Source organism: Pan paniscus, chromosome 1 (genome assembly GCF_029289425.2).
Source record: "Pan paniscus chromosome 1, NHGRI_mPanPan1-v2.0_pri, whole genome shotgun sequence".
NCBI lineage: Eukaryota > Metazoa > Chordata > Mammalia > Primates > Hominidae > Pan > Pan paniscus.
In genome coordinates, this window is record NC_073249.2 from 83,059,192 (window position 1) to 83,131,280 (window position 72,089).

At 37.3% G+C, this 72,089-nt stretch overlaps 1 pseudogene; it reads right to left on the reverse strand.

Moving 5' to 3' along the window:
• Nucleotides 1–18,746: 18,746 nt before the first annotated feature.
• LOC100991218 (flavin-containing monooxygenase 5-like) lies at nucleotides 18,747–57,175 on the reverse strand (annotated as a pseudogene).
• Nucleotides 57,176–72,089: the final 14,914 nt, after the last annotated feature.

Genomic DNA, 72,089 nt, shown 5'->3' on the forward strand with positions numbered 1-72,089 from the left:
TAAAAACCTTCCATTAGAACCTAAAAAAAAAAAATCATGGTTTTGTATATATACATACACAAGCAAAGCCCAAAGGAGAATAAAGAGCAAATGAATGAAAATTAAAAACAAAAACAAACAGGAAACCAACCTTAAGTTTTTCCTATTCAATCTACCCTGGAGATTACAGTGTTACCCAGGGCCCCCAAAAGTCCACACAGTGAACGTTTTATTCCTGATACACAATTCAATAGCCTTAAGCCTACCAATATTACCATACATCTTGTACAATCAAGAAATTCACTGTAGGCACATGACCAATAAGCACTCGGGTGCCAGCACTATCCACACAAAACTGTAAACATAGTGTAAAGCAATGCGAACGTGTATGTGAAATTTGGCTCCACACTAAATCTGGCTTCATGCTTAACTATGTTTAAAAAAAGGATTGCCGAACTGCCAATGCATTTCTTTATAATATTTCTCATTTTACTTTAATCAAGACTAAAAGCTTTAACTATGAAAATGTTAATTAAGCAAATATATTCAATTCTCTGTCAGGTTTTAAGGAATATTTTATTATCTAAACTTTTCCACATTGTCCTCCCCTACTTACTGGTCCCTTAATACATTGTTTCAAAAATAACCTTTTCAAATCTGTAATTTGAACTAACTTTTAGATAACTACTCAGTTAGGCAAAAGTATTCTTTTTCTCACTAATAACACAACACTTTCTGACACATTTTGTATACAGAATTACCTATTAACTAGAATTCTGATCCTTAGTAACCTAAAACTTTAGTGAAACCATAAGAAGCCAGAAGACCCGAACTGTCACATGTGGGCATTTATAGATAAGAACAATTCCACAATTTTTAGAAACATATTTCCTCATATCATAACTTTTTTATTTGGAAAGATCCAGATATTAAATGAGCATCAGAAATAATTTTAAGATTTTAATTTACACAAAAAGTTTGCCTACAATATTTGTTCCATTCACTGTACTCAATTCTTTCACTTCAAACAATTTATCTGTAAACTGAGACATTAGACACTATAATTTAAAGTTAGTTATTTCCTTGTTAACCATGTTTTTAATAGCCAGTGAACATCAGGTGCTCACCTAAACCTAAGTAACAGTCTCAAAGTTAAATACATAGGTAATTTTGCCAGTAACTCAGAAGATTTAGCTAACATTAAATTATTCTCATTTGTCAAAAAGAGGCATGCAAACCAAGATCATTTTGTTTTGTCTGGGTTTGTAGTTTTATAACCTTCTATGCCAAACCGTGACATCTTAAAATATCTAGCAGAGACAAACATAAAATCCAGACAAAAATGTATGCTGACAATTCTGAAAGCATTTCCATTTTTATTTTACCAATCATTTTTAAAATCAGCTTGTTTAGTAAAGTTACACTTAAGTCATGTGAACTTGAAAATTGCTTAGATTGATTTACTTAATTCATGAGCACTCTTACTTATAAGCCAATTCAGTAGACACAACATAAAACAATAAGTGTGCATATAAATAAACACATCTAGACATGTATATACACACACAAATGAAGATTCAATAGCTTTTACCTTGGAATCCTAGCCATGAGTTAGCAATACAGTTTTGCTGGTATTACTTTGTCCCAATAGATAATGCAATGAAGGCTGTGAATCAAAATTTCAGGTAAAGCAGTTTCCATGGCAGTTTTATTTTTAAAGGACAAACCTCCCCAGACTCCAAAGAACACTGGAACCAAACAGCACCAAAGGAGAGCATCACACATTAACCATGTTCCCTGCTGAGAACAGCAGCACAAAAGTCTGAATACATGCAACTCCATCCGACTTTCTCACTCAACAGCAAACTCCAGATTCCAAACAATATTGGACCCAAACAGTATTGCAACTGTGAGAGAAAATTCTAAGAAGGGCTTAGTAAGAGACCACAGAACCTCTGCTGAGGGCATCCCCTTTGGAAAGGTTGAGGTGTGGAGGATGCCCCAGGGTATCTCCCTTTGGGGTCCAGTCTGACCTTTGGTGGGCACCAGTGCCACTTTCCCTCCAGAGGCAATGGCCTACTATGAGCTTTCCTTTTGTCCCTGGATGAAGGCCTCAACTTCCAGCATCCTTATAATTTGATAAGGCCATGCTTTCCCATGCTTCCCATTCCACTAGTAATAGCCATGAACTAATGATAGGAACTGGAGGCTGGGTAGGTTTCTTTTGTCCTTAGCCAACTGAGTTGGTTAAGGGAAGAATTTAGCATAAGAAAAGGTTTACATCACTTGAAACGTGTGAGTTCACCCCAAGCTGTGCCACATGTAGGGATCAGGGACCACCAGCGGAAAAGATAGTCCTTCAGAGTGGCCCTGGCCAGAAACCTGCCATTTCCTCTGTGTTTAGCTGCTACCCACCAAGGGTCCCAAGTTTGAAAGGAAAAGAGAGAGAAAGAGATTCCCCTGTATGGAGCAGAAAGGAAAATGAAAAAAAACAAATCCTAAACTTTGGGCTTACCTCCTGGCTGGTTTGCCAAAATATGTTACTGGTGCAGGTGTGTCCAGGTTCTTGGCATCTTGAACAAAGAATTGGACAAAATGTACAAACAAAGCAAGGAAAGAATGAAGCAACAGAAGCAAAGATTTATTGAAAATAAAAATACATTCCACAGGGTGGGAGCAGGCCCAAGCATGGGGGCTCAAGAATCCTGTTACTGAATTTTCTGGGGTTTAAATACCCTCTAGAGGTTTCCATTGGTTACTTGGTGTATGCTCTATGTAAATGAAGGGGATATTTCCTGTCATAGCTGAAGTGTTTCCATTTGGTTTAGTTCTAGGAAGTCCTTAGGTTTCCTGCCTCCAGGTCCTATTCTCCTGCCTCAGAAGAGGGCTATAGGGCAAGCTGGTTGATGCTTAGCAATGCTTCTGTTCAAAGCTTTTGCCTTTGTTAAAATCCTAACAATTTCTTTTTATTAATTTTGTGAGGATGGTTTCACAGTAACATCTTGTGTTCTCAGGTTTGGGGCCTTGGGCTGAGAGTTACACCATCAGCTCCCCTGGCTCTGAGGTTTTGGAACTTTGACTGAGACACACCACCAGCATCTCAGGATCTCCAACTTACAGACAACCTGTTGTAGGACTTCTAAGCTTTCATAATTGCATGAACCAATTTCTCTAATAAATCCTCTCATCTATCTATATAACTGTGTATCTATCTATGTGTCTATCTATCTATCTATCTATTATCTATCTATCTATCTATCATCTATCTATCTATCTATCTATCTATCTATCTATCTATCTATCTACTATTCATCCATCCATCTATCTATATCCTATTAGTTCTGTCTCTCTGAAGAACCCTGACTAATAAAGATTTTGGTACCAGGAATGGCTGTTGGGGAAAATAATTTTAAAGATGAATTTTCATAATTGGTTTTGGGGTTTTTGGAATTTTCTCTCTAATATGATTAGACCTAAAAATGCTCAGGACACTACCTTTCTTTTTGAGGCAGGGTCTCTGTTGCCCAGGCTGGAGTGCAGTGGCACAGTCTCAGCTCACTGCAGCCTCAACTTCCTAAGCTCAAGTCATCCTCCCACCTCAGTCTCCCACGTAGCTGTGACTACAGGCGTGCACCACGATGCCTGGCTAATTTTTGTGTTTTTGGTAGAGATGAGGTTTCATCACATTGCCCAAGCTGGTCTCAAACTCCTGAGTTCAAGCAATCCACCTGCCTCAGCTTTCCAAAGTGCTAGGATTAGGGGCATGAGCCACTGCCTGGCCACTACTTCTAAAATATAGAAAGCACTCTGTACTCTTATAGTCCATGGTGTGAAATGTTTATAGACATACACAAAATATTTTTATTGGATATGCAAATCAGCTATTTACAAAAGGCAAGGAACCTGGTAATTCTGTATATGACACTTTCAAACATTTGTGTAAAACCAGGGAATATAATGATGTTGGTTGGTTTCTTTTAATGTTGCTGAACAAAGCAATGAAAGAAAAGTTTGAGTTCAGGGATTCAAATTCCTGGCTTCCTCTACACATAGATAACCAAAGAGCTTCTGTGTATGCCCTAGAGAAGAATCTCTCCTGTAGCCATAGGGCTGAAATTGCTAAAAGTCAAACACAAGCCATTCCACAGGGTGGGAGTGGGCCAAAGCATGGGGGCTCAAGAGAGCCACTACTGAATTTTCTGGGGTTTAAATACCCTGTAGAGGTTTCTATTGGTTACTTGGTGTATGCTCTATGTAAATGAAGGGGATATTTCCTGAGAATTACAACTAAAGTTGAATTCTCAGCTTTGTGAGATGTCTACTGTTAAAATGAAAGCATTTGTAGAAAAAAATGGGATCCTTATTGGTTTTATGTTACGTGTATGTCTTTTTTTGAGAAGTGTCTGTTCATGTCATTTATCCATTTTTTAAATGGAGTTATTCGTTTTCTGCTTGTTAATCTATTTAAGTTCCTTATAGATTCTGGATATGAGACCATTGTCAGATGCAGAGTTTGCAAATATTTTCTCCCATTCTGTAAGCTGTCTGTTTATTTTTATTTTACTTTTTGCTGTGCAGAAGCTCTTTAGTTTACTTAGTTCCTACTTGTCAGCTTTTTTTTTTTTGCAATTGCTTTTGAATTTTTCATCATGAAATCTTTATCATGGCCTACAACAGTAGGTTTTTAAATTGAGGTCTTTTTCCTTTTTTGATGTAGGCATTTATTGCAATAAACCCACCTCTAATAACTATTTTTGCTGTATCCCATAGGTTTTGGTATGTCATTTTTCCTTTTTTGTTTACCTCAAGAAATTAAAAAATTTCCCTTTTAATATTGTTATTGATCTGTTGATTATTTAGGAACATGTTGTTGAATTTCCATGTATTTGTACAATTTCTAATGTTCCTTTTTTTACTGATTTCTAGTTTTATACCAATGTGATCAGAAAACACATGTGATAAGATCCCTATCTTCTTACATTTATTAAGATTTGCTTTGAGGCTTAACATATGATCTATCCCGAAGAATGCTCCATGTGTATTTGAGAAGAAGGTGCATTCTGCAACTGTTGGATTTAATGTTCTGTAAATGTCTGTAAGGTTCATTTGGTCTAGTTTTTTTTTTATATTTATTTATTTATTAAAGAGAGTCTCACTTTGTCACCCAGGCTGGAGTGCAGTGGCAGGATCTTGGCTCACTGCAACCTCCACCTTCCGGGTTCAAGGAATCCTCCTGCCTCAGCCTCCCAAGTAGCTGAGACTACAGGGGTGTGCCACCATGTCTGGCTAATTTTTGTATTTTTAGTAGAGATGGGGTTTCACCATGTTGGCCTGGCTGGTCTTGAACTCCTGAGCTCAAGTGATCCACCCGCCTTGGCCTCCCAAAGTGGCGGGATTACAGGCATGAGTCACCGCACCCAGCCCGGTCTAGTTTAAATATGATGTTTGTTTGTTTTGTCTGGATGATCTGTTCATTGCTAAAAGTGGGTTGTTGAAGTTCCCTACTATTGCATTGAAGTCTATCTCTTCCTTTAGATCTAATAATATTTGCTTTATATATTTGGGTACTCCTATGTTGGAGATATATATATATATTTATAACTCTTACATCCTCTTCCTGAACTATTTCTCTTGTTATTTCCTCTTCCCTGTTTTTTCCTTTTAACATTGTATAATGACCTTTTGGGGTTTTAAAATAATTTTTGACTGTAAACCAAAAATAGATTGTAAGGTCATTTTTTAATCTGACATAAGCATAGCTACTTCTACTCACTTTTGATTTCAGTTTGCATGGAATATCTTTCTATTCATTAGACCTTACAATCTATTTTTGGTTTAGAGTAAATAACTACATGTCCTTACAGATAAAGTGGAGTCTCTTGTAGGCAGCATATGGTTGGATCTTATTTTTGATCCATTCATATAGTTTATATATTTTAATTGGAGAATTGAATTCACTTACATATAAGATGATTACTGATAGGCAAGGACTTACTCCTGCCATTTTATTAATTGTTTTCTTGTTGATTTGTAGATCCTTTGTTCTTTTCCTCCTCTGTTTACCTTTGTGGTATGGTGGTTTTCTGTGGTGCTAAGCTTTGATTTCTTTCTCACTTTTGTTTGTGTGTTAGCTGTAATTTCTTTCTTTGTGGTTAGCATGGGGCTAACATAAAAAAATTGTAGTTTTAATAGACTATTTTAAGCTGATAACTTAACTTTGGTTGCATAAAAATACTCTAGACTTTTATTATCTCACCCCACAATTTATATTTTTGTTGCCTTAATTTACATCTTTGTATATTGTGAGTTACTTAATGACTAATTGTAGTACTTTTTTTATTGTTTTTACATTTGGCCTTTATGCTAGGGATTTGAAATATTTACATAGCACATGTACAGTTTTGGAATATTTTGATTTTGATTATGAATTTACTTCTAATAGCGAGTTTTTTTTTTTTTTTGACCGAGTCTCACTCTGTCACCCAGGCTGGAGTGCAGTGGTGTGATCTCAGCTCACTGCAATCTCTGCCTGCTGGGTTCAAGCAATTCTCCTGAGTAGTTTGGACTACAGACACGTGCCACCATGCCCAGCTAATTTTTTGTATTTTTAGTAGAGACGGGGTTTCACCATGCTGGTCAGGCTGGTCTCGAACTCTTGACCTCGTGATCTGCCTGCCTTGGCCTCCCAAAGTGCTGGGATTGCAGGCATGAGCCACTGTGCCCAGCCTCTACTAGTGAGTTTTATAATGTCATGTGTATTTATGATAACAATTATTATTCTTTTAATTCTAGTTGCAGTGCTCCTTTAAGCATTTCTGTAAGGCTCTAGTGATGATAATTTCCCTCAGCTTTTGCTTGCCTATGAAGGACTTTCTTTATCCTCCATTTCTGAGGAATGGCTTTGCTGGGTATAGTGTTCTTGACTGACACTTTGAATATAGTCCATTCCTTTCTGGTCCGCAAATCTTCTGCTGGGAAATCTGCTGATAGTCTAATGGAGATTCCCTTTATGTTACTTGATGCTTTTCCCTTACTGCTTATAGAATTGTCTCATTGTCTTTTACTTTTGATAATTTGGTTACAATGTACCTTGAAGAGGATTGTTTTGGGTGGAATCTATTTAGGATTTTTGAGCTTTCTGGACCTGGGTGTCTATATTTTTCCCAAGACTTGGGAGGTTTTTGGCTATTATTTTGACAAATATGTTTTCTGTACCTTTATTTATCTCTTCTCCCTATCAAATGGCTACATTGGAAATATTTGCTTAATTTTATTCCATTATTCCCATAGTATTCCTTCATTCTTTTTTATTCTCATCTTCCCCACTCTGGGTTATTTCAGAATGCCTGTCTTCAAGTTCAGAAATTCTTTCTACTGCCTGATCTCCTCTGTTGTTGAGTTCTCAACTGTATTTTTTATTAAATTCTTCAGCCCAACAATTTCTGTTTGGTTCCTTTTTTAAAAATAATATCTAGCTTTGTTGAATTTATAATTCAGTTTATAAGTTGTTTTTCTGCTGTTATTGAATTCTTTATCTGTATTCTCTTGTATCTTGCTGAGTTTTCTGAAGAATATTATTTTGAATTTCTTTTCATTCATTTCATAGATTTCTTTTGCATTGGGGTCTGTTAGTGGAGAATTATTGTGTTCCTTTGGAGGTGTCATGTTTCCTTGTTATTTCATATTTCTTGTATCCTTACCTTGATATCTGTGCATCTATCGGAACAGTCACTTCTTGCAATTTTATGGAGTAGCTTTCCTAGGGAAAAACTTTTTCTGGTATAAGTGTACTAGAGTGATTGTTGGGTAGGGCGGATTGGCTTTGGTTCTGGGTGGACACAGTAGTGTAGTCTTCATGAAGTTTCTTCAGCTGTTATACATAACAGTGATGATATCTGCAAGTGCCTCTGTGGCTTAGGGTGCAGGAGTTTGTGGCAACAGTTGTGCAGCTTTGCTGGTGCCAGACTTGCCATGGATGGGGCTTCTAGGCTTGTGTGTGTGCATAGGGTTTTAGTGTGCCCAGAGTTGGCTTCCCTGTTGTGCAGAACTCCATGTTTCTTGGGGGGCTGCATGGGCTTGGGCACTAGAGTTAGGACTATTCCAATGGGCCTAGATTTCAAGTAGCTAGGGTCATGGTGCTGCACCCACATGTGTGAACATGATGGAATAGTGGCAGAGTCTCTATAGCAGGGCACGCTCTATTAGTGGCTCCAGTTTGAAGATAGTGCTGTGCTGTAGCAGCTTGGGTCATGCACAGGGAGTGGGAAATGCATAACATTGGCTCCTATTCTAGAGCAATGCAGCTGTGTGAGCTCCAAGCAGCTCCTTGAGTTGGGCTCAGGGTCTGTTAGGACTGCTAGATACTCCTGTAGCAAGAAGTGCAGGTGTCTGTGGTGGTCATGAGTGCTTCTGGGGGTATTTGGCTTAACTTTTTCCTGCAAGAGGAATGGAGGAAGGTGGAAATACAGTTCCACAAGTGTGTGCTCTGCTGGCCTAGAAGTCTTGATTCCTGAAGAGGGAATGCTTCCACTAGGAGATATAATAATTATTTAATTAAATACAGTAATTAGTTAATTAAACTGGAAGTTAAAACTGCCACCTGACCATTTTGGACTCCTCATGCCTTAGTCAACAGGCTAAGAATAGAGTCACAGTGTTGGTTACAGTGATTGATTTAGGATACCAAGCAAAAATTGAACTACTACTCCACAGTGGAGGTAAGGAAGAGTATGTCTAGAATGCAAGATAGTCATTAGGGTTTCTCTTATTATTACCATGTGATTAAGGAATCACCACACTGTCTTCCACAATGGTTGAACTAGTTTACAGTCCCACCAACAGTGTAAAAGTGTTCCTATTTCTCCATATCCTCTCCAGCACCTGTTGTTTCCTGACTTTTTAATGATCGCCATTCTAACTGGTGTGAGATGGTATCTCATTGTGGTTTTGATTTGCTTTTCTCTGATGGCCAGTGATGATGAGCATTTTTTCATGTGTTTTTTGGCTGCATAAATGTCTTCTTTTGGAAGTGTCTGTTCCTATCCTTCGCCAACTTGTTGATGGGGTTGTTTTTTTCTTGTAAATTTGTTTGAGTTCTTTGTGGATTCTGGATATTAGCCCTTTGTCAGATAAGTAGATTGCAAAAATTTTCTCCCATTCTGTAGGTTGCCTGTTCACTCTGATGGTAGTTTCTTTTGCTGTGCAGAAGCTCTTTAGTTTAATTAGATCCCATTTGTCAATTTTGGCTTTTGTTGCCATTGCTTTTGGTGTTTTAGTCATGAAGTCCTTGCCCATGCCTATGTCCTGAATGGTATTGCCTAGGTTTTCTTCTAGGGTTTTTATGGTTTTAGGTCTGACATTTAAGTCTTTAATCCATCTTGAACTAATTTTTGTATAAGGTGTAAGGAAGGGATCCAGTTTCAGCTTTCTACCTATGGCTAGCCAGTTTTCCCAGCACCATTTGTTAAATAGGGAGTCCTTTCCCCATTTCTTGTTTTTGTCATGTTTGTCAAAGATCAGATAGTTGTAGAGGTGTGGTATTATTTCTGAGGGCTCTGCTCTGTTCTATTGGTCTGTATCTCTGTTTTGGTACCGGTAGTATAGAGGGAAATTTATAGCACTAAATGCCCACAAGAGAAAGCAGGAAAGATCTAAAATTAACACCCTAACATCACAATTAAAACAACTAGAGAAGCAAGAGCAAACACATTCAAAAACTAGCAGAAGGCAAGAAATAACTAAGATCAGGGCAGAACTGAAGGAGATAGAGACACAAAAAACCCTTCAAAAAATCAATGAATCCAGGAGTTGGTTTTTTGAAAAGATCAACAAAATTGATAGACCACTAGCAAGTCTAATAAAGAAGAAAAGAGAGAAGAATCAAATAGACACAATAAAAAATGATAAAGGGGATATCACCACTGATCCCACAGAGATACAAACTACCATCAGAGAATAGTATAAACACCTCTACACAAATAAGCTAGAAAATCTAGAAGAAATGGATAAATTCCTCGACACATACACCCTCCCAAGACTAAACCAGGAAGAAGTTGAATCTCTGGATAGACCAATAACAGGCTCTGAAATTGAGGCAATAATTAATAGCTTATCAACCAAAAAAAGTCCAGGACCAGACAGATTCACAGCAGAATTCTACCAGAGGTACAAGGAGGAGCTGATACCATTCCTTCTGAAACTATTCCAATCAATAGAAAAAGAGGGAATCCTCCCTAACTCATTTTATGAGGCCAGCATCATCCTGATACCAAAGCCTGGCAGAAACACAACAAAAAAAGAGAATTTTAGACCAATATCCCTGATGAACATCGATGCAAAAATCCTCAATAAGATACTGGCAAACTGAATCCAGCAGCACATCAAAAAGCTTATCCACCATGATCAAGTGGGCTTCATCCCCGGGATGTAAAGCTGGTTCAACATACGCAAATCAATAAGTGTAATCCAGCATACAAACCGAACCAAAGACAAAAACCACATGATTATCTCAATAGATGCAAAAAAGGCCTTTGACAAAATTCAACAGCCCTTCATGCCAAAAACTCTCAATAAATTAGGTATTGATGGGACATATCTCAAAATAATAAGAGCTATTTATGACAAACCCACAGCCAATATCATACTGAATGGGCAAAAACTGGAAGCATTGCCTTTGAAAACTGACACAAGACAGGGATGCCCTCTCTCACCACTCCTATTCAACATAGTGTTGGAAGTTCTGGCCAGGGAAATCAGTCAGGAGAAAGAAATAAAGGGTATTCAATTAGGAAAAGAGGAAGTCAAATTTTCCCTGTTTGCAGATGACATGATTATATATCTAGAAAACCCCATCATCTCAGCCCAAAATCTCCTTAAGCTGATAAGCAACTTCAGCAAAGTCTCAGGATACAAAATCAATGTGCAAAAATCACAAGCATTCTTATACGCCAATAACAGACAAACAGAGATCCAAATCATGAGTGAACTCCCATTCACAATTGCTTCAAAGAGAATAAAATACCTAGGAATCCAACTTACAAGGGACGTGAAAGACCTCTTCAAGGAGAACTACAAACCACTGCTCAACAAAATAAAAGAGGACACAAACAAATGGAAGAACATTCCATGCTCATGGATAGGAAGAATCAATATCGTGAAAATGGCCATACTTACCAAGGTAATTTATAGATTCAATGCCATCCCCATCAAGCTACCAATGACTTTCTTCACAGAATTGGAAAAAAACTACTTTAAAGTTCATATGGAAGCAAAACAGAGCCTGCATTGCCAAGTCAATCCTAAGCCAGAAGAACAAAGCTGGAGGCATCATGCTACCTGACTTCAAACTATACTACAAGGCTACAGTAATCAAAACAACATGGTACTTTTTTTGGATATTTTATGAATACAATTATGTTTGAGAATAAAAGCATTTTTCCTTGTCTCAGATATTTGTGTCTGTCTTTTTTTTCCTTGCCTTATTTAACTTGATAGGATCTCTAGTGCAATGTTGAATAGAGGTGGGTTAGTGGGAATTCTTGCATTATTACCAAGCCAAGAAAATGTTCCATATTGTATTATTTAACAAAAACTTAGCTGGATGTTTTTCTCATATATTGCCCATTTTAGAGGAGATTCCCTTTTAATTTTTATTTGCCAAGGTTTTTTTAAAATTAATAAACAGATGTTGAATTTTAGGAAATGATTTTTCTGCATCTATTAAAATAATTAGGAGGTTTTCTGTTTTATTTGGGCAATATAAAGAATTATATGAATTTAATTAATTTGCTTGTGGCACACAATTTGAGTCTAGTCTGACATCATTTATCAAGTATGGAATGTTCTCAGCCATTTTCTTCTCCAATGTTTTTGCTCTCTTTTTCTCTCTAAGACTGTATGTTGGACATTTTCATTTTACCCATCCTGTCCTTTAGTTTCTCTTTCCTGTTTTTTAAACCTTTGTGTTCTCATACTGCATTTTGAATTATTTCCTTAGACATGTCTTTCAGTTTTCTATTTCTGTCTGTCAGTGTGTCAAATTGCTGTTTAAGCCAGTTTCTCAATTTCAATTACCATAATCTTATTTTTTTGATGAGTTTTCAAATGTGTGATTTTTTAAAAATAGTATCTCATTCTTTTATACAGATTCCTTTCTCTCTTTTTCTGTTGACTCATTTTAAGTATAGTTATTTTAGGCTCTCTATATGATTCTTTTTCACCTCCATTCTTTTCCCACTCTCTCCATCACCTATACAAAAATGCAAAAATTATTGTTTCAAAATGAGAGTCAGTGCATTCCCCTGTTCAAAACTCTTTAAAGGTTTTTCATCATCATTAAAAATTCATCCTTGTGTTCCTTCTGCCTGGGTTTTTCTTCCCCTAGATATTCACACAACTCGATTCCTCCGTTTCTTTAAGTCCCTGCTCATATATCACCTATTCAGGGAACCCTCTCCTATCAGACTTCTCTGTTGCTCTGAATAATATCCTCTTTGCTTTATCTCTAATTCCAGCTGCAGCTGTAGTGGACAGTTTTGTGAGGGCTTCATCTTATCTCAGGCTAACAGTGTGTGCCTTAAGCTCATCCATCAAGTCTTTCACTTTATGTTTGGGGACTTCTTCAAAGCTTAGGATTCTTGTGTGAGCCCATTCAGCCCATACACACATGCAGTTTGGAAGTACTTAGGAATAAAACCCCTATGGGCAACTCTCAGCTAATAACAATTGGAAGCCAATGAATAAATTTCCTGTTTCTTGTGCTTATAGGGACAAATCAAACCACTGTTTCACTTGGCAGCAATAATACATAATTACATTGGCTTCTTTCTCCTTCCTCACCCACTTTTTCTGTTCCATTACTTTTGTTCCCTAGAATCACCTCCCAGATTAACTACCTGGTTTCTTTTCTCAGGCTCAGCTTTTGAGGAAACTCCAACTCAATCCATTTGGATTATATTATTTAGTCCATAGAAACTGTTTAATATTTTGCCTTAAATTCTTCATCTGATTTAAGAGAGTAAACCTCGATTTTTTTCACATTTATTTGATAGATCATGGACAGTTTATTTTAGGTATGTTTCCTTTAAACAATCTGAGGTTGGATTTTCTATCATAACTCAAGATGAGAGTTTTTTTGATGTGGATGGAAGCTTAATTAATTTCTCTAATTTACATAATTTGTGTTTCTTGTATCATCTTATATTTTTTTCCCTTGTGTAAGAATTTTTCTTATTTTGCTTTATATGCAGTGTTTGATTTTATTATTTTTAATTGACACATAATAATTGTATGTATTTATGGGGTACAGTATAATATTTTGACATAAGTAAATAATAATCCTCCTATCTAGCTATATATTTGTATCTATAAACCTCACCTGTGGCTATGTCCTATCCCATATGGAGTTTATGAATACACAGATTCTTGTCCTTGTACAGAAAAATCAAACCTGTTTCCTTTGGCAGTAATAATGTACACTCACATTGGCTTCTTTCTCCTTTCCACCCCATATATACCTATGCTCCACCCCATATACATATACATTATATATATGACACACACATATATACTCATATGTATACACACAGTTATATAGATATATGTATACACCATGTTTTCATTAGACATTCATCTATTGATGGACACTTTGGTTGATTGCATGTCTTGGCTCTTGTGAATAGTGCCGCCGTAATCATGGGAATGCAGATATCTTTTTGACATACAGATTTCCTTTCCTTTGGATATATACCCAGTAGTGAGATTGCTGGATCATATGGTCATTCTATTTGGAGTTTTTTGAGGAATTAATGATCGTGCTAATTTACATTTGCAGCAACAGTGTATGTGTTCCCCTTTCTTCACATCCTTGCCAATATGTTATGTGGTTTAGGAAGAAGTCATAGATCTACTAGTGGCCACATTGAAACGTTTCCAAAATATTTTTTAACCTGTATTTTCCTAAGTTTCTCAGAGTCAAGAGTTAAATTGCACTTTCAAGCCCTTTGTTCACTTTGTAACCTTTAAATTACTGCACTGTCAGTTCTCTCTCTCAGGGAAAGCCAGGACTTGGGAAAAGGAGAAAGACCAGAAGATAAAGTGTAAGTACTACTTAGACAGCACCATTTTGCTTTGCCTGTAATTGTCAAAGCAGCAGAACTGCTGGTCTTCTGCTATACTGAGAGAAATAGTTGAAATAGGTAGTCTTTAACTTTACTAAAGTTCCAACACTAGCACAACTGTGGGTTTGTACTGTTAAGAAAGACTCTTTTCATCTTGTTTATTTAAGGGGAATGCTTTTTACTTTGAGAGTAAGAAAAAAGCAGAAGTGGCCTAAAAATAAACTCTAATCTGTTAAAGTTATCTAAATCCTTTCATTAGGCAGTGGGACATTGCAGTTAATAAAGAAACTATGAGCTAGGCATTTTATTTGTCTCTGAATATCAAAATAGGGCTACAGACACAAAACATCTTGCAAAGAAAAATGACTCAGATCGCAAAACATCTTCCCATGATGGGATGTGGGATCTAGGCTTCCAAGATCCCACAGATTTTGTGAGCTTTCTGAGAAAATTTTAGAGAAAATTTATCATTTGTCTACCAATGTAAACACTTTTAATCATTTGCTAACAGACTAGTGAATGTTTGATTATGTTTATACTGATCATCTACTAGATGCTATTTTTCTTTTTGATGGCTTTTATTGATTATTAAAGGCACATAATATTAATGTTGCAGAACTTTCTCCTTAGTTCAGCTAAAATCAGGTTCTTGTCACATGACCAGGATAGATTAGGCTCAATGGGCACATAGAAGGGTGAGGAGTGGAATTTATTGGGCAAAAAGGAAAAAGGAAAAGTAACTCTCAGCAAAGTGAGAGAAATTCCTGCTAGCAGGTCTCGCGCCTTACAGATTGAATACCAGGTCACACCACTAAGGAACTGGAGAGGCCAGGCTCCTCCTCACTGCAAAGGGCATGAACTTCCCTGAGGCTCCATCCCATTCTCCCAGTGTGCAGGTGGGCATTATTCAGAAAGAAGCCTTCTGAAAGGACAGGCTTCATCCAGGACCAGCAGTCCGGTTTTTCAGCCTTCAAGCCGCTTTAGGCTTGAAGGTGGGGTTTCACTGGGGACCCTCGGCTGTCTCCTGTCTCTATCATTAATAGTAGGGAAGTATACATTTACTATATTTTTCTAAGTTCTCACCAAGAGAAATAAGCATGTGCAGTCATCAGGACTAGTTTAGATGAGACCTGTTAGGATCTAGGGAATAAACTTCCAGAGGTCTATGACAATCCAGGGTTCCTCAATTTTGAATAATTATTATAAAAATTGAATCATAAGCTCATTTGCCCTAGACTGTAAGCTTCTTGAGAGCGGAGGCCATGTCTTATTCACCTTTGTAACTCCAGGGCTAAGGATAGTGTCTGGAATGTAGGCTCACAATCACATATACTGAAAGAATTCAGTACTTTAAAGGTGTCAACCTTAAATAATGAAATTCAGAAAATATGATTAAGCAGAGTTTATTTGAGCCCAAAGCTTGAGGATGATCACTCAAGAGCATACATTCAAGTTGCCCTTAATCCATTCTTTGATTAGCAGCAGTTACAGTGGGCTTTTAAGGAAAAAAGAAAAAGCAGTTTCTACATTGTTTACCAGGAATTTTCATTAAAATAACATAAGCTATCCATTGGCTATCCATTGTCCTTTGTATCACAAATTCTAGAAAAATGACGATAATGAGTGAGGAACAAAAATGTTTTTTTTTGTTGTTTCTAGTAAGGAACAAAAATGCCTTTTAACATTTGCCTCTGGGCATGGGTAGGGGGAAGCCAGAATGAAGTCCCACACTCATGTCTCTCTGGGCCTGATAAATTTTACATACCTCACATAGCTCAAATTGCTCTATTTTTCTTTTCTTAAAGATAAATATATTTTTTATTTGTTGGTCATCTAATGCCAGCTTTTCTAAAATTACAAAAGCTTAGAAATAAGGTTGCTAGATTTAAATGATATTACTTATATAGCGTGGCTTTAAGCTCAATTTTTAGAAAAAGCTTCATTTTGAAAGGGCTTAGGAGCTAATTATCTAATATTTATCTCTAGATTTCAGTCCTACCTTTGTAGTTCTCAAGCTGTGCTAAGGGGAGAATTTTTATTGGCTTGTGAAATCTGTTTTTTCTTAATTACTTCGTTGTCAGCTACCCCTTGAGCTATTAAATAGATGTTACACAGTCAAAACTGGCAAGCTGTCTTTGCATGGCTCAAGGGATTATGGTTGTATACATTTATAGACAGAGGATTTACCTCTGCAGGAGAGAGAAAATGACAAGGTACAAGATTAGGTTAACCCCACAGTGGAAAAATGTAAATACTTGTCAGCAATGAAAAGAAATATTCTTGTCACATTATAAAAACACCTAGGCGACTTCATTGTTTTGAAGCAGTTACATGGCCCTACCTACCTATCAGAGAGTGCTCAATATTCATAAATTATACATGGCTGAGGTAGCGTTTTTAAAAATGTATCTCAAATGCATCGTATTTTACTCAGTGGGATTCACTTTACTTTCATCTGCTTATTAATTGTAATCTGCTTCTTACAAAATTCCTTTGTGTTTGGAATTCTTATTGCTTTTTTTTTCATTAATCAAATAAAAGTTTATAGAGCTCCTACTATGTGACGCTTATTTTTCTAGGTGGTGGAGATAAAAAGAGGAAAAGACATGGTCTCTGCCCTCTAATGGATAGTAGAAAACAGACAATGACAATACACTGCAAGATACTGTACTATGTTTCTAAAGATGGTACGTGCAGTAATGCCAAGGGGAGGGGACACCTATGCTAAGTATGGAGTTTGCCCATCTAGTTGTCATCTAGTGAATCACTGCCACTTGGTCAGAATCTATCTCCTACAGTAGTTCAAGTTGGAAAATGTAGTAAAATATTCTGAAATTGCTGTCTGTATAAAACATCACATCGTCCCTGTTCTCAGTTTTTAAGTTTCTTTAGTCCATGGCATAGAAATACCCAAATTCAAAAAGTCCATAAGCCTAAGAATATGCTTCCAACATCATATTCTTTGTTGTGTTTGCTGTCATCCTGACATGAAGGTGATTGAGAAGATTTTTAAGATGAGGTCATCATTTCTTTAATTTGAAGCATCTGCAGTACACATAGGTAATGGAGTGAGGAGTGGACTAACTGTGCCATGTGTGGGTGTTACAAAGGAAGTGGAAAGGCATCATTTGCATTTCAGGTCCAATCAGGAAGCTACCCTGGGAGTCAGGGGCAGAAAAGGGAACAAAGTGGTATCTGGAGAACGCAGATAGCTGGGACAGAGCTCAGGGGAGATAGACGTAGCCTCAGGGCCATGCAGGGGTAGAGAAAGCCATCCCTAAGGAAATACATGGCAGAGGCATAGCAGAAAACTTTAGAATAAGAGGATTATAAATTGAGTTAAAGAGGACTCAGCACTTATCTTTTGAGTGAACAAAAATAGACCAAGAATTTATTGTAATCTTTTTATAAAGAAGTAGATTTCTAAGATTTCACAGAAGAAACTTGGTTTTTGTCTCTGTGTGCTGCATGAAAATCAGAGCCCCTCTATATGATTTACTGTGAGCGTTTTTGGAGACATCTGTCCAGATCTTAGCAATTACCTTAACTGCCCCCTCTCAATTCAAGGAGTGGGTTTCCAGCAGCCATGTAAGTATAAAACAAATCTGCCCTCTGAAGAAAGCCATAGTTACTTGCTTTAGAGATGAGAATTTGACCCACGTGAGTCAATTACAGACCCTTCACTGGGAATTTAGAACAGAAACTGAGAAACATTTAACTTCCCTCACGTGTTGGACCTGCAACTTTTGCTGGGAAGCTATGGGCAGCCGTATTCTACCTTGCAGGCTGGGAGCAGAGGAAGCTGCTCTAGGCAGAAAGTAGAGAAGGAAACAGCTGTCAGAACAGAGACCTGAGAGGGAGAGGGTCCTGCCTGGGTTTCAAGCAGTTTTCCAGTTTCTGGAGCCAGTCCTTGACGCTAGACTGTGCCTGGCCTATTAGTCCTGCATGCTTATCAAAATGCCTTCTTTTTTGCTTAATTTAGCTCTGTACAACAGCAGACCTGGAAAATATGGCATTCATGCTTGATTTAACTGTAAAATAAACCATAGATAGTTCTTATCCCAAAGTGTGGATTCCATCATTTGCAGCTAATCCCTCTGTTGTCTCACAAAGAACTCACGTGCCATTGATGCAGTCAAACACCTGGGCCAGTAAGCACCCACCTGATGACCATAGTCATGGTCTGGAGTTCGGGGTAGGTATGGAGCGCCCTCTACAGAATGCTGCTATCTTCTGGCTTTCAGTCAGAGTATGCTGGGTTTTACAGAGTAATACACATATTTTAAACAACTTTGTCTTAATTTAGGTGTTTGAAGAATTATTCTACTAATGATTTTGTCAATCACACATTAATAGCTGCTGACATTTATCTGTGCTGGTTATTACTGTGCTCAGTATTTTACACAGATTATTTATTCCCACAGCAGCCTTATGAGGACTGTACCGTGATAGTCCCTGTTTTCCTAGTAAGCAAACATAAGCCCAGAGAAGTTAAATGAGTAGCACAATGTTACTCTGCTAGAAAGTAATAGAGCCACGATGCAAACCCACTTCCCTCAGACTCTGATCTCACCTACTAATGTTCTATTGCCCTGAAGACCCTTCCTTGCTCTCCACAGCTGGGGTGGGGAATATGCTGAGGGGATGTCTTTAAGTTTCCAGTGGAAGCTTCACTTTGGGGTCGAAGCCACTCCAACGGTTGTCTTCTCTTCCTTTTCTACCACCAACTTTCTTTTCCCAATGACTGGCTGTTGTTGTTACTCTTCTCCTGAGTTGTGTGGGGTCATTACTGCAGAGATGCAAGGGCACCCCTTGGATATCTGGAGAAAGACAAAAACAAACAAACAAACAAACAAAAAAACCCTGCTCTTTGAAGTTTGCTCCTAAAATCCCAAACTAAAGACATCAAGATACAATAAAGGAAATACTTGAATGCAGTCTGTGTAACTCCCTGAAACAGTCACAGGCAATGTCTATCACAGTATCTAGCATTAACTAAGCTTACCTAGCGGCTGAAATGGACCCTACTGAGATACCTTGTCAGGCAGCATGTTGCGCTGAAACCAATGCATTCAAACCGGAGTTTATAGTTCATCCAGGGTCATGAATGAGCTATTCATGAATGAGACAGCCCACGATCCTCAATAGATTTTGGTGGCTTTAATATGTGAATCTATAAATGTGTTTTTTTTCTTGAACTTCTAAAACACCTTAATCTACATACTCACTCCAACAATTTACTGAGTGTTTCTTAATCTTGGCTAACATATAGATGCACTAATTTTACTTTTTGTTTATAAATTTAGTTTTAGTTTTTCAGTATATAAATTTTGTATGGCTCAAAAATGGACACTATATAACCAGGCACACAGTGAGAAGTCCTCCTGTCTGGTTTCATTGATATCCACTTTTAATAGTTTATTGAGTGTCCTTGTAGTGCTTTTTAAAAATGTAAATGCAAACAAAAATAAATGTAGACTCTTATTCGTACCTTTTCTACACCTAATGCAGTATATTATTTACACTGTTCTGTACTTTTTTCTACTGAACAAATATCTTAGAGATTGCTTCATGTTATCTTATTTTTTCTGGCAGTTGTACCATACTCCACCGTATGGCTGCACCATAGTTATTTAATCAGTATGCTATAGATAGATACTCGGAATTTGGGATACACCTGATGCTTTGCAATTATAAACAATGCTGCAATAAATAATCTTAATGAGCTTTCTGTACCTGAAAAATAATTCTTGAGAATCTGTGATGTTTACTTAAATTATTTTAATTATCTGGTTACTTATGTACAGACATTAAAACCAGTTATAAATTTCTTATAATAATAACTCTTACATAACAGATTTTAAATTTAAGTAAAAACAAACCCCTAACATTAATTTAACTAATAGATGCCAGTTTGATGAAAGTATAAAGCTGCTCGCAATAAGACCATGGTACCAAACCACTCCTGTTCTCGTGGCATCAGTGTGACTTCATTAATGTGTGCTGTGTAATGAGCTGATTTTCTTTTACACAACTTTTTTCTTTTTTTAATTATTATACTTTAAGTTCTAGGGTACATGTGCACACCGTGCAGGTTTGTTACGTATGTATACATCTGCCGTGTTGGTTTGCTGTACCCATTAACTCATCATTTACATTAGGTATTTCTCCTAATGCTATCCCTACCCCCTACCCCCACCCCACGACAGGCCCCGGTGTGTGATGTTCCCCTTCCTGTGTCCAAGGGTTCTCATTGTTCAATTTCCACCTATGAGTGAGAACATGCAGTGTTTGGTTTTCTGTCCTTGCGATAGTTTGCTCAGAATGATGGTTTCCAGCTTCATCCATGTCTCTGCAAAAGACATGAACTCATCCTTTTTTATGGCTGCATAGAATTCCATGGTGTATATGTGACACATTTTCTTAATCCAGTCTATCATTGATGGACATTTGGGTTGGTTCCAAGTCTTTGCTGTTGTGAATAGTGCCACAGTAAACATACGTATGCATGTGTCTTTATAGCAGCATGATTTATAATCCTTTGGTTATATACCCAGTAATGGGATCGCTGGGTCAAATGGTATTTCTAGTTCTAGATCCTTGAGGAATCGCCACACTGACTTCCACAATGGTTGAACTAGTTTACATTCCCCCCAACAGTGTAACAGCGTTCCTATTTCTCCACATCCTCTCCAGCACCTGTTGTTTCCTGACTTTTTAATGATCGCCATTCTAACTGGTGTGAGATGGTATCTCATTGTGGTTTTGGTTTGCATTTCTCTGATGACCAGTGATGATGAGCATTTTTTCCTATGTCTGTTGGCTGCAGAAATGTCTTCTTTTGAGAAGTGTCTGTTCATATCCTTTGCTCACTTTTTGATGGAGTTGTTTGATTTTTTTCTTGTAAATTTGTTTAAGTTCTTTGTAGATTCTGGATATTAGCCCTTTGTCAGATGAGTAGATTGCAAAATTTTTCTCCCATTCTGTAGGTTGCCTGTTCACTCTGATGGTAGTTTCTTTTGCTGTGCAGAAGCTCTTTAGTTTAATTAGATCCCATTTGTCAATTTTGGCTTTTGTTGCCATTGCTTTTGGTGTTTTAGTCATGAAGTCCTTGCCCATGCCTATGTTCTGAATGGTATTGCCTAGGTTTTCTTCTAGGGTTTTTATGGTTTTATGTCTAACATTTAAGTCTTTAATCCATCTTGAATTAATTTTTATATAAGGTGTAAGGAAGGGATCCAGTTTCAGCTTTCTACCTATGGCTAGCCAGTTTTCCCAGCACCATTTATTAAATAGGGAATCCTTTCCCCATTTCTTGTTTTTGTCATGTTTGTCAAAGATCAGATGGTTGTAGATGTGTGGTGTTACGTCTGAGGCCTCTGTTATGTTCTGTTGGTCTAGATCTCTGTTTTGGTACCAGTAACATGATGTTTTTGTTACTGTAGCCTTGTAGTATAGTTTGAAGTCAGGTAGCATGATGCCTCCAGCTTTGTTCTTTTGGCTTAGGATTGACTTGACAATGCAGGTCCTTTTTTGGTTCCATATGAACTTTAAAGTAGTTTTTTCCAATTCTGTGAAGAAAGTCATTGGTTGCTTGATGGGGACGGCATTGAATCTATAAATTACCTTGGGCAGTATGGCCGTTTTCACAATATTGATTCTTCCTATCCATGAGCATGGAATGTTCTTCCATTTGTTTGTGTCCTCTTTTATTTCATTGAGCAGTGGTTTGTAGTTCTCCTTGAAGGTGTCCTTCACATCCCTTGTAAGTTGGATTCCTAGGTATTTTATTCTCTTTGAAGCAATTGTGAATGGGAGTTCACTCATGATTTGGCTCTCTGTTTGTTTGTTATTGATGTATAAGTATGCTTGTGATTTTTGCACATTGATTTTGTATCCTGAGACTTTGCTGAAGTTGCTTATCAGCTTAAGGAGACTTTGGGCTGAGACAATGGGGTTTTCTAAATGTACAGTCATGTCGTCTGCTCTTTGACTTCCTCTTTTCCTAATTGAATACCCTTTATTTCTTTCTCTTGCTTGATTTCCCTGGCCAGAACTTCCAACACTATATTGAATAGGAGTGGTGATAGAGCGCATCCCTGTCTTGACAACTTTTCTCTGTTTGCACTATTACAAACACTTTGTTTAGCCTTCTCTTTGTTGCTCATCACATACATATTAAATTCTTCTCATTTGTTCTGAGACAATTAAAAACCTATGCCTGTTAGTATTGATGCAGTCATGAGCATAAACAAATTTGGTCACTGGTCATCCAGCTGATATAGAATGCGCTTATATTGATTTTCGAGAGTAGCATGATAATTCTTTTAGAGAAAAGTCACACATTCTCATAGAGAAGCACTAATAAATGGATTACTATATGGTGAGAATCACGTCAGTGCCCATCCATGTGAGCTCTTTACTAGACCCTAAGCAAGAATTTTCCTCAGCACTGCTTTTTCATCATAATGACACAAGGCTGTGGCATCTAGTAAAGCTAGATGCATCCTGGCCCTGCCCCCAACCCCCAACAGCCCCTATCCTGACTTCTGTGCCTCTGTCTTTTACAGGTCTTCTGTTTGCAGAAGGACCTGTTGCTTCCTGCAGTCCTCCTATATTTTGCCTCCCACCTTGAGGCAGGGAGACCCAATAGTAGCTATTATCCTGCCGCTATTGACTTGGCAGACTGCCAGATTTTACCAGCATTGAGCCAGTCAAGTCCTGGGCAGCCAGTTTAGGCTGAAATAAGAGGGGACAAAAGGCAACCACAGAGGTGAGCTAGGTTCCTTAAATACAGGTCAAAAAAAATTAGTATAGTAGTAAGGACTGGCAAGTGGGGGGAGGTAAGAGGTTGGGTCAACTGCCTAGTGAGTTGGCTTACTTAAAGCTATGAGCAGGAAGTACTATTCCTCTTTCTGTAGGCTTTCTATAGTGGGAGCAGTAGAGCCTAGGCTTTCTGAAAAAGCTCTGATTCCTTAAGAGAGAATACAGTGGCTGGGTTCCATGACTCCTCTTCCAACTCATATCCTCATCATTGTACTAAGCAGGGAGCAGTTTGTGCCCCCTTGGGAATTCAGTACTTCTTGTGCCATGTGTCTAGTTTATCTTCTTAAAATCTTAAGTCTGGGATGCAGATGAGCAGTTAATTGTTTGGAAGAGAGTAGATGGAACATGGGATAATCCATGAAGGCAGAAGTCAGATGGTGGCGAAATCTCATAAGGTTAGGAAGTTTCCAGGTGTTTTTTGTTATCAGCAGAGGATTTGTCTCTTTAAGGAGAGGAGCCAGATAATGTTTTCTGCTCAGATGTTCTTTCTTGTTTCCTGGTTCTGAGAACAATAGGCTTTGAATTACTTCTTGTATGTTGGAGTGGATCATAGATTCTCCATTAATGAGAGATGATAGAGGTGACAGTGGCACTTACAGGTGTGGGAAACAGTAGCAGAATCCACAGTTACTGTAAAGTGCTGTTCTGGTTGAAGTACAGTAATTGGCTACAAGCAGTCTAGTCAACATGACAGTGATCTTTGGATGTATCATCTATTTTTCCAGCCTTTAGCCTCTTTAATTATTAACGTCTTTATTATCTATTCCATATGTAATTAATTTTCAGTTGATTCTTCTTATAAATTCAAGTATGTTGAGACAAACTAAATTCCCAACAGTTGGTAGATTACTGAAATAAATTATGGAAGTTTACAACAAAATTGATATAGTATGTTCCAATTTTTGCGAGAAAACAGTTTGTGTATTTGTATGCATAAAAAAGAATCATAAAAACTTTCCACCAAGTTGCTGACAGTCATTATCTCCCTCACTTCATTAAGGTCTCTGCTCAAATGTTCTTCCTCAAAGTTCTTCCTTGACTAGTCTGTTTGAGAAAGAAGTCCTCTTTATCTCTGTTCCAGATCATTTTCTAGTCTCTTATCTTGCTTTATTTTTCTTATTGGTCTTTCCCCCTCCATGATACTGTTTATTTATCTGTTGAGTATTTTTCTCCCCCTAGAGTGTGTAGCTCACAGGAAGAGATTTTGACTTTCTTGTTTACTGCTATATTTTTAGTGCCTAGAACAGTGTCTGGAGCTCAGGAAACGTTTGTTGCAGTGATGAATAAATAAATAAATAAATAAATGAAATTGCATAAGTGGAAAATATTGCTAGCACAGTATTAAAAAAGTGGTGCTTCCTTGGGGGTCAGAATAGGTTCATGCTTCAACTGGTTTTGTTTGCTGATTATACAGGATGTCTAAGCCATAGGGAAGGATTATCTAAGGGGTGGATTTTCTGAGAACATAAGGATCTATTATGTTTTGAATTTTACATAGGTGGGGTACCAAGGTGATAAGCCATTGTGATACCCACTTGAATTCCAGCAAACTGGGGAAACTGTAAACCTGTGACTCCCAGTCTTTGAAGGGTCATCATATGAGTGTGAAGCTACTGTATGGTGAACAGTGCAGGTCAGCAGGTCTCCCACCTCCTGCAGCATTACAGCCACATAGATATATTTCCTGATTGACTGGAGTTTCCTTCAAGCCTTTGGAAACAGAGATAGGGCAGCTGTGTCAGAGGCGTGTGAACCAGAGCAACTCCATCTTGAATAGGAGCTGGTTAAAATGAGGCTGAGACCTACTGGGCTGCATTCTCAGATGGTTAAGGCATTCTAAATCACAGGATGAGATAGGAGGTCAGCACAAGATACAGGCCATAAAGACCTTGCTGATAATGCATGTTGCAGTAAAGAAGCTGGCTAAAATGCCACCAAAACCAAGATAGCCACGAAAGTGACCTCTCTGATCGTCCTCACTGCTTTACTCCCACCATAACAATTTATGCCATGACAGTTTACAGATGCCATGGCAATGTCAGGAAGTTGCCCTGTATGGTCTAAAAAGGGGAGGCATGAGGAATCCACCCCTTGTTTAGCATATAATCAAGGAATAACCATAAAAATGGGCAACCAGCAGGCATCGGGCTGCTCTGTGGAGTAGCCATTCTTTTATTCCTTTACTTTCGTAACAAACTTCCTTTCACTTTCGTCTATGGACTTGCCCTGAATTCTTTTTTGCATGAGATCCAAGATCCAAGAACACTCTCTTGGGGTCTGGATCAGGACTCCATTCCTGTAACAGCTGTGTGATTTGACCCGTACAATCTACTCTGGATGTTACTGGGTCTTAATGTCTATTAACTGTGGTGCCTTAAGGCAGCCAACTTCACATATGTGTTTCATCACTCAAACAAGAAGAGATATTAATGCTTCCTGGCATCTAAAGGCATTATATAGAATAATTAGTTCATGTTTCAAATTGTTTCACATTTATAGGTATCATTATTTTGAAATAGATTCCTTTAAAGATTCAGGAAAAGCCACATGTCAAAACTACTAAGCTTGTAATGTGTTTTCTTACTCATTTATTCCCCTCAGGCATCGGCCTGCCCAGTGGGAGTGTTTTAATCAGGAGTGTTAGTCAAGACTTCAATGGGTTCATTTCTTTGCTGGGTGTTGTCTGAGAAAAGAGAGACTGTCAAGTCTTTTTTATTCCCTATAAAAGGATTCATTTGTTTTGAGGGGGGTCTCTCTGAAGTGGACCAAACCATTCTCAGCAACGCTAATCTTATTGTATGTATTTATCTGGGGGTTTCTAATAGAGTCAAATAGTTCATTCATCCAGGAAGGACAGATCCTAGAGTTCACATCTAGCCCTGGCTTTACAAATACCTTGGGTCACTTCCTCACCCTATAGTGTCCGAGACATCTAGAAAACCAAGGACAGCAGAATATTCTTTAGCCCATCCCTGAATTCACAGGTTGCTGCTGCCCAAGTGCCTTTGAAATACAAAAGATGTTTGAAGACTTTGAGCCACATCCTCATTTCTAATACAACTTTTATTTCTAGGGTCAGTTTGACAAATTTTGTTTCACTTTTATGAAATAATTTATCATCAAAATGAACATTTTTTTGGTGGGCATATTCAGTGTGCTGAAGAGCTATAAATATTGAGAGGCACTTTAATTCAGAATATTGTATACACTAATGTATACATACACTAATTTCCCTAAGAATTGAAAATGTAGAGTTTAGGAAGTTTAGAAGTATTTGCTTTGGAGATTTCCTGGTCTTGGGTTGAATAAACATTCAGGCACATCACATGACTGCAGTGGGGCTTCTGTTCCTGGGCTGGCTCAATAGCTCTGTGCCTGCCATTTTTCAAAGATTGAGATCTAACTTGCACTATTTTTTTTTTTTTTTGAGACAGGGTCTTTCTTTCTTACCCAGGCTGGAGTGCAGTGAAGCAATCATGACTCACTGAAGCCTCAATCTCTTGGGCTCCAGAGATCTGCCACCTCAGCCTCCCGCATCGCTGGGACTACAGGAAAGAGCCACAGCACCTGGCTCTGACTTGCACTTTGACTTCCTCAGGAGAATAAGGATGCAACAGAGAATGATAGCAATCGTGATATCTAACACTTATAAGGCACAGTGCTGAGACATACCACTCATGCTTTATTCATTTACTCTTTGCAACTCTTCTGTGGGGTAGGTACTGTTATCCACATGTCACAGACGAGACACAGAGACTCATTTGGGTGAGGCAATTTGCCCCTTGTTACTTAGCAGTAAGCGGTAGGACTGGGATTTGAACCCATGTCAGTCTGGCTTTGGAGCCTGAGGCTTTCAGCAACAGTATGTGTCTAGACCCCTCCCACTGCTTACATTTTTGGGGACTGAATTTGAACAAAGAGTTAAGTATGATGCTATTAAAACTATCCTAGAAGGTCCGAATAGGGCAGCTGAAAGTGATTTAGGATATATCATATACTGCACATATTTTTGCTATAACATTTAAATATTAAATATTACCCTTTTTGGATGAATAAAAACATCAAAAAGGAATTTAAAATAAAAAATTTGAAGGAAGAAGGGATACTAATGGCTAATCAAATAGCATGGCAGGTTTTTATTTTAAAGATGGCATTTGGTCTTGAACTCCTGACTTCAAGTGATCTGCCTGCCTTGGCTTCCCAAAGTACTGGGACCAGCCTGGCCAACATGGTGAAACCTCATCTCTACTGAAAATACAAAAAATTAGCTGGGTGTGGTGGCACATGCCTATAATCCCAGCTGCTTGGAAAGCTGAGGCATGAGAATCACTTGAACCTAGGAAGTGGGGGTTGTGGTGAGCTGAGATTGCACCACTGCACTCCAGCCTGCCTGGGCAACAGAGCGAGACTCTGTCTCATTAAAAAAAAAAAGAAAAAAAAAAGAAAAAAATTGGCATTTGGCTGGCTCTTATGAAACCCTTTTTCCCATTTGCTTTCCTGGCTTGGAGACCATGAAGCTCTACCAGCCATAACTTTGTGATGCTTTTTGGGGCAGCATTCTCCTTTTTTCTACACTGATTCATAAACAACAGTTCTCAGAAAATGGTGGACTCAGTCTAGTGACGGTGGGGTGTTGAATGAAGGGAGTGTTTGGGAATGAGGATGGCATTCTGAGAGGTGTTGTATCCACAAATAAAGCTCTGCAGGTTCAGCAAAACTAGGAAGAAGTATTGACAGTTTAGTTTTTTTATGTGCTTTACAGATTCAGTTTATCAAAGAATCAGGTATTATAAGTAGGAAAAATGTGACAAAATAGAGCTGAAATACATGAATGATAACTAGAATCTAGGAAATTAATTAAAAACTGAGTAAATCAATCTGCCCTTCATCTTCTGTTCTTAGAAGAGAATTTGACACAATCGAATAAAGAAAGACATGGTCCAATGTCAGGGAAATAATAGGGGATTTTTCAGAACAACAGAAATGTCCAATATTGGTGGTTTGCTTAAATAATTTATAAGCAAGTCACAAGAGTATGTATGGTATAATACCACGTTGGAAGAAGAAATAATGTAGACATTCTCAAGGTACTGTGACATAATATCAGTTGGAAACACAAATGAGCTTGCCAACTGCAAAGTTATCTATCTTGGTTTCTTATAAATTTTCTTTACACTAGAGAATATGGAATCAGGATCACAAATGGGCCACATAAATGTGATTGACACTTAACAGCTTGACATGCCATGTTAACAGCTAACATTTACTAACATAGCCACCTTTTTGAGTGCTCATGCTGTGGCAGGTACTATTTTAAACATCCTTAACTTATTTAAAGTGAGGTAGGCACTATATTATCACTCACATTTTATAGACGAGGAAACCAAACATAATGAGAGCAAATAACTCGCCTATGATCACAGAGCTGGCAAGTGGGAGAGCCAGGATTGGAACTCAAGCTGCCTGGCTGTAGAACACAAGATCTCAGAAACAAAACTCTTCTGCCTCTTGTATAAATAAACAACAGGGAGTATCCAGGTAGTATGTCAAGTTTACACAAATATGAAAATAGAGGACCACCCCAAACCCTAGAATAAATTTCCAAGAGTCTCTTAAGATCTAGGTAGATCAAGTATTTTAGAGAAACTTAGATTCTGCTACTTCTTAAGTAGTTGTCATCATTGAGTACTTATACAACCAACCAATACATACACTAAAGAACCTGCCAACTGAATGTGCAGAATGGTGAAATAATCAGCTAATTCAGTGAAAAATTTCCTCAAATTGTTATTTGCTCCATTATACCATATTATTTTTCTGATATTTCACCCTGTAACAAAGCTATAGTAATACTGTTATAGACTCAAATCACCTCAAGCCCATAAGCATAAATTTTGATAGTTAATTATCTCTAAAATGATGAGAATCATTAATACTATTAAAGAAGCAAATCCTGGGGCAGCTGTTATCATTTGAATTTTTTGAATTTTCAACAGTTTTAATTTTCTTTTCTGAAGAAAGTTCAGAAAAAAGTATTTAGAATGATGTGAACTTTTAATAAAAGGGTAATTTCTGAAAAATACTTGCTAATAAACACATATACTTAGGAAGCTAATATAAATGTAATATATACTAATATATACTTAAGACAGAAATGCCTTAGGCTTAGGCTGCTAAGTCTCTGCTGAATTTTCTTTTATGAGGTTAACCACATCAAAGTAATAAAAAAGTGTTCTGTTATTCTGAATTGGTTTCTGACCTAGTTCCTAAATTATAACTTAGCAAACAGTGTGTATGTGTTGGTTGGTTGGATAAGTAGTCAATCTAAAACTCTTTGAAATTTTTGCCTAGGCTATAATTAATGGAAGTGAATGAAAAGGAAAAGGAGGGGACTTTTACTGGAGAGGTCAGGAAAAAAGTAAAAGAGTACACAGTTGGAATAGAAGTGTGAAAATGAATGTACTTAGGTAATGGAACAAGGAGACAAGCAAGAGCTCCAGTCCACAGCTTTACTTAGGAGAGAAGCTTAAGATAAAGCTGACAGTCTGTTCCTCAGTGGACTTACAGTTTAGAGTCCTGACTCTTGAGATATCTGTACTATGACCTGGCTTTGTGTAGATAGCTTTGTCTTGCTTTAAGAAAAATTGATAATTAAATTCTGTTAACATCTTCACACCTTCCATTATTTTGGGATTGTGGATGCCAATCTCTCATTGAGGTTGAAATTTAGTAATACAGATCTTGAAATATTGTCATAGTCACAGATTTCTAGTGAAAACATTCTAGCAAATAGGAAAAACATAGTTTCATATACCTTAATTTATAAAGTGTTTAGGAATAATGAACAGAATCTCTCTTTTTCTCACCTAGAAATCCTTAAGGGTAGCTGAGATATTATGTAAACTTCTGTCTTGTAAACTTTATCCCCTATCCTCAAAAAGGGGATGCTGGTAGAACTCCTATGGAAATAAAATTAGGATTTAATGCTCCTGCATCAAGATCCTCTAAGTTCTTATCTAGTAGTGAGGAGTCTCCAATTCTTTCCATTCTTCATGAGAGAATACTAAGGTGCTGTGGATCAGAGCGGAAGTGAGGGTGAGGTTGTAGGATCTCACTTGGTGTTCTTATAGCTCTTCATTTGGTACTTCACTTTTCTCCCCCATAGATTTTCTTTTTTTCTACACCCTTTGGTACCACAATAGTCCTGATTTCACACGTGTTGGTAGCCTCTCTTTCCATCCTTGTTCTTCCATCTCCAAAATTTCTCATAACAGTGCTTTGTTTTGGCATTTGGGGTAATAATTGCTCAAAGCCCTTAAATCCCTTCTGAGTTCAGAAACAAGTCAGAATTAAGACACAGGAGTCAGGCATATGGTAATGAAAACACCAACTTTATTTCTGATAAAGTTGAAGATAGATTGTGGCATTGACATGCAGCTGCAGTTGGGCTTTCTAATAGTTCTTCCTAAGTCTTGAACCTAAGGAGACCCATCAAGGGAGACTTTAGGTTTGCAGAGCAGATGCATTTACCCAAAATTGCTGTCACACATGTGGGAACCAATAGTCAGGGAATGAAAGACAGAGACATCAGATGCATGAAGAACCTTTACTCTGCTTGATGAAGAGAGGAGAGACCCCACTGAATGTCAGAATCAACACTCCCAAATAGGATGCAAAGGTGGAGGCTTCCTCATAGTGCAGTAAACCAGCATCATGCATGGTTTCTCTTGACATTGTTCTATCTCCATCTATGGCTGCCACTGTGAAACTATTCAGTTTACTACTAAATAGTTCTAATTATTTGGAGCTGCTTTTTAAAAGTTGGTTCTACCTTAGAAGAAAAAATGGGCTTTGTCCAATTTCAAACCACTGGCCCTTTGGACACAGAAGTCAAAGATCAAAGTGATAGCACCACAGCAAAGCTATAGATTTTTCAAAAATGTAATTACGGAGTTTTAACCCAGAATAACTGGAAGATTTCACTCTCCCTCTTCCTCTATATCTCTTCTTCCTCCTTAAACTTATATCTTTAAAATGTTTAAAACATTTTGTTTTAAAATGTTTTAAAACATGTTTTAAAACATATTGCCTATTTATTTTAAAAAGATAATATGGTTTTAAAGACATATTACCTAAGCAAAAAGAACAAAGCCAGAAAGATTAGATTACCTGACTTCAAACTATACTACAAGGCTATAGTAACCAAAAGAGCATGGTACGGGTACAAAAACAGACACATAGACCAATGGAACAGCATAGAGAACCCAGAAATAAAGCCACACACCTACAGCCATCTGATCTTCGACAAAGTTACAAAAAATAATTAATGGGGAAAGAACTTCCTATTTAATAAATGGTGCTGGGATAGCTGGCTAGCCATATGGAGAAGATTTAAACTGGACTCTTACCTATCATTATGTACAAAAATTAACTCAAGATGGATTAAAGACTTAAATGTAAGACCTCAAACTAAAAGTCCTAGAAGAAAACCCAGGAAATACCTTTCTCAATGTTGGCCTTGGCAAAAAATTTGTGGCTAAGTCCTCAAAAACAATTGGAACAAAAACAAAAAATTGACAAGTGGGACCTACTGAAACTAAAGAACTTCTACACAGCAAAACTATCAGTAAGTAAACAGACAACCTACAGAATGAGAGAAAATTTTCAAAAACTATGCATCTGACAAAAGTCCAGAATCTATAAGGAACTTAAACAAATCAACAAGCAAAAAACAACCCCGTTAAAATGCAGGCAAAGGACATGAGCAGACACTTCTCAAAATAAGACATTTGCTGAGAAGTGTTTTATTATTGATTATGCAATTGATTTTAGATTATGTGCCATGTGGTAATAAGAAGAATGTATATTCTGCTGTTTTTGGGTGGAAAGTTGTGCATATATCACATATATTTAGAATAGTTAGATTTTCTTGTTGAATTGAACCATTTACCATTATATAATGCCCTCAGATTTACAAGGGAAAAATCCAACAACCTCATAAAAAATGGGCAAAGGACATGAACAGACACTTTTCAAAAGAAGACATACACGTGGCCAACAATCATATGAAAAAAACTTCAACATCACTGACTATTAGTGAAATGCAAATCAAAACCACAATGAGACACCATATCACATGTTATCAAAAAATAACATGCTGGCAAGGTTGTGTAGAAAAAGGAAGGCTTATACACTGTTGGTGGGAGTGTAAATTAGTTCAACCATTGTGGAAGAAGTGTGGTGATTCCTCAAAGACCTTAAGAAAGAAATACCATTTGATCCAGCAATCCCATTACTGAGCATACACCCAAAGGACTGTAAATCATTCTGTTTTAAAGACACATGCACGTGTATGTTCATTGCAGCACAGTTCACAATAGCAAAGACATAGAATCAACGGAAATGCCAACAATGATAGACTGGATAAAGAAAATGTGATATATATACAACATGAAATACTATGCAGCCATTAAAAAGAATGAGATCATGTCCTTTGCAAGGACATGGTTGGAGCTGGAGTTCATTATCCTTAGCAAACTAACACAAGAACAGAAAATCAAATCCTTCATGTTCTCACTTATAAGGGGGAGCTAAATGATGAGAACACATGGACATATAGAGGGGAACAACACACACTTGGGCTGATAAAAAGGTGGAGGGTAGGAGGAGGGAGAGGATCAGGAGAAATAACTAATGAGTATGAGGCTTGATACCTGGGTGATGAAATAATATGTAAAACAAACTCCCATGATGCAAGTTTACCTATGTAACAAACCTGCATATGTACCCCTGAACTTAAAAGTTAAAAAAAGACATACATGCAGCCAACAAATGTATGAAAAAATGCTCATCATTGCTAATCATTAGTGAAATGCACATCAAAACCACAATGAGATACCATCTTACACCAGTCAGAGTGGCTTTTGTTGAAAAGTAAAAAAATAACAGATGTTGGAGAGGCTGCAGAATAAATGGAATGCTTATACACTGTTGACAGGAATGTAAATTAGTTCAACCACTGTGGAGAGCAGTTTATAGTTTTCTCAAGGAGCTAAGAGTTGAACTACCATTTGATGCAGCAACTCCATTACTGGATACATACCCAAAGGAAAATAAATTGTTCTACCAAAAAGACACATGCACTTGTATGTTCATTGCAGTGCTATTCACAATAGCAAAGATATGGAGTCAACCCATGCCTATCAATGGTGAGTTGGATAAAGAAAATAGGATACATATCTACCATGGAATACTATGCAGCCATAAAAAAGAACAAAATCATGCTCTTTGCAGCAACATGGATGTAGCTGGAAGCCATTACCCTAAGTAAACTAACACAGGAATAGAAAACAAAATGCCACATGTCCTCACTTATAAATAGGAGCTAAACACTGGGTACACATGAACATAAAGATGGAAACAATAGATACTGGGGAATACAAGAGGTGGGGAATAGGGGATCAAGTGTTGAAAAACTACCTACTGGGTACTATGCCTATTACATGGATGACAGAATCATTTGTACTCCACACCTTAGCATCACACACTATACCTTTATAACAAATCTGCACACGTACTTCCAGATTCTAAAATAAAAGTTGAAAACAAATTTTGATCTTAGAAGGGGCTAAATAGATAGGTGACCCTGCTAGTTAGTTGTTGCTAAAAAAATGGTAAAGTTTAGCTAATTCTAATCTAAATTTATTATTTTTGATAGATATTTCTCAACTTTTAACAGTTTTTAGTAATTTTTTCTTTTTCTCTTTTAGTTTTTAGAAACAAAGTCACACTTTGTTATCCAGGCTGGAATGCAGTGATATGATCATATATCACTGCAGCCTCAGACTCCTGGGCTGAAGCAATTCTTCTACCTCAGCCTCCTGATTAGCTAGAACTACAGGTGCACACCACCATGCACGATTAATTTTTTATTTATTTTTTGTAGAGATGAAGTTTTTCTATATTGCGCAGGCTAATCTTGAACTCCTGGCCTCAATAGAACCTCCTTCCTTTGCCTCCCAAAGCACTGGGATTACATGCTTAAGCTATTGTGCTCAGCCGTTAACTGTTTTATAAATTGCAATCCCTTACAATAAGTTAACTCATTTTTATTGGTGTATATTTCAAAGTTTACTGTAAAGGGTTCAACAGGATGTTCAAATGAATATTCTTTTGAAAGTTTGTTCAATATATTTTTGCACATTAAAATTCATTTGGCCGTAATATAAAGAGTAGAATTTAGGGGCCTCAATCAGTCCTTTGCCTATGAGGAGCAGATTCAAAATAATTTACCAGAAATAATCTTGACCCCCAAAGCAAGCACTCCTTGAACTCAAGTCTTAGGCGGGTGGACTGAGCTTCTTTAGGGACAGCTGCACCACCCAGTCTTTCAATTACACGAAGAGTTTGAGCCCCATTCAACTACACGTTAAAGAATAAGACCCTGTGATCAAAATTACTGTCTTAAAAATTGCTCTAGACACTTTCTGGGACTATGCTTTAAACATTTATAAAAATTTCTTTTGATAGAAATAATATTTAGCAAAGATTGTTACAACATAGTGTCCTCTATTATAAGAAGCCCCCATAGAAAGTTCTTCCCTATTTTAATACCTAGGATAGTTACTATTCTCTTTAGCAATTGAATTGTTTTTATTTCATAAGTCTTACCATTTGCTTATTTAAGCTTTCCTTTTTGGTTTGGTTAATAAAAAGTTAAACTCAAATTTATGGCTTATCTGTGGCCCACATATAAATCATTATAGAGAATGTGTTTTTCCCTAAAATTAGGAATTTTGAAAATTCCCAATTTACAAGAGTTGAAGAAATAGTATAATTAACACTTGTATACTTTTTTCCTAGAATTGCCAGTTGCTAATATTTTGTATCTTTTATTTTATCTCTCTCTTACACACACATACATCCTTTTTCTTGTACCTTTTGCAAATAAATTGTAGATATCATGATTCTTTACTCATTCTATTTCTGCATACATCTCCCAAAAATAAGAATGTTTTACTATATAACTATAATACCTTTATTATATCAGATAATATTAACATTAATTTAAAAAGATAATCTAATTTACAGTGTGCATTTAAATTTTCCCATTTGTACCAAACTCTGAATCCATGTTCAAATATTGCATTTGGTCATTATGTCTCTTTAGTCACCATTATATAGAAAATTTTTCCTGGTCTTTTTTAGTTTAGTTTTTTATAGATGTCTTCAGAATGTTGCACTTTCTTCATTTTTCTGATTGTTCCTGATGATTAAATTCAAGTTAAACATTTTTTGCAATGATACTAGATAGGTAATGTTGGACTTCTCATTGCGTCATGTTAGGAGTTGCAAATTTTCAGGTTGGCCTTCTATTAACAGTGCTGTTTGATCACTTAGTTAAGATGATAACTGTCAGATTTTCCCATGGAAAAGACACATCTTCCTTTTGCAATAAATATGTTATCTGTGGGGTGATAATTTGAGACCACACAGTGTACTTTTGAGCTTTACTCTGGTTTAATTTTGCCTCCACCCCTTTAAAAATTGAATCCCATTTTTAATTACTGTTCATTGTCATATTATATGTAAATCTGTAAATACTTCAAATTACTACTAAAATAAAGAAGAGATAAGATACACATTTTCAAACCTCTCTTCATATAAAGCATTTAGAAAAATCATTATCAGAGTAATTTTTTTATTTAAGTATTCATATATGAGCTAGTCTATCCAATAAATGTCTTCTCCCATATAATTAACTGTCTTCATTTTGATATAATTCAAATAACAATGAGCTGTTCTTCTCTAGTTCCTTAAACATCTATGTCAATGTGAGCTTGATAACATATCACTGGCATGGATGCCTAACATGGAAACAAAGAGAAAAAGGACAGCACAGACTAGAGGAAGAAGGTCTAGTGTGTTTGACCACACGTGTTCTCAGGGGTTTGAGGATCCGGTCTCTTTCAGTAAGAAAGGCCTTTTGGGCCCTAGTCCATTTCCCTGGCCCCTGTAGACAATATTGACATGCGGTGCAAGACCCATAGAAAATCTCTTTGGCTAACTTTGTATCCCAGAGGAGGAGAGAGAACAGGTTGGGTTTGACTCTAATTCAGATGCAATTTCATCCATGTAGTCAATACATGGCACTTGATATGTATCTCTTGGGCTTTTTATAAACCTGGAATAAGAAGAAAATATTTGAAGCCCCGTGCCAGATTTCAGTCACTATTCTCCTCTAAGTTTACACTGGAATTTGTTTCTGCTTCGTTTATTGACTTCATTATCTTCTACTAACCAAATCATTCTCTTATCAAATTTCATGCACATGCCTTAATTTCCTTAGAAGAATACACTTCCTAAACAGAAGATGTGAATTCCTGATATCTTTAAAGTTCCCAAAGTACCAAGTAGAGTCACGTACACACAGAAATTGTTGGATATGTGAATGGATGCAATCTTAGATACTGATTCCCCTTCTAGAAACAAAATGCAGTTTCATTACGTAAGCCTTGGTAAGTGAGGAATATATGATTTGAGTAGAGTGTTAAACTCTGTTGCGTACTTCATGCTTCCAAGCTACATGAACTATCTTTTCCATGTATTAATCCTGGACACAAATTCTGCCCTTAAGTAATATTCCTAGACAGTCATGAATTAGTTTTTATTCACTTTTATGTGACTTGATCCACATACTTGGAAATTAAACATCACTCTGTTAAATAACTCTTGGGTAAAAGAGGAAACCAAATTGGAATTACAGACTATCTTAAAAATATCAAAACTTTTCAAAATGTTAGGAGAGAAAAAAGTTAGTATTATCCAAGAAAAAATAATGTAAAGTAAATGCACCAAGTAGCCAAATAATGAAGTTTGAAAGGAACACAAAACAAAGCCAAGGAAAGTAGTAATAAGGCATTAAGGTGAAAGACTAAATTCATAAAAAAGAGGAATTGAAAAATCTCAAAGGTAGTTGCTTGAAAAATAAAAATAAACATAAAATAGAGAAATTTTTGAAGGTTTAGTCAAAAGAAGAAAAAGACAAATACTATACATATAAAAATAAATAAGAATTTTATACAAAAAATAAGAGCAATTAAGATAAGAAAATATTGTGCATAACTACAGGCTTAAAGTTTGCAAAATTAGATAAGCATGATAATTTTCTAATACAATGTATCTTTACCTTTCACAAGAACAGAAGAATGCAACTAGACCCCTAATAAAGCAAACAATGAAAAATGTGGTCTAGGAATTATTTCTAAAATAAGCATGGGGTGCTAATGTCAATTTTATCAATTTTTTTACTTCAAATTTCCAAGTAACTTGAACTCCCCATTCTATTTAAGTCTATTTAAGTTGTTTCTGACCATAGAAAAGCACTAAACTTTCCTTATTCATTTTGTAAAGTTCGTATAAGCTTAACAACATAATAAAAATCGAAACAAAAGTGAAAACAAAAAGGAAAATCACAGAACAATTCCATCTAAGGGAAAATCACATACCATCTAAAATCACATTCCATCTAAGGGAAAATCACAGACCAATTCCGTCTATAAATTTAATAGACCGTTAAATTCTATTTGATAGAATTTAACGGTATATTGAAATAATTATACACAATAACCAAGTAGTCCTTATTCCTGGAAATTAAGAAATGTTTAGTATTTGGAAATATATTACTATAATTCATGCCATCAACAAATCAATGGTGAAAATTCATATCATTTAAAAATATAGTCAAAATATACCTGCACATGTATGTTTATTGCAGCACAATTCACAATTGCAAAGATATGGAACCAATCTAAATGCCCATCCACCAATGAATGGATAAAGAAGATGTGGTACATATGCACCATGGAATACTACTCAGCCATTAAAAAGAATGAAATAGTGTCTTTTGCAATAACTTAAATGGAGCTGGAGGCCATTAGTCTAAGTGAAGTAACTCAGGAATGGAAAACCAAATACCGTATGTTTTTACTTACAAGTGAGAGCTAAGCTATGAGTACACAAAGGCAGACAGAGTGATATTATGAGCTATGGAGACTGAGAAGGAGGAGGGAGGGATTGGGAGGTGAGAAATCAAAAACTACATATTGGGTACATGTACACTATTCAGGTGATGGGTACACTAAAATCTCAGACTTCACCACTATACAATTCACCCCTTTGGCGAAAAACCACTTGTACCCCCAAAATTATTGAAATAAAAAATAAAATAAAAAATAAAACTAAGAAAAAAAACATGGTCAAAAGGCACTTGATGAAATTCAACATACGTTTCTTTGCATAAGATAGGAACAGAAGGATACTTTCTCAGCCTCCAGTAGACAGTATCATACCTAATGGTGAAATACTAGAGGTGATCTCAACAAAATCAGTAACAAAGCAAGAATAGGTATAGTGTTCTCTATTATCTAAGATCATCCTGTAAGTTACAGCCAAGGTAGTAATACCAGAAAAAAGAAATAAATAAAAGGAAAGAAGAGTCTAAATTACAGTTATTTTCATGGTCTACTCAGCAAATCTAAGATAATCAAATAAATATTATAATCAGCAAAAATTTAAAGTAAAATGTTATTACAAAATAAATGTATATAAATCAGTAACTTTCCTAAAAGCCCAAAGTAATCAGACAGAAAATACAAAGGGAAAATCTATTTTAGCAAATAAAAATGAATAAGTATAGACTTAAGTAGAGACATGAGATCATAGGAAAAGTAAATGATATTTACATGTTATATTTAGTCTTACAGTTTATATTGTTGGCTTAGTTATTAAATTATAATAATGATATTTTAGCATCTCTTCCAAAATTCCCCTAAGGATGCTCTTAGAATGGAAATTTATTACAAAGTGCACAAAGTAGGTGTTTAACAATTTGAAATGAATGTACATCATCTTAAGTTACTCTTCACTTAATTATACATCTGTAAAGTATTTTTCTTTAGATTCTGAATTTTGCTAATTTCTCATGTAGTTTTTGTGATCTCACGTCTCACAATGAATAAAGTTTCTTGACATTTCTCACTTTTGGAGATTGCTCATTGCATAGATTTTTTATTTTTATTTTTATTTATTTATTTATTTTGAGACGGAGTTTTGCTCTTGTTGCCCAGACTAGAGCGCAATGGCGCGATCTTGGCTCACTGCACCTTCCGCCTCCTGGGTTCAAGCGATTCTCCTGCCTCAGGCTCCCCAGTAGCTGGGATTACAGGCATGAATCACCATGCCTGGCTAATTTTGTATTTTTAGTAGAGACAAGATTTCTCCATGTTGGTCAGGCTGGTCTCGATCTCCCGACCTCAGGTGATCTGCCTACCTCGGCCTCCCAAAGTGCTGGGATTACAGGCATGAGCCACCATGCCAGGCCTTCATTGCATAGATTTAATATTCTATGGCTGACCAACAAATGATGAGATTTATGTTCCATAGCCAGGCATTTTTATACATGAACTCCATGTACATTTTTCACAATGAACTAAAATTATCTTAGGAGATCTCATTTAGGTGTAAAGTACATAATGAGAAAAATCAAGTATCTCTGTCTAAGTAGGCTTCATTTACTTTAACCAACAATTAAGTTTCTTACTCTTTTGCCATTTTCTTTTTCCTCCTGTTGATGTCAGCTATCATGGCACTTGTGGAGAGTAATTTTTTCAGTCCTAAGAAAAAGAGATAGAAATAAGAGGATTGTCAGGAAAGCTGGAGAAAACAAGTAAATGAAAACAGTGGTTTTGAAAGAACACAGTTATAATAATCAGGTCTTTATGGAACATATAACTAAAGCCCTTTATAAAAAAAAAATTCTCAAGGAAGATATTTTCCTTTCTATCATTTTCCGGTTGTGGAAGGGAAGTTAGCCTTCCCTTAAGAGAAATATGTTTGGAGTTGTTTCTCAGTTTAAATCTGCAATCAAAATTTTTAAATATTAAGAATTCCCTTGATATAATTTTTAATTTCCCAGAGATCTTCAAACTGTACTGTGATCTGCCTCAAAAGTCCCTCTCATTATGTGAATAGGCCCTGGCATTGATCTTACATCTCAAAAATGATTTTTCTCAGTCCTCAGAGCAATTGGAAAAATTCTCAGTTCTCACTTATACATTCATGAATTTCTCAAGATTGCAATAACTATATTTGTTAAAAAGAAAAGCAAGTAATAAAAAAGAAGATGGTGTATGAGTGCATGTGTGTGTTTTGTGGGGAGAGAGGACATGACAAAGGTTAGAGTGGGAAAAGACAATAAATCAGGGTAACAGAACAAAGAGAGGCAGGCCCATCAACTTCTAAATTATTCCCCTCATTGCTTCATCAGGTGCACATATCTGTTGGTACAAAAGTAGGATCTACTCATGAATATTGTTAAATGTCTTACAAAACATAATATAGAGGTTGAGTATGCAAGACATCAAAGAAACAGACTTGCAGAATGGAAAGGCAACCTAGTACATTAAAATGCTATTTTATACATACGCACACCTTGTGAAGCAGCAATTATTTTCCTCAGTATATACCCCACAGAAATATGTGTATTCAACAAAAGACATGTATTAGATTGTTCAGGGCATCACTGTTTACAATAACTCTAAATGCCCATCAAAGTGGAATGGGTGATTGTGGAGATATATACATATATATATACAAATCCATATCTACAATGGATAAGTATATGGAATGCTATATAGTAGTGAAAATAAATTAGTACAAAATATGGATGAATCTCACAAATATCAAGTTGAGTGAAAGAAGCCAAACAGAATACAACACACACTGTGAAAAAAATTGAAAAGTGAAAATGAACTGCTGCTATTAGAAATGAAAATAGTGGTTACTCTTGGTCATGCTGGGGACAGAAAAAACTGCAGGGGGAGCTTCTGAGTGCTAGTCATGTTGTTGAGTTTTTTGTTGTTGTTATATATTTTTTTAAACTAAATGATGGTTGAGTAGGTGAGTGTTGTTCAATTTGTGAAAATTCAGTAAGCTAAACATTCATGGCATGGTACTTTTCTATGTATATATTATACTAAAATAAATCTTTTAAAATGTTTATTTTAAAAAACGCAATTAGGTACAGGTAGCTAAATCCAGTAAGCATGATAAGTGACTTTGTAACTATTCTCTTTTATGGCTACCATCATATTATCCATTTGTCACCTTTCAACATTCCACTGGTATTTATTGGTGCTCATATTTCCAGGCATGGATTCATAGCGGAAGTCAGCAAAGAAAATGTATACTTGCTAGAAGAAAGAGGAGCAAGATATATGTATATGGAAACCAACATATCTGCCTAAAGTAGTGATATATTGTAGATATTTTTAAATGAGAATAAAATGTGTTATTATTAGAAATGACTTCACTGAGGGAATAACCACATGGCTTTAGAAAGTGAACGATGTAAGATACAGAAACAACATAAGCCACTTAGATATGAGCTCTGGCCTCAGTGTACAGCAGTACATCTTTTAAATTCTTGACTTGTCTAATTGATAATTTTATGTCTCAAAAGTAAAGGATTCAGTGAAGGTATCTACTATTTTCTATCACATTTTGACTCATCAGGAAAGAACTGTCTGGTGATGTATCCTGATTCGATACAATTCTGACTTCTCATTAATCAGATCATGGAGAACTTGATAACAATTATTTAGGAATCCGAGGGAAACTTCTCCAGATGACTTCATCAATTTACTCTGGTTAGCAGAAACTACAATGCAATTCTATCACACTTGATCCTGATTTCTTTTTTTCTTCTTCTTTTTTGTTTTTCACCCACTGGGTTCAAGCAATTCTCCCACCTCAGCCTCCCAAGTACTTGGGATTACAGGCATGCGCCACCATGCCCAGCTAATTTTTGTATTTTTAGTGGAGACAGGATTTCACCATGTTGGCCAGGCTGGTCTCAAACACCTGACCTCAAGTCATCCGCCTGCCTCAGCCTCCTAAAGTGTTGGGATTACAGGCGTGAGCCACCGTGCCCAGCCCTGATTTCTTTCTGATACCAATTTTACCAATTTGCTCTGAAGCATCAAAGGTAAGGACTTTGGAAATGAGTCAAGAATATGAACCAAATACTTGGAGTTGTCCAACAAAGTAAAATAACTTCGCAACCTTTCTGAAATACTTTCATAAGCATATTCTCCCTTGTTTGTTTTCCTACCTTCTCTATTTTCTGTTTCTTTAAAGCCTTATGATAAATTAGCTTTCTACTGGAAATAAATAAATGAATGGATACAAAATACCAAAATGTAACCTGATTATAATTTTATGTGTTTTTATAATTCCTGGAATGCTTTTCTTTTAATAGGATTCTCTTAGAAGTGGAAAATCAAAACTCTAGATAGTCCCAATGTAGTCCATTTTTAATGGTGAAATTTCAGGCACTTCAATAGAGTAAGGGAGAAGATGTATTGAACAGAAGACCTTCTGAGTGCTCTTAACGTCTTACTGTATAATTAGGAACCTACTTTGCTCATGCAGAAGACCACCACTTACTCTTGAATACTTGCACAGCGCATCGGCTCTGGAGTTCTGAAACGGGAATGATGGCTCCCACTGGCTGGAGAATGCCCATGAAGCTAGGTTAGTGTTGGCTTCTCCAGCTGGGGAGGGAACATAAATTTAAACACGGAGTACTGGCTGTCCAGGATTGTTGAGTCATCCTCCAAGAAAGGGAAGGACAAGGTGTAGCCTGTAGCAAAGATGACAGCATCAATGTTCTTTTCAGTGCCATCCTCAAAGAAGGCTGATGTTGTGGTGAACTCTCTCATGTCTGGTTTCATCAGGACTCTTCCAGAAATTATGTGGTTAGGCAGATCATCACTCACAGTAGCCTGATGGCTGAGAAATCTGCATGGCAAAGAGTGTAACATCAAGAATGGAGTATAAATTTTCTTCATAAACAAGTTTTGGTTGGCAAATGCTCAGGAAATCACCATAGTATTTTAACAATTTTTTATATTCTATATTGGCATTCCTGAAAAGGAGATACAGTTTATTGGTTACAAACTTGATTTTCAGAGTCAGAACTAGACTAATAATGGTCCTGTCACTTACTAGTTGTGAGATCTTGGAAAAGTCTCATAACATTTCAGTCTCAGTTTCCTAATCTGTAAAATGATAATAATAATATAACAATCAGATCAGATTGTGATAATCAGGTGACAATACACCCAATTATTTTTAGCTAAATATACTTTTAGCTAATAGTATTTTTTTCCAGGAATAAAGCTTTTTGATTCTTAACAGATATAGTTTCACTCAATATAATGTAAATATTAACACCAGTTGGTCATTAATATTTTTCAAGGGCCTACAAGGTGCAACTGTGTGATTTTAAGAGTGAATCTTCATTGGAAAAACTTATGTTCAGTGACACACAGATCTTTGGTAATTGTAATTTAGTACTTGAGGTATAATTTAGTAGCAAGAAGTCATATTTTCAGTTCCACTTTACTATTAATACACATCTTTCATCTTCTGAATACTTTTTCCTCAGGAAAGAACCTGGAGTCACACATCCAACATCAGTTAGTCCTAAAGCTATGTATGCTTTTTCTTCCAGATACTTCTTAATACTATTTTTTTTATTTTCAGTGCTTTAGTTCAAGCTTTTATCTTTTGCCTGGGGTGTTTTTAATTTTTTTTTAATAAAGGAAGCTGTGTAGGGAGAAAAGGGAAGAAGACCAAGAATAGATACATGGATAACACCAAGTTTTGAGGGACAAGTGGGGAAAGGGGAGCAAGAAAGAAAATAGAGGAAAAGTGGTAACAGAGATGAAAGAACAAGAAGAGGAAGACATGGGATGAGAGGACTGGATAAGGTCAGAGAACTGGCTAGCGTGTAGTGGGATGAGAGTGTAAAAGGAAGAGGCTGCAATCACATAATGGGCCCTGGAATGACATCCGGATACACTGTAGTTCTGGGTGATAAGTTCCAGGATGGCTATGGGTGTGGAGGACTCAAGTGAAGTGGACACGAGACCAGTGCAGTTGAGGAAGTCGAGGGGCTGCACTGCATGGGTATTGAGTAGTCATACATACAGACATTGAAATTGTCCTGGTTGACAATAGGTTTGAGGGTGACAGTCATGCCCTCCAGAGGAATCAAAGTTTTGAATCTGGGAGTGAAGAGGAAGTGGTTAACAGATGATAGTGAAAGAGGAAATAGAGGGTGGCATAGTTAGATGGTGTGAGTCTCAAATAAAACAAGTATTAAAGTTTGCCTCTACTCCCCTACTCCCAACCCCCACATCTTTTTCTCAGTAGAACCTTAGTAGAATGACCTGAAGTTACTAGTAGGAAGGAAATAACTTGAATATTCTCTATCCAAATATTAGATTGGTACCCTTTCGTTCTTATTTCTTAAATATAGCTTATAGATTCTGCTTGGTCTAGTAGCTTTGAAATACTGTTTATTTGTTTTAAATCCTAGACCTTACCTGTGTTGAGGCTGTAGCCCATAATTGTCATGGTTAAACCTTGCATTTCATTTATTTTCTACCCATCTGTTGATCATGAATGTGGGGAAAATTTTTTCCATTATTCTATTATAATGAGTGAAGAGTGTGATATCAAGGGGATTCCCATTATCCCAAACCCGGTTCCATATCCATGCACCTGGTCTTGTACTGAGGAAAACCTGTAGGAGAGAAGTCGTTGCCAAATTACCATTTTATTTCTTATTACTGTTATCTCAGAAGCTCAGATGCATTTTTTTCTAAACTGTCAAGGGAATATAATTAACTTCTCATATCATCTCATCCCCCCTCCCTGATTCTCTTCCTCTTCTTTCACTCTATACATTTCTCCGGTCCAATTATTTAAAGTCATTTTAATTCTTTTATTGTTTTTTCTGTTTCCATTTTAATGTTCACTTATAGCTGTGCTAGATATCTGGAATCTCTTAGGTCTCACAATGTGGAAAAAAAGTTAACATGAATAATTTATTATGTTGAGAGCTACAAGTTAGTATCCAGGTTCCTTCTCCTTTCTATCATTCTGCAATTTAGACTGATGGAAAAATATATGGATGCAAAGACTGAGATAACAACAAAAATACAGGCTGGGCATGGTGGCTCATGCCTGTAATCTTAGTGTTTTGGGAGGCTGAGGCAGTAGGATCGCCTGAGCCCAGGAGTTCAAGATTGCAGTGAGCTACAATAGTGCCACTGCATTCTAGCCTGGGTGACAGAGAGAGACCATGCCTTTATTAAGAAAACAAACACCAACAACAAAACATGCACACACACACACACACACAAATCAAAAATGCAATGTGAAAATGCACATCTTGAATTTTTTCACATTTACAAATGGAAAATTTAACGTGAAAAGTATGAAGTCCATGAAAAATAGAGGATACATTTAAAAAATTCTCTATTTTGAATTATTTAACTGAGATTTTAAAAAGGCTACTGAGTTTTTAATGAAAATAAAATCACTAGCTTGTGAGGTCTTTAATCTCAGAGATTATGACTCATTTATCATTATATCTTGCATACAATGCTTGGCAGGGGGTAAGATGGCACTCAGAATGGTTGATTGAATTTCATCCATACAGAAGACTTTAAGTAGTGGAAATCTTGTGTCTTCTTCCTGGAAATCCTAAATCAAAAATGAAAATTAATTTTGAGTTTTGAAAAGTAATCTCTCTATGCTCTTTAGGGGTCAAAAACATTCCCTGCAGAGAAAAAAATAGCTAATTTTTTTCCTACTCTTCATTTTTTTCAGTCAGTGGGAGCCCACAGAATTTCCACCCTATTCCTTGCTCTTGTATCAGCAGTGTATTTTTACTTATGCTTGTGTATATATTTCTCTGTTTAAACGTTATTTCCAGTATGAAAATTTTGGCATTTTCTGTAAAATTCATTTCAGTTTGAAAGTTTCCATCTCTCTAGCGTAGCTACACCTTGATAACTCCCGTTATCTGACTCTAGTTTGATTGCTATCTTCCATAATTTCAGTGCATTATGGTATGGGAGGGTACCGTTATTTTGGTTTTCTACATTCTTTCACTCATGGTGAAAAGTCAGAAGAAGAAAGTGCTTTTACCACGTTGGAGAGCAGCAGTCAAGGTTGGGGCTAGCAAAAGCCTAGACTCACTATGGGCCATGCTTTGCAGATATCAAGGTTACACCAAGAACAGAATCAGTTTAGAATGTCAAACCTGTTCAGCAACATGACTGATCTCGCCAGCCACATCTGCTCCAGAATTCTCAATGCTGACCACAACCACTCTCTTCCCCACAAAATAGTCGAGATGCTTGTATGCCTAGGTGTGGAGACAGGGACCTTGGAAGTTCTCGATCCCTATAAGGAAAGGGTAGAATCTCTTAAATCACAAACAGAAATAGGAAAGACTGTTTTAGAAAATTTATTTCTAAACTTGAAGTATGTGTTACTTAAATCCCTTTCTTTGTTGGTTGGTCAGTTGCTGCCAATGTTTCAAAATGAGATTATCCAAGGAATGAAATATCCAGTGGCAGCAATGATATGCCTAAGACAAAAATCAGAGCACATTAATGTTTCCTTTCAAAAATCCAGCTTTAAATTTGCTCAATATGATGACTTGTCACTTTAGGAGGTATTACTTTTTCTTACTCTCTACTGATTCATGAGGAACTGTTGTTCTATCTTTATGACTCCATAAATTGATTTTAAAAATATGTAAAGATACTTAGCAATATAGAGCAGTGTTGTCTAAAAGAAATATAATTCAACCACATATGCAATTTTAAATTTTCTAGTAGTAATATGAAAAAAGTAGAAAAAAGATATTAACTTTAATAATATATTTTATTTAACCCAACAAAATCTAAGATGTTATCAGTATATAATTGATATACAAAGGTTCTTTTAATTTTTAATTTTTTATACTTTATTATCAATTAATTGTTTTTAGGCAGGTGAGTTCTTAACATACTCCTTAGTGGATTCGGACTTCCATGGCCATTGTCCTGCTTACAAAGGTATTATTGACATATTTTTTACATTTTTACTATGTCTTCAAAAGCTGGTGTGTATTTTACACTGAAATTACATCTCAATTCCTGTTAGCCACATTGCAAATGCTCAGTAGCAACATCTTGCTAGCAGTGACTAAGATGGTGCAAATCTAGAGTAACAGAAATTTCAAAACATCTTTAAAATATTTGGCCAGGCCTGGTGGCTCACACCTATTATCCCAGCACTTTGAGAGGCTGAGGCGCGCGGATCATGAGGTCAGGGGTTCGAGACCAGCCTGGCCAACATGGTGAAACCCCGTCTCTACTAAAAATACAAAAATTAGCCGGGCATAGCGGCATGTGCCTGTAATCCCAGCTACTCAGGAGGCTGAGGTGGGAGAATCGCTTGAACCCAGGAGGCGGAGGTTGCAGTGAGCTGAGATGGTGCCATTGTACTCCAGCCTGGGCAACAGAGAGAGACTCCAACTCAAGGAAAAAAAAAGTATTATTTTTCAAAAATATTAAATAGTATTTCAAAAATAAAAAGTAAAATTTCAAAAATATTAAATAAAAAATTATTTGTCGCATATTTTATCATTCATTGAGTCTTGTAATGACCTCCAAAATATTTCCTGAATTTTTCTCCTCCTTTTGCGTCCTACTACCATTACTTTACTAGAGGCTTTCACCATCTCTTTAATGGACTATTAAAAAACCCTCTTTATTGATGTTCCTGCTTTGTCCCCCTCTTCCATATCAATTAATATTCCACATCACTGCAAGACTGATCTTTACAAAATGAAAGTATAATCATGTACCTGCCCCTCCAAACATATAAACACACACACAAATACACACACACACACATTTCAATGGTCTTTTATTGACTCCTACATATCTCTCCCTGCACACTCACCTGCTTCAGGAACATCAAGTGAGTGTCGTTCCCTGAGCTCCTGTGACTATTTCACATGCTATTGCTTTTCTTGTATGACTTCCTCTTACGGGAATGCCTGCTCCCAGACCTTGGTTTGCCTGAGGAACTCTTAGTTTCTCGTTCAAGTATTATATTTCTATTATCAGATCTTTCCTGGCTATTCCAGAAAGTTGCTACACCCTCTTTTTTTTAATCCCCACTGTACCATGTAAACAGTTCTGTCCAATGCTGTAATACTGCAGATATTACGATTCTTAGAATGCAAAGATTTTTCTTGTACACTCATCAGTTAAACACCTGGGGAATCCTTTAAGGGCAAACACTTTTAATTGTAATAGCCACTGCAAGTCATGATCCCATCAAAGACACAGGATTTCTGCTTCCCATCGGTTTCTACCACAACATCCCACTGGCCAGAGGATGAAAAATCTGGGTGCTTCCTCACTCTGCACACCTTTGACTGGGAACAAAGAAACAAAGACAGCCTTGGTTTTAGAGTATTGTTCTCAGTCTTCCGTTTTTTTTCCCCCAATTCTGTGTCTTAACAAATAAAATAGGCTGTGCCTTTTATATTCAGAGTTTCTGGCTCTTTAGGAATTTTGTTCACATAAATGTCCTAAAATGATCCCTTTCCAGACATCAAGGTACCTTAGAGAAAAAAACACATTAATTTTTCCCCATAACTTATATTCTCTATTTAATAAAATTAATTGAAAACTAGATTTTAGGTTCAAATAATGAGACAATGCTTTTCCTCTGCTGGGAAAACTAATATTAGATTCACTAATCTTGAGACTAATAGAAGACATGCTATTTCTCTCTGAATTGTAATGGAAAATGCAAATTGAAAATACGCCTTAGCTTTCTCTGGCTTACACAAGCTTTGCCTTCAACAATTTGTAGGTGATGAGCATAGTTTTCATTCCTTACCAGAAACTGGATGTGCTTCATGAGGTGAAAGTGCCTGGTGTACATCCTGAGATACTCCATCGTTTTGGAATTGTGCAAATAGTTGGGATAATGATCAGGGAAAGGGTAGTCGCTGAAGGCTGTCGTCTCCTTTGAAGCGCTGAAGGTCATAGATTTGTATATCCCAGGCCTTCCACTTTCAGGTGTTTCCTGTGGGAAACAACAAACCCATGGCTTTCAGGATTCAGTAGCACAACAAAGAATGGTTAGGTATGATCAGACAGGTGGTTGTAGGCTTATTTTTCCTTGAAAAAATGTACTTGACAGTCAGTTTACTGTAATATTGCCCAACAGGAACAACGGAGGCATTGGACTCATTTCTCTACAAAGGGAACTCTTTATAGTTCAGAATTTTGCTTATAATGACAGACCTAAATTAATACCAGTAATTACATTATAACTTAACAGGAGGAAGATTATAGATACTAAAATGCAGCATAACAAACAAAATTAAAACCCCTAATTAAAAATTAGGGGTTGAGAAGAGAAACTTCCAAAGGGTAAAAAAGACATCACAACTAAAAGAATTTGGATTAAGAGAAGCCCCTAGAAAAAAGCATTATGAAAATTGAGAGAAAAAAAAATCATGCAAATGTGATGTATATTAAAATGTTAAGGGATAGGCCCTCGCGGTGGCTCACGCCTGTAATCCCAGCACTTTGGGAGGCCGAGGCGGGCGGATCATGAGATCAGGAGATCGAGACCATGGTGAAACCCCGTCTCTACTAAAAATACAAAAAATTAGCCGGGCGTGGTGGCAGGCGCCTGTAGTACCAGCCACTTGGGAGGCTGAGGCAGGAGAATGGCATGAAGCCGGAAGGCGGAGCTTGCAGTGAGCCGAGACTGCGCCACTGCACTCCAGCCTAGAGAGACAGAGCAAGACTCCATCTCAAAAAAAAAAAAAAAAAAAAAAAGAAAAGAAGAAAAAAGTTCAGGGTTAAAAACAAAAAGTAGTAGAAAAATATGTTGAATACTTAAGAGAAAAAAGGCTGCCTTTTTAAAAAAATGAATTATACTTCAAGAAGACTTTTTTTTTACTTATACTTTCTATTTTTATTATTATACTTTAAGTTCTAGGGTACATGTGCACAATGTGCAGGTTTGATACATAGGTATACATATTCCATGTTGGTGTGCTGCACCCATTAACTCGTCATTTACATTAGGTATTTACCCTAATGCTATCCCTACCCCAGCCCCCCACCCCCCGACAGGCCCTGGTGCGTGATGTTCCCTGCCCTGTGTCCAAGTGTTCTCATTGATCAATTCCCACCTATGAGTGAGAACATGTGGTGGTTGGTTTTCTGTCCTTGTGATAGTTTGCTGAGAATTATGGTTTCCAGCTTCATCCATGTCCCTACAAAGGACAGGAACTCATCCCTTTTTATGGCTGCATAGTATTCCATAGTGTATATATGCCACATTTTCTTAATCCAGGCTATCATTGGTGGACATTTGGGTTGGTTCCAAGTCTTTGTTATTGTGAGTACTACCACAATAAACATACATGTGCATGTGTCTTTACTTTAGCATGATTTATAATCCTTTGGGTATATACCCAGTAATGGGATTGCTGGGTCAAATGGTATTTCTAGTTCTAGATCCTTGAGGAACCACCACACTGTCTTCCACAATGGTTGAACTAATTTACACTCCCACCAACAGTGTAAAAGCATTTCTATTTCTCTACATCCTCTCTGGCATCTGTTGTTTCCTGACTTTTTAATGGTTGCCATTCTAACTGGCATGAGATGGTATCTCATTGTGGTTTTGATTTGCATTTCTCTGATGACCATTGATGATGAGAATTTTTTCATGTGTCTGTTGGCTGCATAAATGATGAAGACATTATTATTATTATTTTTTTAATTATACTTTAAGTTCTAGGGTACATGTGCACAACGTGCAGGTTTGTTACACATGTATACATGTGCCATATTGGTGTGCTGCACCCATTAACTCGTCACGTGCATTAGGTGTATCTCCTAATGCTATCCCTCCCCCCTTCCCCCACCCCATGACGGGCCCCAGTGTGTGATGTTCCCCACCCTGTGTCCAAGTGTTCTCATTGTTCAATTCCCACCTATGAGTGAGAACACCCAGTGTCTGGTTTTCTGTCCTTGCGATAGTTTGCTCAGAATGATGGTTTCCATCTTCATCCATGTCCCTCCAAAGACATGAACTCCTCCTTTTTTATGGCTGCATAGAATTCCATGGTGTATATGTGCCACATTTTCTTAATCCAGTCTATCATTGTTGGACATTTGGGTTGGTTCCAAGTCTTTGCTATTGTGAATAGTGCCACAATAAACATACGTGTGCATGTGTCTTTATAGCAGCATGATTTGTAATCCTTTGGGTATATACCCAGTAATGGGATGGCTGGGTCAAATGGCATTTCTAGTTCTAGATCCTTGAGGAATCACCACACTGTCTAGTTTACAGTCCCACCAACAGTGTAAAAGTGTTCCTATTTCTCCACATCCTCTCCAGCACCTGTTGTTTCCTGACTTTTTAATGATTGCCATTCTAACTGGTGTGAGATGGTATCTCATTGCGGTTTTGATTTGCATTTCCCTGATGGCCGGTGATGATGAGCATTTTTTCATGTGTCTGTTGGCTGCATAAATGGAAGACATTATTTTTAAGAATACGCTTACTTCTATTCATCTGGGATACTATCCATGATATAAAACCTATTGCTTTAAGCTATGCATGAGTATAATCATGATTACACACATCTTTCTTGGTACAGGTAGTTTTTTCAGCATCCATTAAACAACACAAAGCAACATAAAGAGGATGATTCTATGGTAGAGAGGAAAATGTCAGAAACAGAATTCAGGAGATCTTAAGTCTTATTACCAAGTGTGCTAGAGGCTGGATAAATATACAGAATTTCTGAGTTTTAGCTTTCTCATCTGTAAAATTTGCATACTGATACCCTAAGTATTCCATATGGGGTTGTTGGGGGAATAAAAGTGAATAGGATTGTGTAAGCACTTCAAAAAATTTCAGGTTTATATGAATGTAAGATATCACTACTTTGAAAAGAACACTTAAAGAATATCTAAGTTATATGTCATCAGAGTTCTATTTCCTAGTTAGAAAGAAAACACTTCTCTCATAGTATACAGATACATCAGAGTTTATGAGAATGTTTATTAATTACCTCGTATCTCCACAGTCCTCCAATCTCATTGCTTTTTTCAAAACATACAGGTTCGAGTCCCTCGTCCAAGCAGCTCTTAATGGCATCTAATCCACTGACCCCAGTGCCAATCACTGCATTTTTTTCTCATACAAGGTCTGTTGAATAAAGAAGACATTCAGTTTTGTTTTGGCAGACAAGATCAAGGTTTATTGCCATGTCAGTGTCCCCTTTTATTTTAGCATAATCATCATTTCCCTCGATAGAGGTTTGCTTGCTTCTAGTCTAGCTTATATTATTTTATTTTGGAATACATATATTTAGAGAACAGGCCTTTGATCATTTTATTAGAATCATAAAATATTTTCCTCATTTAATCAAGACAAAATTTGCATGAATTTCAGCTGATTCAAAATCTTTTATTGTAGCTATATCTCAGATTTTGTACACGCTATTAAATTTTATTAGAATATAATTTTTATATAATAAAGGGAACTCTAGTATAGCCTGCTTACTAATAACTAAAAAAATGCTCAAGATTGGCCAGAAATGTACATATGAATATTATGTTGGGTCCTAATTCGAAATCAGAATAGAAGCTGGCCTCTATAAGGCATTACTCTATTTCAACCTAATTAAGTCAGATTAATTATATTTTATCACTGCTCTATGGCAGTCCAGAAACAGAAAATATCAGACTTGTTAAACAACAATTTCCCTTGTCTTCCCATTTAGTATATTGACAGAAATATTTTAGGGCTCTTGGTTTTGATGGCTGTAGTGAGCAGTTTCTTCGAGAGTGTACTCATTTCTTGTTGCGTCAAAGCTAAACATCTCTACCTGGCTTTCAAGGCTCTTGGTAAATCTGGATTCACCCTATTACTTGATCTTAGTGCTCATTCTTTGACATCACCCTGCCATCTTGCATGTCATCCTTATACTACCCAACACAATGTGACCTTTTTATTTGAGTATCTTCCTGCCTGTTATTCCTTTTGTTCAGAAAGTCTTTTCCATATATACCCAATTACATCTATTTATCAAGACTCATTTCTGTCAATTGAGAGAAATGCTGTTGAAGCTCAGGTGTTTTATTGCCTCTTTGAAGTTTTTCTTGACAATTTTAACTCTTTTTGACCTTCTTTTACCCATCATACTTGGCAGTACACAATTTAAAACTTCACTACAGTTTTCTATAATATTGCATTATTTCAGGTGTGCCATATTTCTTCTTCAACTTGACAGTGATGTTGTGAAGATAAGGACATCATCATTCTCTTCGAGTCCTCATCATAGTGCCAAAGGATAGCACAGGAACTCAATGACAGAGACGTGGGCTTAGTACTCATAAGGTCAAGCCCTTCTTAATTCAGTCTTGTTTTGATGAGGGGATTCCTGCTTTAGCCCCCAGGAGGGGTGCATTTTGGGGGTATTAATTCTGGTTTTTCCTTCCTCTGTACCCTAATTCACTTCTCTTAGTGGGAGGATGAATGGCTTCTCTGATGGACAAGGTGGCAGGGTTTGCTGTCTATTGGATGACCTGAAGCAAGCCTGAGGCACTGCCCCCTCTCACTTAGCCTCTTTCTTCTGCCCTTCAGGGTGTGAAGTATACTTGTGGTCCTCCATGCCTCTGGCTAGAGATGAGTGCTTTGAAGAATTTATTCTTCCAGGCAGCTTCCAAAGTCTAGGTTTGGGGAGAAGAAATAGGAATCTTATTCTAGTTATGGGGATGAGTCACATTCTCCAATCCAGCTTGATTGGGAAGACCTTGTCCTTTTGGCAATAAAACCGATGCTCACTTTTAATGCTAAATTTTCTTTTGTGTCCATTTTGTACTTAGTTAGAAACAGTGAGAAATATACATTTATATTGCTTGTACCATAGCAGTTTTACATGCATTTTCTTCAAGGAAGTTTTATTTTCTTTTCTAATGTAGATATTCTATGTTTATTTATAAACGGAGCTAATAAGTAATTTAATCAGTGTAAAACAAACTCCCACTGTCTTAAATTTTATATCCACTTGATATCTAGAACATTACCTATTCACATACAGTTATTATAGCTTATGAACTATTACAATGGACTCAGGAATGTTTTCCACTTTTTTTCTATCCCACAGTTAATACATATTTGCAAATTTAGAAAATCATAAATGTCAAATTAAAAGAAAAAATAAAAATAAAAATTGCTTATTTCATCAACCCAGAGATTATACAGTATATATAGTTTTGGATTTAATCTCTCTCTCTTTCTCTCTCTCTCTGTGCATACCTATTTATATCTATCAATCTATATGTATTTTAAAATTTAATGTACTACTTATAGCATGTAACCTACTTTTTCATCTAACAGTTTTGTGAATATATTTCCATACAGAGTTGGCTTTCTGTAACCGTGGGTTCCACATCTGTGGAATCAATAAACAATGGATCAAAAATATTCAGAAAAAAACCAACAAAAATAACAATACAAAAATAAAAAATAATACAAATAATATGCAATACAGTACAACTATTTACATTGCATTTACCCTGTATTAGGTATTATAAGCAATCTAGAGATGATTTAAAATATGTGGAAGGATGTATATGGGAGGATGTGTGTAGGTTATATACAAATACTATGCCATTTTGTATAAGAAACTTGAGGCTGGGTGCGGTGACCCACGCCTGTAATCCCAGCACTTTGGGAGGCCGAGGCAGGTGGATCACGAGGTCAGGAGATCGAGACCATCCTGGCCAACACAGTGAAACCCCATCTCTACTAAAAATACATAAAATTAGCCGGGTGTGGTGGCGGACACCTATAGTCCCAGCTACTCGGGAGGCTGGGGCAGGAGAATGGTGTGAACCCGGGAGGCGGACCTTGCAGTGAGCGGAGATCGTGCCACTGCGCTCCAGCCTGGGTGACAGAGCGAGACTCCATCTCAAAAAAAAAAAAGGAAACTTGAGCATCCCAGGATTTTGGTATCTGAGAGAGTTCTAGAACCAATCTCCTGAGAATACTGAATGACAACTGTATCCAAGTACTAAAAAATATTTGTTAAATGAATTAATAAATTTTAATGGTGCAAAAATTTCCATTATATTGCACATTTTAGATTTTTCCAGATTTCTAGTATTATTAAAAAAATTCTTACTTTCCCAAAGCTTTTACTGAAATTTCAGGATATATTGTTGCTGTTGGAAGAGTGGTTAAACCAATGCAATAAAAGTTTATGGAGCAGAAGATGGAAGAAGGCAGAAAATTCAGTAGACCCAGCTAACCACAGTCTTGTAATGTCACAAAGGAAGGGTCATCTAACTTACTGTCTTTGAGGAGGGGAATCATCCCCTTCCCGGATTCTTGTGGGGTGCAGCTGTGCCGTTGTTGATTTTCCTGTCCTGAGCCCCTCAGGTTGGGTTGCTAATGTACCAAGTGACTAAGCTGCAGGAGACAGTCTCCTCTCTTTGCTGGCCTCTTTTCTGTGATGCCCCCAAGGTGCCCTCTCCACTTCCTGAGGAACCTTGGTGTTGCCAGTGTGCCTTCCCATCCTCAGTCCTCTTTTATACTTAACCAGCCACTGGTTTTTTATGGAAGGGTAGGATCTTTATACCTGCTCCTAGAAGAACCCAACCTTTTTTCTTGGAATGGGATCACAACAGATAAAGGTAGACTATTTCCACTTAACTGTTATAAATCATTTCTGAAGGAGATCTGTCTCCAATTCCCCGCTTTGGGGCTCTTTAGCATAAGAGAAGCTCCCTTGACAAATTTTGTCAGGAATCTGTGATGACAAAGCACTGCTCTCATTACCTAGGTGACGTGTTCCTTTCTTTGTTTATTAGGATTCTCCAGAGAGACAGAATCAATAGGAGATACACACATATAAAGATATAGGTATAGATAGGTATATGAGAGGATATTTATTAGGGGAATTGGGTCACCTGATAGTGGAGGCTGAGAAGTTCCACAACAGGCCATCTGCAAGATGGAGACCCTGGGATGCTGGTAGCATTGCTCAGTGTAAGTCTGAAAGCCTCAAAACCCAGGAAACCAATGGTATTACTCTCAGTTTGAGGCTGAAGGCCTGTGAACCTGGGTGAGGGTCTGCTGGTGTAAGTCCTGGAGTCCAGAAGCTGGAGAACCTGGACTTCTGGTGTCCAAGGGCATAAGAAGTATGTTCTGGCTCTAGGAGAGAGAGAAAAGAACACGCCTTTCCTCTGCCTTTTGTTTTATTGGAGCTATAGGCAATTGGGTGGTGGCCAACCACACTGAGGGTGGATCTTCCCCACTCAGTCCACCGACTCACATACCATGCCTCTATAGAAACATTGCCACAGACACATCCAGAGACAATGCTTTATCAGCTCTCTAGGTGTTACTTAATTTAGTCAAGTTCACATTTGAAATCAACCATCACAAGTCCATCCATTGTCCAGTTGGCACCTATAGAGATCTCCTTGAACCATATTTAATCTCCAAAAAGGCAATGAAAAAGGAATAGTTCAGGCTAACATGATACAACTATCCTGTGTACAGCCAAAAATGTCCTAATACCTTCACTAAAAGAGGAAGTAAAGTTCCTGGGTGTGTTTACTCTTCTTCTGATATCACATAACTTAAATACTATGAAGTAAAATTAACAGGGCTTAAATACTGATATAAAATCAATAAATCATATTATATCATAAAGAAAAAAGAGGAATGAAACAAAGATATTTGCTTAATATATGTATATATGCAATACATAAAAATGTATTCTTAACAAAAGAGGGAGAAAATACTCATGACAATTACAGTTCTCATTTCTGTAACTGGTCATGTGGTCATAGGTAGTATTTACAGCTATCTTCTGCAACCCGTTCTGTATTTCCTTCGCCTTCAGCAAGCACCTCAGCTGGCCATGGTTCTTTACCTGGTAGGGTGGCCCAAACCTTTCCTGAAGAATTTGGACCATTTGTAGTCTTGCCTGGATTGGGTTGTTGTAATTTTCCTTTCACCTTAATCACAGGGCATAGTAATACTAAGAGATTCCCTAAGGGATCTCCTATATTCCAGACATACTCTTTCTTAACTCCAATTTCCTTTTGGAGGTTTGGGTCAATCACTCCAGCCAACACTTTAAATCCCTTTGTAGCCTGTTGGCTTAGAGACATGAGAAGCCAAAATGGCTGGGTGGCAGGCTTAACTTCCAGTTCAATGGAATCATTGTTGTATTTCTCTCCAGGGCTAAGATCTGTAGGCCAGCAGGGCATGAAGTTGCAAGAACAGGAATTTTTGTTAGTGGTCTACTATGAGTAATGGTGAGTTGTCTCACTTCCATTTTTTCCCTTTGATGCTTGGACCTGTGAATCTTGGCTATAAGAGAAATAGTTCCATACATTTGATGCTGGTTCAGAGCATATACAGCTTTCTACAGAACTTTGCTCCAGCCCTGCGAAGTATCGTCACCTAGCTGTCAGTAACTGTGACTTTGAGAAACCATCGCACTATTCTATGAAGCCTGCTGCTTCAGGATGATGGTGTACATGGTAAGATCAGTGGATTCCATGAGCATGAACCCTTCTCCCAAAAAAGAGCATGGCATACTTCTTTGGCTGTGAAATGAGTTCCTTGGTCAGAAGCAATGAAGTGTGGAATACCATGATGGAGGATAAGGCATTCCATAAGTCTGCAAATAGTAGTTTTGACAGAAGCATTGTGCACAAGGAAGGCAAATTTATATCGAGAGTGGCTATTCCAATAAGGACAAAACACTGCTCCTTCCATGATGGAAGCAGTCCAATGTTATCAACCTACCACGATGTAGCTGGCTGATCACCCCAGGAAATGGTGCCATGTCAGAAGCTCAGTGTTGGTCTCTGCTGCTGGCAGATTGAATACTCAGCAATTAAGGTAGCCAGGTCATTGTTGATGAGTGAAAGTTCATGTTGCTGAAACCATGCATAATCTCCATCCTTCCAGCTTGACCACTTTGTTCAGTGACATTAGGTGTAACCAACCAAGGTCATTATATTCCTTAATTTTCCACAAATGTTTGAAAGTATTATATAAAGAGTTATCAAGTTCCTTGCCTCTTATAAGTGGTTGATTAAGAGTATCAAATACATGCTGGCTCACACCTGTGATCCCAGCACTTTGGGAGGCCAAGGTGGGCAGATCACTTGAGGTGAGGAGTTTGAGACCAGCCTGGCCAACATGTTGAAACACTGTCTTTACCAAAATATAAAAAATACAAATAAAAAAATTAGCCAGGTGTGGTGGCTCACACCTGTAGTCCTAGCTACTTGGGAGGCTGAGGCACAAGAATCACTTGAACCCAGAAAACGGAGGTTTCAGTGAGCTGAGATTGTGCCACTGCACTCCCACCTGGGCAACAGAGTGAGACCCTCTCTCTCTCTCTCAAAAAAAAAGCAGTATCAAATATAGTTATTTTGTGTAGCTCTATAATAGCTCACACCGTGGACTATTAGTGTTTTCTGTACTATTAGGAGTAGAGTCCTTAGCGTTTTTAGGTCTAATCAGATTACAGGACTAGTCCCAGAAACTCCAAAACCAATGTAGGAAACTCATCCTTAAAATTCTGTTCCTCCAGAACCACAATCTATGTTTGTCAGTGTTCTCTAGAGAAAGAGAACCAATAGAATAGGCTATCTACATCTATATAGGTATAGTTGTAGATATAGTCATAGGTATAGATATAGGCATATGGGAAGAGATTTATTGGAGGAATTGGTTCACCTAATTATGGTGGTTGAGAAGTCCCACAACAGCCTGCAAATGAGAGACCCTGGGATGCTGGTAGCATGGCTCAGTACAAGTCTGAAAGCCCCAGAACTAGGGAGGTTGATGATCTAATTCTTATTTTGGGGCCAAAGGCCTGAGAAACCAGGGGCCCACTGGTATAAGTTCTGAGGTCCAAAGCCTGGAGAAGCTTGATTTATGATGTCTAAGGGCAGATGAAATGTGTCTGAGTTCCAAGAGAGAGGAAAAAGAATTTGCCTTTCCTCTGCCTTTTGGTTATATCTGGGCCCCAGCCAATTGGATGCTGGCCACCCACATTGAGGGTGGAGCTTCTCCACTGGGTCCACCGACTCATAGGCCAATCTTCTATGGAAACATCTCCACAGACACTTCCAGAAGTAATGCTTTCCTGGTTCTCTACATATTCCTTAATTCAGTCAAGGTGACACCTAAAATTAACTATCACACCTTATTAGGAGAAATTTGTGAAATTAAGGATCCACATAATCATCATGGACTACACACTGTTTCATTAGTTCTGGGTGTAGCAGTAGACTCTAGTAGAAAGTATGTTAGACATTCACTTTCTGCCAATATACAGCAGCTCAGTGTAAAGGTGATGAAGGAATATTGTCTGGACTAGGTGGATAAAAGTTTTCAGTGCCCTTGGTCCACAGTCACCTAAGAGGGCTGTTTCAAAATGTTTTATTTTTATCCTTAACAGAGATGTATAAAATCAGCAATCAAAAGATGCGATTCTGTCCACTTAAAGGTCTTTCATGGGTGAAGGTTTTATACAGTATTTAAATCTCATCTTGATCTTTGAATTGCCTCATTGTTTAATTGTTTCCCTACATTCTGAAGGAAAATATATTCTCAGGGCTCTTCTGCCTCTCTTCATATGCCTTAGAATAGATTAATAAATGGAGGACAGTTGGTAGTTTTAATATACACCTACAAAATGTCTTTTTTTCCCCCCTATTAGTCCTGTTTATCCATTGCATACTGTGAACAGGCATGTTTTCTGAAGGGTTGCAGGGTTCCAGACCTCCTAGATTCTCAGGTGATTAAGATCCTGGCAGGGTACTATAATTCCGCCATGACCTGGGAATGCACTACTATCCACTTCCAACCGTTAGGACTCAGGAAACAGTAACAACAAAACTTCCCGAGCCCTACCCAGTCTCTGATAAATTGAAGGCATAGGCCAGAGTCGGTGTGATGGAATACTATAAAACCCAAATTGATTATTTTCAGAACTTTTAACTTCATGTTTCTCTGTGCTTCTTCTCTACACCATTCTTTTATTCCTTTCCACCTGACCTGTGTGAGTGACTGACCTTCACACTCCTTCCCTTGTGACCTTATTGAAAAATTCTTTTAGAAAAATATCGGGTTAACATATTTACATTATGCCTGAAGTTTCAAAATTGTATTAAGGGAAATCTCTTTGGGAGATGTTAATAGCTGCAAAAAGGTGAAGTCATTTTTTTTAACTTTTATTTTAAGTTAAGGGGTACAAGTGCAGGTTTGTTATATAGGTAAACTGTGTCATGGGGGTTTGTTGTACAGATTATTTTATCATCCAGGTATTAAGCAAAGTACCCATTGGTTATTTTTCCTGATATTCTCCCTCCTCCCACCCTCCACCCTCCAATAGGCCCCACAGAGTGTTGCTCCCCTCTTTGTGTCCACCTATTTTCCCCAGTTAGCTCACAATTATAAGTGAGAACATGTGGTATTTGGTTTTCTGTTCCTGTATTAGTTTGCTAAGGATAATGGCCTCTAGTTACATCCATATTACGGCAAAGGACATGATCTCATTCCTTTTCATGGCTGCATAGTAGTCCATGGTGTGTATGTACCACGTTTATCCAGTCTACCACTGATGGGCATTTAGGTTGATTCCATGTCTTTGTCATTGTGAATACTGCTGCAATGAACATACACATGCGTGTGTCTTTATGATAAAACAATTTATATTCCTTTGTGTATATACCCAGAAATAAAGCCAAGTCTTTTTCTGAGCAAATAAGTTATTTCAAAAGAGTTTTAGAAAACTAAATTTGTTTACCCAAGCCTTTAATGAGGGATTAAATGGTCTCAAAGATGGGGCTTTATTATGCCATACACCCCAACTTCTGGATCCAGTAACCTGTTATCTTATGTAAGGTTCCCATCTTTACAGATATATGTTCACATAGAGAATCAATAAAGCTATTGATCCACAGTGGTGATTAGACTATAGCATTGTCATAACTTGCTAGGAATCACTTTATAATCCCATGGTTTCAATTTACAGTACTCTAGAATAAATTCTCCAGAGTGCGGTCTGGGAAATGAGATACAAAAGTGTAAATTATGATTGTGGTTTAAATCGGTGTTTTCATTTTATATATGCTGCTGTAACAAATCACCACAAATTTGGTGGAGGGTCTGGGACAGAATTCATTTTCTCATCTTTTTCAGCTGTAAAAGGCTGGTTCCAGTGTCACATCACCTTCTCGCATTCAACTTCCTTCCTCTCTCTTTTAAGAATCCTATGATTGCTTTGGACCCACCTGAAAAACCCAGGATAATCTCCCCATCCCCAAATCTTTAACTTAATCACACAAAGTCCTTTTTGCAATGTAAAGTAACATAGCCACAGGTTTCAATGATTAGAACATAAATGTCTTTGGGTGGCCATTATTCAGACTACCACAATTGGGGTTGGGAGGTCTTTGCCTGATAATGAAAGAGAGACTTAACATACGAAAAGTTGAATGGTAACATTTTAGAAATTAGACAGCCATTGAGAAAGATATTTTGGGGGTAGAATTGGTATCATGATTACCTATAAAGTTCCTGGATTCTTATGTCCTAAATCTCCAAGGACTGGGATTGCAGAAATTTATCTGTTGATTCAGATCAAGAGTGAGTAGTGACCTATCCTCAGGCCATGCAGGGACCCTGAGGGCTCCAGTGAGGTGCCTATGCTTTCCTAAGTTTGGATTCCCTAGAGATATCTTGAAGGTGTTGCTTTTTATCACTCTATTCTTGGGTTTGAGAGTTTCATAAAGAATAATCTAAGTTATTTCAGATTTGTGAATTGTAAAACATGCATGGAAGTAGCTAAAATGCTAAATGTTTGTTTACAGATAAACCAGCTTTTTCTTTTCCTTTTTTTTTTTTTATTATACTTTAAGTTCTAGGGTACATGCGCACCGTGTGCAGGTTTGTTACATATGTATACATGTGCCATGTTGCTGTGCTGCACCCATTAACTCGTCATTTAGCATTAGGTATATCTCCTAATGCTATCCCTCCCCCGCTCCCCCACCCCACAACAGGCCCCTGTATGTGATGTTCCCCTTCCTGTGTCCAAGTGTTCTCATTGTTCAATTCCCACCTATGAGTGAGAACATGCAGTGTTTGGTTTTTTGTCCTTGGCGATAGTTTGCTGAGAATGATGGTTTCCAGCTTCATCCATGTCCCTACAAAGGACATGAACTCATCTTTTTTATGGCTGCATAGTATTCCATGGTGTATATGTGCCACATTTTCTTAATCCAGTCTGTCATTGTTGGACATTTGGCTTGGTTCCAAGTCTTTGCTATTTTGAATAGTGCCACAATAAACATATGTGTGCATATGTCTTTATAGCAGCATCATTTATAATCCTTTGGGTATATACCTAGTAATGGGATGGCTGGGTCAAATGGTATTTCTAGTTCTAGATCCCTGAGGAATTGCCACACTGACTTCCACAATGGTTGAACTAGTTTACAGTCCTACCAACACTGTAAAAGTGTTCCTATTTCTCCACATCCTCTCCAGCACCTGTTGTTTCCTGACTTTTTAATGATCGCCATTCTAACTGGTGTGAGATGGTATCTCATTGTGGTTTTGATTTGCATTTCTCTGATGGCCAGTTACGATGAGCATTTTTTCATGTGTCTTTTGGCTGCATAAATGTCTTCTTTTGAGAATTGTCTGTTCATATCCTTTGCCCACTTTTTGATGGGGTTGTTTGTTTTTTTCTTGTAAATTTGTTTGTGTTCATTGTAGATTCTGGATATTAGCCCTTTGTCAGATGAGTAGATTACAAAAATTTTCTCCCATTCTGTAGGTTGCCTGTTCTCTCTGATGGTAGTTTCTTTTGCTGTGCAGAAGCTCTTTAGTCTAATTAGATCCCATTTGTCAATTTTGGCTTTTGTTGCCATTGCTTTTGGTGGTTTAGACATGAAGTTCTTGCCCATGCCTGTGTCCTGAATGGTATTGCCTAGGTTTTCTTCTAGGGTTTGTATGGTTTTAGGTCTAACATTTAAGTCTTTAATCCATCTTGAATTATTTTTTGTATACAGTGTAAGGAAGAGATCCAGTTTCCTCTTTCTACATATGGCTAGCCAGTTTTGCAAGCACCATTTATTAAATAGGGAATCCTTTCCTAATGTCTTGTTTTTGTCAGGTTTGTCAAAGATCAGATAGTTGTAGATATGCGGCGTTATTTCTGAGGGGTCTGTTCTGTTCCATTGGTCTATATCTCTGTTTTGGTACCAGTACCATGCTGTTTTGCTTACTGTAGCCTTGTAGTATAGTTTGAAGTCAGGTAGGGTGATGCCTGCAGCTTTGTTCTTTTGGCTTAGGATTGACTTGGCAATGTGGGCTCCTTTTTGGTTCCATATGAACTTTAAGTTAGTTTTTTTCCAATTCTGTGAAGAAAGTCATTGGTAGCTTGATGGGGATGGCATTGAATCTATAAATTACCTTGGGCAGTATGGCCATTTTCACAATATTGATTCTTCCTACCCAAACAAGCTAACATCATAATGACAGGCTCAAATTCACACATAACAATATTAACTTTAAATGTAAATGGGCTAAATGGTCCGGTTAAAAGACACAGACTGGCAAATTGGATAAAGAGTCAAGACCCATCAGTGTGCTGTATTCAGGAAACCCATCTCACATGCAGAGACACACATAGACTCAAAATAAAGGGATGCAAGAAGATCTACCAAGCAAATGGAAAACAAATAAAGGCAGGTTTGCAATCCTAGTCTCTGATAAAACAGACTTTAAACCAACAAAGATCAAAAGAGACAAAGAAGCCCATTATGTAATGGTAAGGGGATCAATTCAGCTCTTTATCTTCATGCCAACTAGACAAACATGCTTATCCCATATCAATCCTAGAAGGGACCGAGTGCTTAAAGAAAAACTTGGGAGGGAAGAGTGGGAGAAGGGAAGAGCAGCACTATGCATCAACCTGCTCATCCTTAGTTAAGATGATTGTTTGGTTTCCAGGTTGCTTATTATCTAATTTTTCAAACAGTAAATACAGAATGTAAAGCATTTTGCATCACACTTATACTGAATGCTTTGGGCAGTGATTCCTGGAACTTGGATGTGGGAACAAACTGGAAATACCCAGGAAAACTGTCCTGACAGGAAGAGAGGTCTCTCTGGTACCAACTCTTTTCTGAATTTCCTGGCTTCTGGTATGTCCCTGAGGTGGAGTGCTGTACACAGTGTGCCTTGACCTCCACTTATAAAATCATGTGGCTTCCCCCGACTTCATTTACTTCTTTCTATGTTAATTCTCTACAGATTATTACCGGATCAAGAACCACCTGTTAGTCTCCTGCTACACTTGAATTGATTACATTAATTAATGGACTCATTCCTTTTATTTGAAAAACACTTGCTAAATGCTTCCTGGTTTACCAGGTATTATACTAGGGAATGTAGATAAAGAGATGATAAAACATCTTTTACCCTTAAGCAAATCAAAGCCTAGCAGAGGATAAGACATACAAACACATGGATTTAAGGGAGGAGACCACCCCTCATATTGTCTTATGCCCAATTTCTGCCTCCAAAGAAAGAAGAAGTAAAAACTAAAAGGCAAAAATGGAATCCACAGGCAGATAGCCCAGCACCATGCCCTGGGCCTGGTAGTTAAAAATCAACCCCTGACCTAACTGCTTGTGTTATCTATAGGTTTCAGACATTGTAGGGAAAAGCATCGTGAAAATCCCTGTCCTGTTCAGTTCTGTTCTGATTACTAGTGCAGGCAGCCCCCAGTCACGTACTCCCTGCTTGCTCAATTGATCACAACCCTCTCACTTGGACCCCCTTAGAGTTGTAAGCCCTTAAAAGAGACAGGAATTGCTCACTTGGGCAGCTCGGTTTTTGGAGACATGAGTCCGCCGATGTTCCCAGCTGAATAAAGCCCTTTCCTTCTACAACTCGGTGTCTGAGGGGTTCCTGTCTGTGGCTCCTCCTACGACAGATTGAAAATACAGCTTTTTATAAATGCAGTAGAAATATGTACAAAGTACAGAAGCAGCACTAAAGAGAGAGTGTTTGACTCTATCAGAGTTTGATTGAAAGAGAAGGTCATGACTTCATGTCTAAAACACCAAAAGCAATGGCAACAAAAACCAAAATTGACAAATGGGATCTAATTAAACTAAAGAGCTTCTGCACAGCAAAAGAAACTACCATCAGAGTGAACAGGCAACCTACAGAATGGGAGAAAATTTTTGCAATCTACTCATCTGACAAAGGGCTAGTATCCAGAATCTACAATGAGCTCAAACAAATTTACAAGAAAAAAATCAAACAACCCCATCAAAAAGTGGGCAAAGGATATGAATAGACACTTCTCAAAAGAAGACATTTATGCAGCCAACAAGCACATGAAAAGATGCTCATCATCACTGGCCATCAGAGAAATGCAAATCAAAACCACAATGAGATACCATCTCACACCAGTTGGACTGGCGATCATTAAAAAGTGAGGAAACAACAGGTGCTGGAGAGGATGTGGAGAAATAGGAACACTTTTACAGTGTTGGTGGGACTGTAAACTGGTTCAACCATTGTGGAAGTCAGTGTGGTGATTCCTCAGGGATCTAAAACTAGAAATACCATTTGACCCAGCCATCTCATTACTGGGTATATACTCAAAGGATTATAAATGATGATGCTATAACGACATATGCACACATATGTTTATTGTGGCACTATTCACAATAGCAAAGACTTGGAACAAAGCTAAATGTCCAACAATGACAGACTGGATTAAGAAAATGTGGCACATATACACCATGGAATACTATGCAGCCATAAAAAAGGATGAGTTCATGTCTTTGGAGGGACATAGATGAAGCTGGAAACCATCATTCTCAGCAAACTATTGCAAGGACAAAAAAACCAAACACTGCATGTTCTCACTCATAGGTGGAAATTGAACAATGAGGACACTTGGACACAGGAAGGGGAACATCACATACAGGGGCCTGTTGTGGGGCGGGGGAGTGGGTGAGGGATAGCATTAGGAGATATACCTAATGTAAATGACAAGTTAATGGGTGCAGCACACCAACATGGCATATATATATATATATATGTAACAAACCTGCACATTGTGGCACATGTACCCTAGAACTTAAAGTATAATTAAAAAAATATATATATATATAAAGAAAGAGAAGGTCTTAATATCTGAATTGTGTTTTGAAAGACCACTACAAATTTTCCAATAAGACTAAAAAAAAATCAAATTTCAAGAGGAGCCCATAGCAGGTAGCAATAAAGGTCTGGAAGAATATGTTGTGCTCATAAATGTGAGCACTAAGATGCAGGTAGGAAAGTAGCAGAAGGTGAAACTGAAGAGGAGGCAGGGAGCCATGACTGGAGAGTGGGATGTACCATACTAAGGAGGTTGGGGATTCTCCTACAAATAGTGGATAATTGAAAGTAGGAGATGACAATCAGATTAAATACTTTGAAATGTAATTTTTTTTCTCAGTGAAGAGGGCAAGGCCAGAAAAGGAAAATGTAGTAGGCTATTCAAAAAATACCATGCCCCACACACAAGTGCATGTGCATGCACACACACACACAAACCACACACACACAAATGCACACACACACACACACTCACCTGAGGAAGTTGTAGTGAGAATAAGGAAGACAGATTTGATAAATGTTTAGCAGGTAAAATCAACAAGATGCCAACACATTGGGTAAGGAAAGTGTCTAGGATTGCTTGCAAGTTTCTGAATGAAAGATAATAAATGGCAATCTGTGTCACCAATCATTATAAAAAACATGGAAGAAAGAGCAATTTTGGACTAGGGTAAGATATGAGTTTAATTTTAGATAATTTTGTAACAGACAGATAAAAGTGTCCTAGTAGGCAGTTGATTGTATAGATTTCAAGGTCAGTGAAAATATTCACCTACATAGAAGGGCCTGTTAAAGCCATGACATCCCCAGGAAGAGGATTTAAAGTGCAAACAGTGCTGAAAAAGACCTCTGGGGAACATCACCTTCCAAGAGGAGGGCTGTAAGGGAGACATGAGAGAGAATTGTTTCAAAAGAATGAAGGATTTTCTTTGTGAGGTCAATAGAGAAAATATTTATGTAGTAATATTTCGTTTGTTTGTTTGTTTACCCTGCATCCATTACCTCTCATTCTTGTAAAATGAGAGGTAATTTCCCTTTGGTGAAACATTCTGGTTTCCTTTTGGGAAACAATCTCTTCTCCATTGTGTGTGGTCTCAATGGAAATGTCAGACTCCTGGGCTGCCATGTTCCAGCCAAGCCCATTAAGCTGATCTCATTCTCTTTCCTGGGTCTTTGAATCTTGAGTAGATTAACAAGAAATATGGCATGGAAGTCATTAATGCTGTTCTTCCAATATTCCTGGCTCTCTGCCTTCTGGAAACCTGGCACATTTCACTTCTTCACCCTCTTTGAAGTTAAGCATGGCCATGTGACATGTTTTGACCAGTGAACCAGTATACAACTCACAATATCCTCTGCAAATATTGAGTGCTACAGTTAGTGACTGCTTTGTCCACCTGGATTTTAGAGTAAGGATGACATGAAGCATAAATGAGATAGCTTCAATTCCTTTTAACAAGGTATAAATCTTGTTTTAAGCTAATGAAATTTTGAAGTTGTTACTGAAGCTTTAACCTAAACTTTCTGACTGTTACAGAAAATGGTACTTGGAAGTTGGGTGCTGCTGCAACAAAATCCTAAAATATGTGGTATTGGCTTAGTATTCAGCTAGCAGATGGTAAGGACACTGATATGGAGGCTGGCAGAATGACCATCTGTGTTATGAACTAAATAATTTTTTTGTGGAACTATTGTTATGATAGAAGGCAGATATTATATTTAATATACTTATAGCTCTAGGGGAAGAGTCTGGAAAAATAATTCATTAGTTAATGTATTAGTTGGCTGCCAACTGATAAGGTATTAAAGAAATAGATGAGCTCAGAAAGAACTGATTTTCTTTCAAACAATAATAAAAAGGACTAGAGAGAATCCCAGAATTCAGGAAATGAAAAATTGAGAAAAAAAATTCTCACTCATGACTGAAAAAGATAAAATTGAGGTAAACTTTGAGTAACAAAGGCCAGATAGAATTCAGGCTTGCAGCAAGTATGAGATCAAACATACATCCATCATATCTACTGGGGTAGAGGGAAAAATAAGGAGGCTCCTCAGAAAGGCAATTGGAGAGGTCAGTGATTCCATTATCTGGTCTCCTGGAATTACTCTGGTTCCTGCTTTTCCTTAACCAGAACTTCTGTGTTCTTTTTCATCCTGTAAGCTAGCCAACAGCTTTCCAATTAATATCCCCATATAAATAAACCAACAAGAGTCAGATTCAATTACTTGCCCCCATAAAACCCAAAACAAACCCAAACAAACAAAACAAAGAAATCTCCTGAAAGATACCTCAGAAGTAACGCACAGACAAGTGTATAGGTGCAAGATTGGAACTTGAAGGGTTCAAATTTGAATTTGCAGTGCAATCTATTTATTAAACATTCTATTTCCTTTTCCTCTCCCCGAGCCCACAGGAAGACTGTACTTCTTAGGGTTTGTTGTTGTTGTATGGAGCAGGGAGTCTGAGGATTATAAGGATTTTGGAATACTTATTCAAGAAAATGGGACCCAGAGCAGATCAAAGATAAACCAAAAGGTCTGCCTGGAGTTGGAAACCTTAAAAATGTAATGGCACTAATTTTCAATGAACAATCTTAGCATGTCAGGTGCTGGAATGGATAAAACAAATTTCAGAATTTATTCATTCACTTATTCACCCAACATTTACTGGATGCCTACAATGTGTTAGACATTAGTCTAGATGCTGGAGATAAAGCTGTTACCAAAACAGATGTTTTGTGCCCTACTGGAAATTATATTCAAATATATTGATCCAAGGTGTAGAATGATGGGTACATGGGAGTAGGTAAGTGAAGTGATGTATCAAGTGGTGTATCACAGGGTCCGGATAGGGTATGGAGACAGTGAGCATAGAAGGTGACTGATAAGGAGTGAGTAAAAGGACAAGGCCTTGATAAGGTAATGAGTAGATGTAGTGGGAGTCACAGAAGGAGTTGGAAGGCTAGAAAGCCAAATTATAATAGAATTTTTATTTAACGTTTAAGATTTCATATGTGGAGTAATTAGTGGTGATGACAAAATTCATGGTAGAAGGCTGATGAAATAAAGTACACACGACCACTGCGGTCAAAGTCAATAAAATGAGGCAAGAGTGTCTGGTGGTATGGACCACAGAAAAACTCCTAAAGTTGCACAAACAATATTTGGTGATAAAGTGGATTTGCAGCTGCAGGGAAAGAGAGATTCGGGGGATGATTTAAGGTGAATAGGATTGAAGGGAAAGTGACATTACTTGAGACTAAGTTCACTTTTGCACATGCTAAATTGAGGGAAGCTTGCCAGGCATTCAGGTGTCTGTTCCACAGGCAGGGAGAAGAATGGGACTGATCGCCAAAGAATGGTCAGGGCTAAAGCCATAGTTTTGAGAATTATCAGTAAAATAGTGTTAATGTTAAGTCATGGGAGAGGATGTGTTTACCTAGGGGAGAGGATGCAAAGTGAGAAGAGAACAAAAGACAAATGCCTGGGATTTTCCCATATTTAAGGAATAGGTTGAGGGGAAAAACATAGGAAGAGAGACTGAATAAATATCTGGAGGGAGGAATGGGAATTCAGACTTTTCTGTCAATTCTAAAGATTTCCAAGTACTTGTGACAGGCAATGCAATGTATTTATTAAAATTTTATATCCTTTTCCTCTTCCTGGGCACACAGGAAGACTATATTTCCTAGGGATTGTTGTTTTGTTTTGTTTTGCTCTTAAATTGTGGCCATGTGACTAGGTTTGGACCAACTGGATATGTACAGAAGTGATGCAAGTACTCCATGCCTGAGCATGACAACCCCTCATCTTATCTATTCTCTCCCTACCTCTTCCATCTATCTCAGCAATGGAAGCCATTAGTTTAAGATGGAAGTGATACCCTTCAGAAGAAGCCTGGGTCCTTGAGTCACTGCTTGGTGCATGCCATCAGGGAGGGCATCTTGAATAACATTAGACTATGATATGAGAGAAAAACAAACCTTTGTTGTGTTAGAGCATTGAGATTTGGGGATTTTACTGCAGCAAGGCATCTCCTATCCTGATCAGTATAGCACTACATGAATAGCATAAACTTTTCTTCCTTAAGGTCTTGCTAGGCTTTCTTGTTTGTTCTTGGCTTTCCTAGAACTGTGGGCTATTCTGGCTGCACATAAAAATAACCTAGAGAACTGATAACTGTTCCTCACACCCAAAAATCTGACTCCATTTTTCTGGTAGGGACCAGAGATTGGTATTTTCAAGAGGTAGTCATGCTGATCTTAATGTACAGACAGAGTTGAGAACCACTCCCTTGGAATTCAAAAGGGATTTAAAGCTAAGTATCTACATGTCCTGGTTTACCTAGACTAGTCCTGGTTTTGCCTTTTGTCTTGGTGTTAGTACTAACAACTTCACTCTTGAAATGAATTCATCAATAATATGGACAGACTACTTAGAAGTTGTCTAGCTAAATCAAAATTTCTTGAGGAGTAAAGTAGATAGAAAATCTCTTGTAGTTTGGAAAAGTACCACAAGAGATTCTGATAGACCTCCAGTTCTGCTTTATTAGAAAATTTTATTTTCAAAGATATGACATAATATTCTTATAAAAACTGTAGATCTTATTGTAATAAATCACATGAATAAATAATAATAATTTTACCTTTTTTATTTAAAAGAGGAATTCCTTTCCATGTATGTTTAATAAACATGAGTTTCATTGATAAAGCCAAACTAATCTTTAGTCCTCAAGACATTATTTACTACCTTCTGCTTTCAGAGTTGTTCCTAGAGACTCTGACCACCAGTAGACAGGGTGCAACTGTGGTTAAAGAGAGAGGGTATCATGTAAGAGTTAACATATGGTATTGTGCTTCTTCTTTGAAGTTCTTTGCTAATGTAATCTGCCTTGACTTGGAAATTTCAAGGATACTTTAGAACTAGATTCATGATAAATTAAATTATTTTAGCATTTGATTTATAAATAACATTAAATAGAAATCCAAAGCCGAGAAGTGGTGGCATAGTCTTGGGATTTTATAGTAGGAATATTCTAGAAGGATATTAGCAGATTTTCCTTTTAAGTTGCTGCTCCACATATGGAAATAGCTCTAATTTACCTTTTCCATATCTTTTGGACATTCTTTTCTGAAACAATGGTCTCCTTGATGAGTTATTCTGGTACATGAAAAACACTTCTGCCAATTTTTCAGCGATCACAGTGGGGTCTGTTGCAATACAGAAATAAGTCCAGCCAGATGAATACTGGACAGTTTTCAACTGTATGTAAGCTGTGGTTGTGGTAGATGGCAAAATCACAGAAAACACTTATAAAAATGTAAGAAGACATAAAGCTCTGCTCTACATAGGCATACTCAGGAATCTTATCGAATATTTGAACTCAATGGAGAAACATTTAATGCAGAATTTTCAACCAATGGTCCAGACCATGGCACTATCACAGAATGATAGAGTTATTTCCAGGATTTCATTTAAAATCACTATCAGTCCAATTCAAGGTACTTCCAGATCCCCTCACTTACATGAATTTCCATAGTGAGACCATGAGTGCCTCATGGACTATCTCCCACAGCCACCTTTATGAAAAGCATATATTTAATAATTATGTATACATATACATTTATCAATTTAATGACAATGTCACAACTTTCCCACTGATTTTGACTCCTTTGCTCCATTTAATACAATCTACAAAAATCACTTAACACATGTCCCCGAATTTAACATATTTAGTCCCAAAGATTCTCCAAAAATGTCTTTACACACAAAACGATATATCTACCTGTTAAAATGGTATTTAACTAAAATTCTATAAAGTTTCATTTGCTGTATCATTAATATGCCCTAAAATTCCCATCAAAATTTGAATTGCCTATAGTAACTTGAAAATCATACAGTCAAATAATTATGCTGAACTAAATTGATTACCACAAACACCCCCAAGTAATGTTTTTAAATTTG